Source organism: Haemaphysalis longicornis, unplaced genomic scaffold (assembly GCF_048455015.1).
Source record: "Haemaphysalis longicornis isolate Haplotype H1 unplaced genomic scaffold, Haemaphysalis longicornis Haplotype H1 scaffold_12, whole genome shotgun sequence".
Classification (NCBI taxonomy): domain Eukaryota; kingdom Metazoa; phylum Arthropoda; class Arachnida; order Ixodida; family Ixodidae; genus Haemaphysalis; species Haemaphysalis longicornis.
Window position 1 is genome coordinate 48,681,244 of NW_027526225.1, and position 61,247 is coordinate 48,742,490.

The following is a 61,247-nucleotide window of genomic DNA, read 5'->3' on the forward strand; positions in this document are numbered from 1 at the left end:
GGTGCGGAAAGGCAAAAAGAAGAAAAAGACAAGCAAAACATAGCATGGCCCCTATCAGCCAGCCATCGGTCATTATGCTAACATTGTGGAAAAGCGGTGACAGGCGGCGTAGCCATCGCAAAGCTCTAGGCGCGTAACAGTGAAGCCGGCTTTTGCGCTGCTCAAGTGTGAGGACAAAGGGCATATTCGTATGCCCACCCGCTAGTCTTCCATCTTCAATGTGAAAGTATTTTTTTCGGCTACAACAACCCGACCAAATTTGGAGCAACTTGCCCTAGTGGTGCAACGCTGGCGAAACGGCGGAGCTAGTGGACCGCCTAGCTTCTTCCTCCCTGGGATCCACTGTCAGTGTGGGGAACCGACCAGAACGGCCTTGTAAAATCCGGCTACACTTGCCCTCACCCCTCAACACTTAGCGTAGCGTTGAAAAACATCGTAAATCCTAAGAAACCTTATCAAATCCTAGCTATATCTAGCAAAACAGGCAAACCGGGAGAAGCAAGGTCTACCCGCAGCCCCAATGTTTCTCCAGCCTCGCACCAGTATTGCAAGCTGCAAAAATTTGTGTTTTTTTTTTCTTCGTGTGAATATTGCTGGTTTTAATCACTGGGGGAAAGATCTGCGCATTTCCTAATGCCACGAAAGAGGCTTCATGTGATTAGGGGCCACCGTGTTGTTGTTTTGGGCAGATTATCATTCGCAGCGACACTGATCCGGGATATTACTCGTAATCGGTGCAGCAAATATCAGTAGGGGCTCCTCGTACGCGAACAGAGTCGCTTGCATGTGCAAATGGCCTATATATGGCGCGAGTGTGAAACCTTATAGCTCTCGGAAGGCTCGCCAGACTGCTAAGCAAAACAAACGTATATATTTCCAGCCAAGCAAGAATGAAATTTGCCTAATTCGGAGCGTTTTCGCCAAATCTGGTAACGCTGCCTTTCTGTGCAGTGCGTCCTGATTTATGCTTGCCACCCAATTTTAAGCAAGAATCGTAGTACGCTACATAATTCAAGGTCCTTCATTGCGTCGCAAGTGACTTTCAGACGCTGCCACGCAAGCGACGCGTCATTTATAACTTCGCTCGCCCGGAAAATCGGTGACACGGGAAAAGGCGAGAGGGAAAGGACGTTTAGTTTGCGTTACGGCCTTCTGTGTGTGCGCTTAGGCGTAATTTCACCACGTGAATTTGTGGGGGCTTAACATCTGCTTCACTGGCTCTTCCTCCCTCAGTCTTGCCATTGGTGACGCGTACCCTTACGCGCAAACAAAAGGCTGTATCCAGTTATCAAACCGAAAGAGCTGAGAAAAAGGCTTACGAATATCAAGCAACGGAAAACTTTCACAAAGCACTCTCTCTGTGCATTGTGTTTTCTTTCGCATGTGATAACGAGGTTTAGGAGTAATAAACCTGCGACATTATCTTGTGTGTTGTAAACGCTAGAACAGCCGTCAGTGGGCGTACCAGGTCTCCCCATCTTTGTTATGTGTACCTTGCACGTAGTCTCAGGATGCTGAAACAACATTTATTCTAGTTTCAAGTATGGAAATGCTTTTGATATGTTGAGAATACTTTGTTGTCATTTCAACCAACAGTAACGCTGATGTTGAACGGAAAGTTCAGCTAGTCAAATCTGATTCATGTTTGAAGCGCGTACAGACGAAACACAAGAAGAGTAAAACACGAGCGCTTTCTATCAACTTTTTATTCAATGCAAAAATCCCCACACATTTATACTCGATAGTTCATTCGCAACACATGCGCAAAAAGCATGAAGATAAATTTTGTTATCATGCATTACAATCCCCCCTGACCCTCGATTGCTGCATCCAAAAATTGGACTTCATTTGGCATTAGTGTTACCGATGGCTGGGCGGCACACGCGTCTCCTGCTTTTCGTATCTTGTAAGCTTCAGCGATGAGGCGACACATCTCATCTTTGTGCGCATATTCTGCTGTCGCACTCCTACAAGCTGGCTGGCACCCTTTGCAGGCTTTGCAATGTAGTGCAAGATTGGAGTTCGGCGTTCCTTTCGTCGAATTCTCATGCTCGCGCAGTCTCACATTTAAGCAGCGACCGGTTTGACCGATGTAGTGCTTTCCGCAGTCCAACGGAATGTTGTACACAACACCTTTCTTGCACTCTACATACGGGTCCCGGTGGTTGACGACGCATTCTTCAGAATCTTTGCACTCTCCATCTATTCTCCTAGCAACGCTTCCGCAGATTCTGCCAAGCTTGTTCCCAGCCGTAAAAGCAACGTCGACGCCATAGCCAACAGCGCCCTTTTTCAGGCGATGCGAAAGGTTGTGTATGTATGGCACTACCGCCATCTTACTTCTACCCTCCTGCTCCTCCCTGCAGGGAGGACTCTTGGGTAAATTGAAGTGATCGAGCCAGGGGCCACCCTGCAGGGAGGAGCAGGAGGGTAGAAGTAAGATGGCTGTGGTGCCATACATACACAACCTTTCGCATCGCCTGAAAAAGGGCGCTGTTGGCTACGTCGACGTTGCTTTTACGGCTCGGAACAAGCTTGGCAGAATCTGCTTTTTTTCCCGCTCATGGAGCACCTCGACTCGTTCTAGCAGGACACTCACCTCAGACGCCGAGAGTCCTGGTGGCCCTCGAAATGCCGCTTTCGCTTCGGTTATTACGCCGTCCAGTTGCGAGCGGAGGCCCTGGCCACGTCGTAGTGGTCGTTCCATGGTAGAGGGGCTCCGTGGGTCCATGAGGTTGGCCTTGTCTTGAGTTCCCGAGTTTCGGCATCATGTTATGAACATCGAGGTCTTCTGGGTCCCCAGCTCTCTTGAAAGAGTGGAGAGCGCACGTTATGTTTGAATTAAGGCTTTAACGAAACTGGCTGCGGGTGCAGCGGGAGCGGCTGCCACCGCTATGTTTTCAGTGATCTGTTTTCAGTGCTATGCATAAAAAAGAACTTTCAATACCAACAAAATAAAAAAAAATTGGCCCCGTGTTTGCTCTTTTCGCTGCAAATGTCGAGGAAAGACGATAGTTTTGTGTCAAGATTTGCAAAGTAAACGTCTGTCATCACTTACCCGCTCACCTGTCATGCTGTTTCTCTCCCGTCGCGCTCGTCAGAAGGTAAACACGTTAGAAGTTTGCTGACGCCAATTTCAATTTCCCACCTAATAATTTCAATTTCCCATCGCTGCAGGTCGGGTCCCTCGATGCAAGCGCTGCCGTACGGCGGATACGCACGTGAATAGACCCGCCCTTTTTTGACGTGTATAGAACCACGTTGCCGTATTGCACATGTGTCCCAACCAGAACGTGGATTTTATCCAGTGGAAGCTTTCGTAACTGTTTCCGTTTGATTCCTTAAAATTCCGCTCGAAGCTATAGTGACAGAAGGTGACGGAGTGAATTTTTTATGGGGTGGATGCCATTATTCATTTGCAAAATCAAGTATCCGTGAATATGGTGTAAAGGAACGCTCCAAATATCACTTATTTTGTGATTTTATGCCGCATATTTGCGTAATGTTGGTTATCGTTCAACAATGATGGCAATTATGAACATGCTTACCGGACCTAGACGTGTAGATCTAGCCGTGGCTTTTTATAAACCGATTGTGCAGCTACTGTATCACTTGGGCTGGGTGGCTTAATCGAGTTACAGACAGGCAGACATACAAACAGAGCAATATTTTCGCATTCAAGTAGCTCAAGAAAGACTAGCGTCTTTAAAAAGAAGTTGCCATGATGTCAGGCGGGAAGTTAGGTTCGTGGGTTCACATCATACCACATTCACGCCGTGCGACGGAAACATTTTTAGAGCAATCATTGTATTCCCCACACAAGAATAAAATGAGTTAGCAGTGCGCTGAACGCGCGATGATGTATACATTTATTCGTCGTCATTTCTGAGAAACGTTTCTAGTGCAACCATTTTACACAACGTCTTATCAACTATCCCGACACCAAGCTTTCCTTTCATGCAATTCGATGGACACGGTGCCATATACGCAGCGAATGAACAGTTTTAACTTCGTACACGGTCACAAGGCGGAAATAGTGACTATTTCACAGAAGGTTCGTCACTCTTCGTGGGCGGATGTTGTCTGCAATACCGGTTTACGGGAGGGGCAGAGTTAGAGCAGCCCAGAGATAGTGTGCAAATGAGCCGGTGTTTCTAGGACGTATGCTATTATTGAACGTCTTTTGTACAAGTGCACAGTTAAACCACGATGGGTGATCGATCGATGATGATGTTGATGTAGAAGGTGGCTCGCTGATCGAAGGCACATAGCTGACGACGGTCTACTAAACGATATTTACATTTTAATACACTATTTACATCTAGGTTACAACAGACATTGCAGTACCATTGCTCGAGGAGACCTCGAGAGGAGCCTGCATCAAGCAGAGCTGTCTCCTCTCTCTCTACCAGAAACACCTTGGTTTTTTTTTTAAAAAACCATGCCTACCAGAAAGGCGGAACCAAAGAGACCGAGAAGGACACTTAATGAAAATATCTGGCCATTCATAGGCTACACAGCCGCCACAGGTGGTGCTCATAATTAAGAAATTGGCCCACCCCTTGTCCCAAACTCCTTTCTCATTCCCACGCCAACTAGACGTCAAGACTCGGAGACGATTCGCACCAGAAGGGGCGAGACGAAAAACAAACAAACTAACCAAGTCTGCCGCGTTGTTACACCGATTTCGGAAGTGGCCCCAAAGGGCCCGACGAGGCCTACACTCCCCGAAACCCACATGCCAACAAGCGTCTGCGGCGTGTCGCCGCTAGTTTACCAAACGTGCCGCCGCCGCACCAAGCCCGTTTCCGCGGCCACGGTTCTGAGAATTTATGTCCATTTGTCGCTCCGTTACCGGTCATCCCCGAAATGCCCATTGCAAAACAAAACAGAGCGTCTTACAGTTTCAAAGAAAGCCGTCGCCGCCGCTGCCGCCGCTTTGGGATTTCGCATTTCCGGGACGAGTCCACCCAGTGATTTATGACCCGGTCGCTGCGCTACCACTACCGTTCCCGCGTCGTAGCCTGGACACTCAACGCACCCGGTGCGAAACCACATAGCCTCCGCCCCTCGCATGCTTCCAAGAATTAGCGCGGCTAGTTGACACTCAGTTCGAGCCTCCACGCAAATGAAAGAAAAAAGAAAAAAAGAACAGGACAAGCCAGTCTTAGCAATTAGGCGATGTAACCCCCGAATTAAACAAGCACCATAAATAGTGGCACGAAATCCGATAAAACGCACTTGTACACGGCGAAGAATACAGAAAAAATTCTTAATTATTCTAGTAAAAAAATTATGCAGCCACTCCTGCTATAAAAATGTTCACCAATTCTAAACACAACGAAACAAAAAAAATTGCTCATTATTGTAACGATTCCCACTATCGTCACTTTTTTTGCTATCACATATCGCACTCATAGTATTTGAAATATTTTTCAAGCCAACCACGACAGATTTTAACGCTGCGGCCAAGAAATTGTTGATTATGACGTCATGGGTTAGTTAAAATGTACGATGTGAAGACTGACTTCATCACTGTTAAACAAAATTGATAAATACCTAAGTATGGGATATAGATCAATGCACGTTAGGGATAAAGGTAGTATAAAAATTACGGGTACCCTGCACGACAGAATACCTGCCCCCACCTGTACATTCAGCGTTATGGTTTTATTTGAATGCAAATTTGCCTAAAAACCACTACATATTCCTATTCTACCGCATTTAGGCATCATACCTGGTCTTCGGATTTTGGTTTAGTCTACATTGTACTGAATTCTTTTCTGACCCGCCGCGGAGGCTCAGTGGCTAAGGCGTTGCGCTGCTGAGCACGAGGTCGCGGGTTCGATTCCCAGCCGCGGCGGTCGCTTTTCTGATGGAGGCGAAAAGCAAAAGCGAACGTGTGTACGAGATTTCGGCGCACGTTAAAGATCCCCAGGTGGTCAAAATTAATCCGGAGCCCTCCACTACAGCGCACCACATCGCCTGTGTTGCGTCGGCGCGTTAAACCCTACAATCAATCAATCAATCAATCAATCAATCAATCAATCAATCAATCAATCAATCAATCAATCAATCAATCAATCAATCAATCAATCAATCAATCAATCAATCAATCAATCAATCAATCAATCAATCAATCAATCAACTGAATTCTTTTCGGGTAGAGCGCCTATTACGGGCTTTTCACATCGATGAATTAAGCCGTGATACGGGGTTTCCTGAGGCACCCTTCAAGGAAGCTTTACGGTATGTTGTCTCCCTTTCTGTTTTAGAACAAAGTCAAGAGACTGATATCTTGAAAGAATCAGACTCCCAAGGAGTCTGCGGTATATTTCACACAGTAGATTACAGCATACGCACGTCTAAAGGTAAGTTTTATTTGCTTTAGTGACACTTTGAACACAGTAAACAAAACAAATGCTAAATCCATTTTTACAAGCGATGCAATACCTTCTAATGCTTACCATCGTACCAATACATGTGGTCGCTACGTATCTCCGCGTTCGAAGGGGTTTAATATTTACTAATTGTTGCCCACAATTTCTGGTATAATTTTTTGCAAATCTTACAAAACCAGAGTTTAGTTGTCGTTTAAAGGGGCCTAGAAATATCATTGTAATCCTAATACCGCGCATACGGGTACACACCACACCCATAGAGCCCCTCCAACTACGCTACTGGAATGCTGCTCTTCCCTCCCAATCCAGCTGGAATGCTACTGGAGGCGGGCCTGTGGTTGTTGGTAACTGATGCATCAGTATGCTGCGGTCCTTGATCGTTGATAAACAAAGCGACACTTAGTATCATCGGTGCCCGCTTTTAGGCTTGGGCGTCAGTAAAAAAGCATCTACAAATTCCGCGGTAACGTTGAACACGCCGCAGGCGAGTCGCACACAGCAAGCATGCAACGGTTCCAAAAGAATGTCCGCGAAACCCAGAAGGTTTAAACAGATGGCTGGTGTGCGTTTCCGCGGCGAGCACATGATAAATAGACAGGGAAAGGACAAAAGGCAGCATACTGCAGGGGCGGTGCCGCACAGAGTCGTCGTGTACGCCCGATCGGCGACAGCGTCTGTGCAACCAAAACGGCTTCGTTATAAACGTCGGCGTCGTTGGCAGATCGCAGACAACAGGAGAGATATTTCCTCCCCGTTTTGGTGTTTGGAGAGACCGCACAAACGGCGACCTTGTGGGCTAACTGTTTACGGCATGCCAAGGAATGAGGCACACCGTGGTGGCGTGAAAGAAATCTTTACTTACATCATCGACCTCGTTGTTGCCCGTCCGCGCATACACACACACCGGAACTCCCTGTCGTCCAGAACACGAGTCCCCCGCGCGTGGTTCCGCATGGCACCACACCCCACCGCCCTCCGTGTCCGCCAGCGCCATCCCTCGGGCGCCGACGTCTCCAAGTCTTGCGGCCCGGTAGCCGCACGGCAGGCGAGGGGGTCGAGGGAAGGGAGCTCGTGGTGAGTGGATCCAAGCAACACCCTCTAGTCCAGAAGGTATCGTGCCAAGGCGCTTCCCACATCTCCGGCACGGGTCCATCAATGAAGATTATCCTCGTGGTCCTATTGCCCGTGGAACCGCTACTCGGGATCTGGGACAGCCCTGTGCGGCCGTGGGTAGGCCGTGACGCGCCAAAGTGTGGTAGCATGCCACTCTGTCGCCATCGCCACCACGTAGGCATGCCCAGGAGCACCCTCTCGGCGGGCCGGCGTAGGATTCCTCGGAATGGCCCGGATTCTCTCGACATCGCCCCGGTCCAAGATCTCAGCTTGTAGGCGCCAGAACTGGAGATACCACGATGAGCCCGTGGCAAACCCGGTTGACGTGCGCTCCTAGAGGCTCGAGGCCCCAGAGCGAGCAGTAGCCTCTGCGCCAACCAACGCCTCCACGACAGGTTTGCTGGTCCGCGAGGAGCTCAGCAGGCCTCCAACCCATGAACGCGACTCCGCCGTCGACCAGGATGCGAAGCACAGCCGCGTCGCATCTCCGAAGGGCTTAGAAGAAAACAGCTGAACATTTTCAGCTGGTTTCTTCTAAACTTATTATGCACAAACTAGCATAGCAACAAACTCCCCGAAGGGCAGCAGTACCCCTGGACCGTGGCAACAGCTCCCGCATCGAACCAGAAAGGCCTGCTGCTCGGCAGGCCCTGGCTGAACTCGCAACGCCCAGGCATGAAACCACGCCTAACACCGCCAGGCCGGTGCCTAGTTGAAACGCGGAGCGATGACTGCGCAGCGCTGCAGGTTGCTCCGTGGCGGAACCACGTTAAACCCGGACCCGTGGGGAGTAAATACTACAGCACGACCCGTGGGGAGTAAATACTACAGCACCCTCAGGTCGTAGCGATGGGTGCGAACCCTATCGCCGGCCGTTCTGTCATTAGAAGCGGGACTCCCACATTCTGGTTACGCTATCACATGTTCGTCATAGGCTGTCCGAATGTGATAGGCCTTGAGATCGCTAACGTGCACAGGACGCACCAGCTCGTCGCTTTCAAGGGACTGCATCTCATACGTGAGCAGAGTCGTCTGCCGTTACATTCTGGTTACGCTATCACCTGTTCGTCATCGGCTGTGCGAATGTGATAGGCCTTGAGATCGCTAACGTGCACAGGACGCACCAGCTCGTCGCTTTCAGGGGACTGCATCTCATACGTGAGCAGAGTCATCTGCGCCGTTATTCGGTATGGCCCTTGCCATTTGTGTGCAAACGCTGCAGTGAAACCATGTGCAGCGTTGCTGAGTGGGTGCGTTCTCCTTAGCACTATAAAAAGTCACCGATGTTTTACACAAGCTGACGACGGCGTTTGTTATACTGCTTCGTCTTGCCACATGCGCGCCCCGTCGAGGTTCTCCCGAGCCGTGCGTTGGGCTGCTCAAAGGAGTTCCCGGAGCTTAGCCGCGTACTGCGACAGAGGAGCGTTACTCGCCGCCGCGTACACCAGTGCATTTTCAACTGGGAAAGCGATCTCTGTACCGAAGTTTATGTAGCCTGCTGTCAAACCCGTTGACCTATTTACGGCAGTCCTAGTCGCGAAAGGCAGCTTAGGCAAACGCGCATCGCAGTCCTTATGCTCCTTGCTGTCGCAACAAGCATGCACTGGAGGTTCCGGTTCACCCTTTCAGTGATGTTGCTCTGAGCATGATAGGGACTCGTTTTCCTGTACCGAATGTGCAACGCTCGACAACAGTTCGAAAAGACTTTGCTGTGAAATACGAAGCTTTGCCAGTGATCAGGTCAGATGGGAAGCCGAAACGAGGGAATGTCTGCAGCAGCTTCTCTACGATCCTCTCCTACCCTAGCTTTCTAAGGGAAAACAACTCCACCCACTTAGACAAGTGGTCCGTTATAACCAGAATCAACTGGTTTCCTAGCGCGGATCTTGGGAGGGGTCTCATTACGTAACACGCTACAATCTGCCACGGGCAGCTGCTTTCGACCGGCTTCATGAAACCCACAGGTTTTACAGCGCGCGGCTTCGCTACCTGACAGAGTGAAAGCGCGGGAATAGCTCAGTACGTCTCTCCTCATGCCTGGCCAGGGCGCGACACGGCATAACTTGTCGTAAGTCTTACTGCGGCTGCCATGTCCTGCCAGCGCTGAGTCATTAAGGCACCGCATGAACCGTTTCCGCAACTTCCTTGGGACCACGACTCGGAAGGGGGATGAAACCGACTCTTCGTCGTCCAGTTGGGGAATGTAGCGAAGTAATAATCCATCGCCGCCCAACAGATACGCGTCAAACCCATCAGCGTTACCGGTGCAAGCTACGCCGCTCGCTAGCCTTGTCAGCACCCGCTGGCACAGACCGTCTGCTTTCTCGGCCTCAATGAGCTCTTCCTTACTTACTACCTCCCGCCACGACAGATTCCTTTCTTCCTCCATCCTAGGCGGGCGAGAAATCACCGCTGCGAGATGCCACTTTTCTTTCTCTTTTCGGCCGGCCTCGACTCCTCTGTCCAGCCCTTTCCTCCCCTACTCGGGGCGGTACGCGCCGCCCATAAAACCACTTAACTCCGCGCGGGCGCTTCCGCTACCCCTTTCCGATAAGGGAAGCACACTTTCCGCCAATATTCGGCGCTGATCATCCGATCTTGAAAGCGACGACCGCTTCTACATCAGTGCTCATCTTTCCTCACACCTCTCCCTGGCCTTACACCGCGCAGTAGAGTTTAGTTTCCCCAGGTGGTTGTAACAGCATCCCTTGCTTCATCGTGAAGGGTTGTTGCGCTGTTTTTGCCCCTTTGCTCTGTCACATCATACGTATGTCACTGGTTGAGCAACATTTTCCAACTGACTGGAAAATTGGTTCCATCTTCCCTTTGCACAAATCCGGAAGGGCCACAATGCCAGCAAACTATAGGCCAACCTCTCGTCTGTCTTTATTTTCCAAAGCCTTCGAAAAGGTCTTGCATCGATACCTTTTATCAGCTATGCATCCACTAATTCATTCCAAGCAACACGGCGTCATGCCCGGAAGGTCGGTAGATTCAAATCTTGCCTGTTTTCTAAACGACATCGGCCCTCCAGTACTGTCTCGCCAACAGGTAGATACAGTATATTTTGACTGTAGCAAGGCCTTCGACATTGTTAATCACGATCTACTTCGCAAATTGTCCGCATACGGTCTTTACCTTGAGTTCTGCCAGTGGTTCGGCAGCTACCTAACAGGCAGGTCCAATTGTGTTAGTTACGAAGGCGCTACTTCCCGGCCCTTCCCGATGACCTAAGGGGTACCTCAAGGCTCGACACTGGGCCCTCTCCTTTTTAACATTTTTGTTAATGACATACACCCCGCTATTAAGCACTGTTCGCACTCCCAGTATGCCGATGATATGAAGCTCTATCGCACTATTTCTTCACCTTACGATCGTGTACTGCTGCAAAATGACATCAACGCAGTTTCTGCATGGTGTGACTGCAACTAATTAAAACTTAACCTCTCGAAAACCATCGTAATATCATACACTCGCAAGTCTTCCCCGCTCACTTTTACGTACTTGCTGCTCTGTGAACCTGTAAAACGCGCTACCGTAGTGCGCGATTTGGGCGTAATGATAGATGCGAAACTGCTTTTTAACGCGCATGTGAACTATTTGACCAACTCCTGTCTCCGTATACTTGGCGTAATTTGCCGCGCGACCAGGGATTTCACCGACCGATCATGCTTTGTTTCACTGTATCGCGCTCTCATTTTGTCCAAGCTCGACTTTGCTAGTTCAATTTGGAATTGTTTAAGCCCTCCGTCCTCCCTTCGACTAGAAAGGATTCAGAAGCGCTTTACTAGAACCGCATTTTCTCGCCACTCACCTATGAGCCGATATGAGCACGGTGGGCTTCTGAAGATCTTGAATTTAGATGAGCTATCAGCGAGGCGCTCCAGGCGCGACCTGGCTTTTCTGTTTAATTGTATTCACTCGAAGTTAGACTGCCCTTGCCTCGTAAGCTCTGTCCATCTGCGAGTGCCAAGAAGACCACTACGGCCACATGGATGCTTTGATGTAGACAGATCAATGAGTTTGGCACCAGCCAGCCGGTGCCAGCTCACCTATAACAGTCTGTTTCTATCTCCTATAGACGTTTTTTGCAGCGATTTGGTACTGTTTAAGCGCTCTCTGAAATGTATGATATTTTGAATACGCATGCTGTGGAGAGGTCGCTCCTGCACGTCTCTCCCTGCTCTCGTGTTTCCTCACATACAGCGCTACCTTGCCCATGTTCGTACGTGTTCTCCTGTGCATACTCCAGACACGTCCTCCGAGCCTTTACCGTTCAAAAATGTTTGTGTCTCCTTCGATAACACTACACTTTTGTATATATCTATCTGCACTTCCACATTTACCAATTTTTGATGTATACGCTGCCCATATTTGTACTGTTTGTATTCCTTGTACCCATGCATCTATGTATGTTGCCTGTTCGTATTCTTTGCACCTATGTGTGCGGTGCATCACCCGAGAAGGCCCTGTGCTGTTGGTGAGCACTTCAAATAAATAAATAAACCGTGCATTGGCGCATTCGCGAGAGGAAAGAAATGGGGTTGCGGCCCGTACTGGTAGCCGTCCCCCCCCCCCCCCCCATTGTCTAGCACAACACCCTCCCTCGAGAGGAAATCTCTCCCCAGTATGACTGGAACAGACAAACCAGGCAAGCAGACAAAACGCTGTCTGCGCTTTCTGCCATTAAAAGCGAGCGTGAGTCTCACGGCTCCCTCTGCTTCTGCCGAACCCGCTGATAAGTTCAAGGGTGTCTCGGTGGACCCAACCCGGATTCTCCTTTTCCGGCAAGCCTTAAAAATTTCGTCTCTTATTAGAGACACCGTTGAGCCTGTGTCGACCAGTGCAAAACGTTCGCGACCGACAATTGAACTCGCATGAACGGGGCCAATGAGAATGGGTCCCCATGCGCCCTACATGCGGAGGGGGTCAGCTGCCCGCCGGCACAAGCGTCGTGGGTTGTCAGGCGGCTCCCCCGCACCCCCTCCGACTGGGCCCCCATTCTCGCTTTCCGCCGGCAACGACGAGCTACCGCTTTTCATCGCCGCCGACGATCCGTGTTTCCCTGCGTACTACGCGTTTTCTCGGGGAATTGATGGGAAAAGTGGCCAGGCTTGCGGCAAAACCAGCGTGAACGGGTTGTTTCGTCCTGCCTCCCTCTTCCGTCGCCTGCGTTGCTTCCGACCGAGGAGTTTGTGGGGCCGTTATCCACTCCCCCTCTCGATCAGGCGCAACCCGGTTCAAGCGATTCCTCAGGTTTCGGCGAGCAAATCCGCCTGAACTATGCCGCTTCCTGTGCGAGAACCTCGAAGTTAAGAAAACTCCGGCCCCGCAAGTGCGGTCTGAAACGCGGGTGGCATTGTCTGCACACGCGCGCTACCTTGACCGCGTCGGCCCGTTCGTACAGCTCCCGCATCGCCCGCACGTACTGGAAGAGGCTCTCCTAAGGGTGCTGCGTGCGAAGGGCAAAGGAAAGATGGTTGTGGTTCGTTTCTTCGAAGTCCGGTGTCGATCAGGAACCCAATCGCCCGGGCTCCGGTTGATTTGGCAGGAGGCTGGCAGGGCGATGGTGTTGAAGTTCTTGGAGATGGCGGTCGAATTGACGAACGTGAGGCGTTGAGGTTGATTAAGTGATACGAAAGTTTATATACAGCTATTTGCAGTAGGATGACTGGGTACATGAGTAGTAAAAGGAAAAACTTCAAACTTTAGCTAGACGCTAGCTCCGAGTGCGCACAAATCACTCGAGTTCCTCAACTTCGTCTAACTCTCCTATTCTCGGAGCGTACACAAACCGCTCGAGAAACGACGGCCGAGACCCTGTCTCGCCGCAGGATCCGTCTAGTTGCCCGATATGGCGCTGTTCCCTAAACTTCCGACGCGATCCTAACCTCTAGCCTAGGGGGCTCACAAATCCCAACCTAGCTTCAAAGGTCGAGACTCCTTGTCCCGCCGGGAACTGCCCAGCTCGGCGCTCAGACAAGAACGATTTGTAAGGGTCAAGTTCGGCCTTATAACACCTCGAGCTCACGCTCTCTAGGGAACGCCCCTGTAGCATTCGTACACGCGGAAGGGAGTGCCCAAATTCACGTAGACAGCTGTCACTCAGTGCGCTACGGAATATTCAATGAGGCGCCACTATCTTTAGGTCAACGGCCCGCTCGCGGACGAGCAAGCGCGCGCGACCCCGCGGGGTGAGGGCGAAAGGCGGCGACAGTGCACTATGCCGAAGGAGCGCGTTAACAATGGAGGCTCTCACGGCGCACGCTCCGACGTCGGCAATTACACCTCCCCGGCGCTTCTCGGAACCCGCCGGCGCCGTCTGCGTTTTCAATGGGGGATTATCCCCGTGGTATTCGGTCGGCCATACAATCCGTCTCCCGTGCGCGCCGTGACGAATTGGCGACGGCTGCCGCGTAGAGTCCACAGTGTTGAGCCACCAGACAGAGCGGCGGGTCCTCACGCGCAGCCTGCGCGCCTGACCACTGACCTCATAAGTGGACCTTACAGGAAAGCTCGTCCCTCATACGGTGTTCGTAATCAGGTGGCAGGAATTCAGCGCGGAAGTGGTCCTTAAAATCTGCCGTCGACTCGAAAGCGGGTTGGCAGCGCCTCCAACGCGCAGCGCTTCCTACTACTGCCACGGGCAGGACTTGCCTCAGCACGTCATCATCCCGGCGATGCGCCTACCGCAGTCTGGTACCAATCCAGTTGCTGCAGGTATTAGTAAACGGGAGGGAACCTCGATATTCAAACGCGGCTTCGAGACGGGCACTACGGGACCCTCGGTGGGCGACGCTGGCGCCGCACAGAGCATTCGGGTCATCTCCGCGAAGATCACGGTCATCTGCCTCAGCATTGAAGCGACATCTCCGGGCTGCAGCTGAGCAGCTGCCACCTGCGCAACGGCGTCGGCCGCTGAGTCTACCCCCGAGCCCTGCCGCTCGTCCTTCTATCCTGTCTCTCTCCGTGTGGTAGGAACCATTCCCAGCGAACTACCCAACAAAAGCTGGCTCGACCACGCCAAACTGTGCACGCGCCACTACACAGCTGGCAGCGCTAACTACATACAGAACGCGACGAAACCCCACACACAAATCTACAATGGAAGCAAAAAAAACATCTGGGCAATACATGACAAAATCTGCAGTACAGGCACAGCAAAATACACGAGCGACTGAGATCCCGTCAAACGCTCAACACACTCGCAATGTAAGCACTTAAGCCGTTTCACAAACGCAAGAAAAACTTCAGGCATCTGCGGCCATGGTAAAACCTAAGCAAACTAAAACACTGACGTCAAAACTCTTTACAAAAAATGTATCTATAGGCCTCAAAGCCCCGGGCATCCTACTTAAAAAATGGCGCTTCCTTCTCGGAACAAAGGAATGCCGTCCCAAACTGTAGTGGGCCCCTTCCCGGCAGCCCCACGTTCGGACGCCGGATGTGGGCCTGCTCTCTACGGCATGCAAAGAAACGAGGCACACTGCGGTTGTGTACAAGCACACTCTTTACTCACATCGTCCACCTCGTTGTCGCCCGTCCGGGTGCGTGCGCGCGCGCACACACGCACGCACGCGCGCACGCACGCGCACGCACGCGCACGCACACGCACACACACACACACACACACGCACACGCGCACACACGCACACGCGCGCACGCACACACACACACACGCGCGCGCGCGCGCACACCAAAACTCCCTGCAGTCCAGAACCCGAGTCGCCGCCGCTTGCCTGCGCACGGCACCACCACCTACCACTCTCCGTGTCCACCAATGCCATCCCTCACGCGCCGACGACTCCAATGATTGCGGCCCGGTCTCCGCACGGCAGGCGAGGAGGGCGAGAGAAGGGAGCTCGCGGCGACGGGATCCGAGCAAAACCCTCTAGTCCAGAAGGTATCGTGCCAAGGCGCTCCCCACAACCGTAAGGGTGAAACTGGATGGGCTGGGGGAGAAAACGCGCGGTTTGCCTCCCGCTTGTTTTACACTCTCTTTTAAAAGATGTTTATTTGTACAATACTGCGGACTTTGAGAAGTCCAAGCACGAGATGGACGTATACACGCGGAAGACACGCGAACGGATACAAGATAATTACATGAACGCGTTGATACATAATCAACAGGTAAGAATGTAATCATTATACAATGGATGACAGCAATGTTGAACACTCCAGCAAAACATTCCAATCGGAAACAGTTCAGGGTAAAACCGAGTTTTTAGATGCAGAGCATCTGATTCACTCGCCTTGTCCCTCCGGCGTCGTCGTCGTCGTTGTCGTCGGCGTTGTCCACCCCTCCGCCATTCTCCTCGCCGCGCCAGCTGCGCTCTTCGCCGCTCACCCCCTCTCCTCTCCGATAGCGAGCACTCTCTCGCGAGGGGCATTGGATTGGATTCGATTGGATTGGATTGGATTGGCTTGGATTGGATTGGATTAAAGTGGATTGTGTTGCGTCATAGCCGCGGCACGTTGCGTAATACCGCGGCAGACGCGCTGGGGCCGCCGCATGTGCAGTACTCTCTCTTCCGCGGTTTCCTCTCCTTCGGGCGGGCTGCGCATATAACCGGTGTGCCGTTCTCCGGCGAAGCAACATCCACGCTTGGCTCAAACACATAGAGTCCAAGCCGCTTTTCAAGTACGCCAACGTCGTCATCGACTGGGACCGGCTTACGCAGTCCCCTCAACGTTATGCGCGCTATAAAACGCGGTCCCTTCGCCGCTCCGCCTATGCGTCGCATCTACACAGGGGTTCCCGCGAGGGGAGGTGGGAGTTTTTTTTTTGTATTGGTCTGTACGGGCAAAGAACGGTCGATTACTTCGGCTATGTTTGTGACGAGACGCTCGACCAGGGTTTTTAGTTACGTACTCTCATGACTCGAGTTCCAATTTATCAAAATAGACATGTGTAGAAAGTTTAGACGGGCAATTTTACGTCGGTTGGCAAATTGCTCAAGTTGTGCAAGCTCTAGCACAGGTGAAGGCGAGTCGCGACGTCTAAAACGTTTATAGCTAGAAGGAGCTGCCAACCTCTGCATTTTTTCAAGCTTTTCTATTTTAGTGATAGTGTATAGGTCCCAGACGATGCTCCCGGGTTCCATTATGGGTCCTACAATGACTTTGTATGCATAAAGTCTAAGCGCCTATGGGTCATCACCTAATTTATGCTGCGAGAATCCCAACTTCTTTCTCGCGGAGGAACATGAGTTATTTATATGCGCTGGCCAGTTCAGTCGGTACGTAAAGGTTAATCCCACGTACTTATGTTCTTCCACTTGTGTAATTTGGTAACCGCCAATACTATACGGGATGTCAAATCTATTCTTTTTATTTGTTATGCATATGTGAACCGTCTTCGCGAAATTTATAAGCATATACCACCTATTTTACCATTCTTTTATTGCATGAAAAGCTTGGTTAAAAACTTGCTGGTCAGCGGCAGACATTATGTTGTGAAATATGATGTAATCGTCTGCAAAAAACCTAAGGCGTACAGGGGGCTTTACAACTTGGGCAAAATCATTAATATAAACGTTCGAAACAACCGGTACCAAGACCAAGCCATGCGGGACGCCCGAGAAAACATTAGACAACGAGAACAGACACCGTCAATTTGAACATATTACTTGCGGCCAGTTAAATATTAAAGACCCAATTAACTATTTCGTATGGGATGCCCGAGGTTTGCATTTTTATTAGCTTGGAATGTGGAACTTAATCGAACGTTTTCGAAAAGTCCCGTAGAATTGCGATAATCTGTCCCCCGTCGTCAAGTACCACTGCCACCTCATGAACGGTAAATAATAACTGAGTTTCAGTTGAAAACCCTCTTCGAAAGCCCTGCTGTACGTTAGTAAGAAGGTTATTATTGTCTTGAAAGTTATTTAGGTGTTTCGAAATTACGTGTTCAAAACATTACAAACTGTGCTGGGGAGAGAGATGGTTAGGTATTTCCAATAATCGGTGACAGAGACCTTTTTAAAAATCGGTTTCACACGGGCAACCAACCCTTCATTTGGTAGGCAAGAAGTTTCAAGAGACTTAACGTAAAATTGTACTGGGAATGTAGCCAGAAACTCTGCATATCTTTTTATAAATGCGGTTGGAATGTTATCAGGTCTTGCGGATTTTTAGGAACTAATCTCAAGAGCAGCTCCGTAACATCTTCGACCGTGTTATTGGTATATTTGCTGCTTTCGTTGACGTAAGACCTATTAGGCAGCGCGGTAAACATAGCGAAGAAAGAACCCGCGTCACATGCGTTTTCATTTGCCACATGGTAAACCCACACCCCTTTCTAAACAACATCGGGCAGTGGAAAGTGTCCGTACTTAAGTATCATTTGCACCCCTACCAAATCACTCTCCTGAAGCCTGACTGCTATCCCGTTCTTTTAATGATTGAATCTGTCAGAAACGAAAACCCTATTTCGATGCAGTTCGTATTCCTAATCACTAAATTTCTCGAAGGCATCCTCGGTAAGTAATTGGACGCTTAGAAACTCAGAACCTGACGCCTTCCAAGAAACGCGTACAGAAGCTGGAGAAATAAACTACGAGTTCGTTTGGGAAACAAATAGAAAGATCCTGGTCAAGAAGCAGTCTGGTGCCCCAAATATTAAAATTCTTTATGAGAATGATCTGGAAAAAATAAATGAATGACTCGTGTGTGTTATCTCACATAAGTTACTGTAATGGCTGTACGCTAATGAATTGCAGTTAAATACCAACAAAACAAATTATGTTATGTTCGGAGTGCGAAATATACCTGCGTTGTTGCGGCGCGTTGGGCCTTTATCTCGGAATGAACAAACTGCACACACGAACGCCAGCGTGAGCTACCGACAACTGCCAATGGTAATTGGACAGTACACGACAACAGATCACAGCGCCATTTCTGATGGTGTTACGGAAGCAATACGGATATACAACATATTCCCTCCCTTCTTTTTTAGTTGTTTAGTAACTGTTAGTACGTGTTAGTGAAGAGGCATTTCATCTTTTTACAATAAGCATGAAATATTTACACATGTGTAGCAACATAAAAAGTACGCTGGACTTCTCTAAAACCTGGGCACTACTTAAATAACTAGCGGACCCATTACAAAGCAGCCAGCAACAAAACCACAATGTAAACAAGATTATGCACAATTTCCCAAGAACAGAGGGACAACTAAAAACACCACTCGGGGACAAATATCGCCGAAACCCCACACGGACTGGGCCGCATGCCTACACGTACAGCGGCGACGCCAACCCAAGCCTAGACAGGCCAATTACAGAAGCGGATATCAGAGGGGCCGTTAATAAGATAACAAAGAGCACCACACCCGGCAAAGACGAAATAACGTACAAATACTAGAAAAACCTAGACGACAGATCTATAGGAGCTCTCGCAAACTACTACAATAGCCACTGCGAGGAAGGCCCACTGACACCGGAATGGAAGCACGCAGAAATGATTCTTCTCCCCAAGCTGGGCAAAACATTGTCAATAGGCAATATGAGGCCAATATCATTAACCTCCTGTGTAGGTAAGATAATGGAACATGTAGTCCTGGATAGACTGCAGAAATACATAGAGACTAACCACCCCTTCCCTACCACAACATACGGTTTTAGGGCAAAGTTGTCAACCCAGGATATTTTACTCCAAATAAAGAAAAAAAGTGTTAGATGCAGCTTCTTGTGTAAATCAAACGGTAATCATGGCCCTTGATTTAAAAAGCGCATTCGATATCTCCCACCAAACAGTTTTATCCAACCTTAACGACCTAAACTGCGGAGTTAGAAAATTTATTGTGTGTTCTTTCTTAGAAAACCGGATGGCCACGATAGGAATCGGGGATATACGCACAGACACACAAAGAAGCGAAAAAGGCACACCACAGGGCTCGGTTATATCTCCAATGCTCTTTAACATAGCAATGCACAAGCTTCCAGAAACCCTAAACAAAATCCCTAATATCCGTCACGCAATATACTCCGATGATATAGCCATATGGGCAACCATGAGGTCAGACGGCAAAAAGCAAGAAGCCCTACAAGCAGCAGCAACGGCCGTGCAAAAGTTTGCCTCCCAGTGCGGGCTACAATGCTCGGTGGAAAAATCAGAGCTACTCCACATTCTAAACAAGCACCGGGAAAAACATACGTACCACCCACTCCGATGATAATCAACGTAGACGGCAAACCTATCCCAACAGTAAAGACATTATAAGTGCTGTGGCTGAGACTACAGCAGGACAATGGCTGCGGAACAGCCCTAAACCATTTAATGAAACAAATAGAACAAACACTATAAATGTTTAACCGACTAACCAACAGCAGCAAAGGGATAAAAGAAGGGGACATTCTAAATATTGTCAATTCTCTCATATTTCCACGAGTCGTCTATTCAGCTCCATTGTTATGTTTAACAGCCACTAACATCAAACACTCAACGCAGCACTTAGAAAGGCAATCAAAATGGCGCTAGTATTACCCCAATGGACATCGACAGAAAAATAAATGAACTCGGAATACGCAATACAGTTGAAGAAATACTCGAGACACCTAGAATAGGCCAAATTGAAAGGTTAAAAACCAGCCACACTGGTAGGGAAACCCTAAAGTGACTGGGCTACCGTATACATGACACCATGCACGCAACCACCCACGAGATTCCTGGTTGCATATCCAGGGCCCTCAAAGTAGCACCCATACAAAAAATTACGACCACCTCCCCTCGCGGGAGCCCTGGTGTGATGCGACGCTGAGGGGGGTTCAAGCGCAGGCAGAGAGCAACCGTCCACCGAAAGCCCGCCGGAGAGTGGCACACCGGTTATGTGCGCAGCGAGCCCGAAGGAAAGGAGACCGTGGAGAGAGAGAGTACTGCACATGCGCAGCACCGCGCGCAGCGCCGCCCACCGGCGGAGTGAGAGCGCGCTGGGCCGCACACCCGCAGATGTTGAGAGAGTGTGTTCGCTCTCACCTGGGCTCGCGCCGGCGCCAGTGCGTCTGCCGCGGCTATGACGCAACACAATCCAACACAATCCACTTTAATCCAATTCAAGTCAAGCCAAGCCAATCCAATGCAATCCAATCCAATGCCCCTCGCGAGAGAGTATTCGCTATCGGAGAGGAGAGGGGGAGAGTGGAAAGGCTGCGGACAACAACGGACGCACGCAGGAAGGACAGGGCCGCCGACAAGAGATGCTCTCAGCGTCGCATCTAAAAAAACGTGAACCATATACTCCACTACGGCAGAAGGTTGGACAGATGCCGTAATATCGAAAGAAGATACCGGAATTCATTGTAAATGTGGTACACAGATGCTGCCATTACGAGTACCGGCGGCATAGCCGCCATCTGTGCGCAAAACCCAATTCAGCAGCGTACCATGACTGCTAGTGTGCGGCCGTCATCACCCATTGAAGCAGAAGAAGAGCACTCACTCCAGCAGTCATTTCCAGTCAACAGGATGCACGAATGCACATTGTTTCTGACTCCCAAAACGCCTGCAGGTAGTGGGCGAGAGGGTGCGTCGGCAAAACTCCCCACGGATTAGCAATCGAATACAAATAAAATAATTCAATCAAAATCACATGGTCCCCTGGCCATGAAACTCTGGAGGGCAAACAACAGGCTCACGCCTGGTCTCGCGCCTCCCTTCCCCGAGTTCACAGCCCCCAAGCAGATTTTCCTGTTCCTGTTATGGCCATATATTCCGAAATTATAACCTACTACAAAGAAATTGAATTTAAATTCCCACATCTTCATCCCAAGTTGCAAAGACAGGATCAAACACTACTCCGCTCAATCCAAACGAACACCTTTCCCTCACCTCTCCCGTCTACACAAATTGTATCCAATTGAATACCCGAACTGTGCCCCAATTGCAACCAAGTAGCCACATTCTACCATACGGCAGCAGGGTGCCACAAAATTCACAAACACCCTCTAAGAGAGGAGCAGTGGAGTGAGGCACTGTCCAGCGCCGACTACGACGAGCACTACGGAACAATCGCCAGAGCAGCCACCGGTGTCCTGGAGACTGGAGCCCTGGACTAGGGGCACCCACCATGTCCAACTACCGAACAAGCATAATAAAGTTATTTTCTCTCTCTCTCTCTCTCTCTCTCTCTCTCTCTCTCTCTCTCTCTCTCTCTCTCAGTGTGACAAGTGCTGAGTTTGTCTTGCCTAGCGGACGAGCAGTGATGATTTCTGCGGCCGAACAGCGCAAGTGTTGCTAGAGATAATTAGGCGGTATGTCTTGCATTCTATGTATTTCGCCTCTGACATGCCCGGCAGGAAGGGCCCGTTGACGGGAATGACGTTTCTTGCACCTCCAGTTGCGTGAGACGGAGTAGATAAGTAGCAAGCAGAGGTGATTCCAAGTCCACAGCGAGTAGGTTTGAGCGTTCCGAAAGGCGCACCTGAAAAGCATAGTTGATGGGAATTGTCTGGACATGGCGCTCAATAGCTGGGTGCGCGAATGAGGCCTATTTTCTTTAGGTTGACTGGCTCATTAGGGCGGAAAAAGACGGTGATGGGCAATCGGGTTGCTGAGTTGGCATACCTGAAGTCTCGTGGTTAGCCTTGCTGGTTGTAGGGGCGTCTACGTCCTTGTGTTGGTTGCAGTAGTAAGCTGAGAGGAGCTCATGGAAGCGTTGGTTGATGATGCGGCTGATAGAGCAGGCATAGCGGCGTCGGGCGCAGTGTTAAAACGAGGCTTGCCGCTTGACCTTTTCTGTCATAGGTGTTATGAAGTCTGTATTGTTCTCACCAGTTATATTGTCGATGTATTCTGTTGGATCGCCCACATCAATTTCCAGCGCTGAATAGGGTTTGACATGCCACGAGATGCCAGGGGTTCAGAAGCCATGTCAGCAGCGGCAGCGGTCGCTGCCGAGGAGGCTGGGTTCGTCGTGAGAAAGTTGCTGCGATCCACGGAATTTTCCGAATTTAAGGGCCAAAATACATCAGAGAGAAACCCCAAGGGGTGTTTTGGCAAATGGGATCAGCTAACCCCGAGAAAAACGGCGTTATCGCAGCAATGGCGTGAAGGAACGTTCGTACCTTCATTTTTCTTTTCTTCGTTCCGCCCGATATATACACAAGGAAATCTCACGCGTTAGCACAGACCACGCCGCTTCTTGGTATTTATTGCCTGTCTTTAACAATTTACAACAGATTACATATTAACATTGTAAATATGTACACATACAAGAGGTTGACTTCCAGCCACTGAAGGGCTGACTTAGTCAATTTAAAATGCTCTTATATCGATTAGTTGCTCCATTTATGGCAGCCAATCTGAAAGTTTCTTGTGGAACGTAATGATTAACCGATCGGCCAATGCTCCATTTGAAATACTTCCTTGCACATCGCGCACCAATATCATTGCACAACCTTCCTGTGCGTGAGCGCCATATACTATGGAGACCCCGTGCCATGAATAAATCGTAAGGCACTCCATCCTCATTATCTATTGCAAGGAAACGGATACCGTGAAGATCTAGTGGAAAATGTTTGTGAAAAGTCCTCTGTAGCACATCCCAAAAATGTACTCCCTCCCAACAGTGCACAAATATACGGTCTGTCTATCGTCTCTAGTGATGTACAACTAAAACTATCTCTTCCCCAAGGTACAAATAACCCTCTTGCATCCATAAGCGTCCGTACTAATAATGTCCTTGTATGTAAGCTAAACACAAGGAAATTGACCCCTGGTTGAATCTGCATTCTTTTAACCCACTTAGGCACATCGCTACCGGGCCTTCCACAGTACATGACCCTATACATAGAAACAGGGAACACAACATCGACAATATCATGGTAAAATTTCTTATGCGTAACTGTACCTAAATACGCCTTTGAAAATCTTACGTTCAAAAACTTCACGCGGGCCTCAACCTCCTTAAAATATCCAAAAATACTCGTCTTCATATATTCAGTCGTAGTAATAATATCGGGGATAAACCTACCTAGCATTATTTGACACATTGTACGAAGGAAAGGGTCACCTATCTCGAAAAAAGAAATCTATTTACTAGTTGTCGCTCAAATAAATGCTCTAACCGCACTCCTCCACTTTTCACACGCCTAAAAAGGTTGTTATGACTGCATCTCTCCCAGTTGTAGAAATAGACAAAAACAGCGAGCACTCCATGCAACATTTGCACGTTCGTGTGCGAACAGTGCAACACCTGCATCACATACCACCGTTTGCATACTAAGAACAAATTACATATGGTCGCCCTAGCAAACATGGATAAATAAGCCCCTTCCACTTAAACGCTTTCGCGCGAGTTTCTTGTGTCTGTTCTCGCCAATATGATTCGCTATCTCTATCAAATTAAAGGGGGGCTTCCAGATACCTAACTGGGGTTGTTGCCCAGCCTAAGTTGGCAAAGTACTGGGGCTGGATTGCCATTCGCCATGTCAGAGCCCCCAAACATTTTTCCACAATTTCCTAGGCTTCCGGTGGTGGTACTGAACCGTTTTGTGACCTGGACTACAGTATAAATACTCTCCTTGTTTTCACAGAACAGAGCAATGTCATCCGCCTAAGCCAGCGGTTTTACTCGTAGTCAGGTTAGGCCGACAATAATAAAGAACATAATAACCTGTGGGAAACGAGACTTTCTGTTAGTAAAGATCGTTTTCCCGAAGTCCGGTGTCGATCAGGAACCCAATCACCCGGACTCCGGTTGATTTGGCAGGAGGCTGGCAGGCTATGGTGTTGAAGTTCTGGGAGACGGCGGTCGAAATGACGAACTCAAGGCGTTGGGGTTGATTAAATGAAACGAAGGGTTTATACACAGCTATTTACAGTAGGAAAACTGGGTACATGAATAATAAAGGAAGAACTAACTTCGGCTAGACGCTAGCTCCGAGTGCGCACAAATCACTCGAGCTCCTCAACTTCGTCTAACTCTCCTATTCTCGGAGCGTACACAAACCGCTCGAGAAACCACGGCCTAGACCCTGTCTCGCCGCAAGATCCGTCTAGTTGCCCGGTACGGCGCTGTACCCTTAACCTCCGACGCGATCTTAACCTCGACTAGGCGGCTCAAAAACCCCGACCTAGCATTAACGGTCGAGACTCCTTGTCCCGCCGGGAACTGCCAGCTCAGCGCTCAGACAAGAACGATTTCCAACGGCCAAGTTCGGCCTTACGTTCGACTTCGAAATCACACTCTCACGGGAACGCCCCTGTAGCGTTCGTACACGCGTATGGGAGTGCCCAAATTCACGTAGGCAGCTGTCACTCAGCACTCCACGGAATATTCAATCAGTCGCCGCCTTCGCTGGGTCAACAGACCGCCCGCGGGCCAGCAGGCGTGTACGACCCCGAGGGATGAGCGCGAAAGACGCTGGCGCAGTGCACTGCGCCGGCGGGGGCGCTTTAACAATGGCTTCTTGCACGGCGCGCGCTCGTCCCGACGCCGGTAATCCCTCCACCTCCGCGCGTCTAGCAGACGTTCCCGGAATCCGGCGGCGCTGTCTGTTTCTCAATGGGGGATTATCCTTGAGGTATGCGGTGGGCCCGACAATCCGTCTCCCGTGCGCGCCGTGACGAATTAGCGACGCCTGCAGTGCAGTGTTGGCAATGCTACGTCGCTAGACAGAGCGGCGGGTTCTAACGCGCAGCCCAGGCGACTGGCCGCTGTCATAAGTGGACCTTACACTGTTTATGTAACCCTAGACCCAAACAGATACACACAACAAACACAGATAAACCGACGAACAGCAGGGAACTAATAAATACTGAGTAATGGTGAAAAACTGTATAGAACACGGTAAATAGTTCAAGCAAATAGGGAATAATCAAAGTCCGGGAATGAAGGAGGAGGAGTAAATACGGTAATTTAATGTCCAAATACAAATACACAAAAAAAACAGAGTTAAACTAACGAACAGCGTGGAACTAATAAACACTGAGGAACGGTAAAAAACGGTATGGAACACGGGAAAGAGTTCAAGCAGACGGGGAATAGTCAAAGTCCGGGAATTAAGGGGCGACGACTAATTACGGTAATGAAATGTCCACAATATGTGTTCGCGGCCGCAATGGAGTTGCCCTACCTCACGTCCCAGAGGTGCAGTCGTGATGGTTCGGGGTTCAAAGTTCGTGATGGTTCGGGGTTCAAAGTTCCAGGTGGTGTGTCGAAACCGGAGGGGTACACTCTAAGAAAAAAGGTGGTCAAAAGAGAGTCCCCGGCGCCGCGACTACCTTTAACGCTTGGTGAGTCAAAACAGAGTCACCGATCAGAGTCATAATTTTGGCGACTCTCTTTCGACTCGGTACGGGGCGCAACTTGGCGGGAGAGGGGAACCTAGTCGAGGAGCATAGAAAAAAAAAAAAAAAAAGAGATGCCGCTCTGATTGGTCGCCGCAGGTGTGACGTCAGGCGTTTCCCGCGAGCAGGCGAGGAGCCGGAGTGGAAGCTTTTGAACTGCCTGTGCGCTCCGCCGGCGAGGCGTTCTTTGTGTTGTGGCCGTTAGGGCGGTTTTCGTAACTACGTGGTTTCGCTGGTCAGTGTCGCGACAATTTTACAGTGCTTTTGCCGTGCTCCACGTGAGGACAGCGTCCATGATAAGGGAAGATATACGGACGGAGCTGCGGCAACACAGCAACTGCATCTGATAGAGGTAAGTGAAGTATTCACCGCGGCGAGAGATTTTCCCTCGTGAAAAAACTTCGTGCACTTTGCGAATAACGCTCAATTGTGTAAGATATGCTGCTTGAATACTATGCGGACAGTCGTGGCAGAAACGTCCAACCTCATTTCTGCGTGAGTGGCAGGTTTTTCGAGGGCCTCAGTATGCGAACAGGGCAGCATGACCGTTGGCGCGAGCCGCCGCCGATGGCTCGCCGCCGACGAAACGGCGACCTTGAACACGATGGCCGCTCCACGGCCAAGGCGCAGTGAAAGTTTGTTTCACTTCCTCTGGCGCTTTTATTTGACCCTGAACACGGAATGCTGAGTGCGCTTTGATGAATTTGGCTCAGGCTGACAGAGGGGCGAAATGTCAACATGAAAAGAAACGAGTAGGTGCTCGACAGCGGCTTATTTCGGCGCCAAGCAGCAGTCACTTCGTACAAATGCGGGACGCGTATGTATTGGTAGAATATAATTTTGCGCGTACAGTCATGGACAATTCAAATACGAACCGCGGTGCGCACAGCCGAAGATCCCGGTGCCGTCACCTGGCAGCGCCCGAGGAAAACACACGCACATGCGTTGTTGAGATATCGGGAGCGAGGCTGCGTGTCCCACTGCGATATGTTGCTGTCTGCTCGCTCGCTTGTTTGCTTTGTCGCCATGCCGCAAGAGCGCTGACAACAATTGTTAGTGATCTGGCGCGAGATAGTATAGGGTATCTACGGCCACTGCGTGCTCGGCTCACACGAGTGCCTGCTCCCCCTGTGTGCTGGCGTCACATTGCCGACATAGCTTTGCCTGTAGGGTGCAGTAACTTGAGCAAATAACGATCGACACCTGCTTCGCACCCAAACCATGCTCAGTACTGCCCGCTCCGCAGATTTTACTAGCACTAATGGGCCTGCCCTCCTCCCCTCCCCATCCCTCACTCTCACTATAATGTTTGCGAAGGTAAACTAGTGTTAAATAGGTTCCCTTTGATAACGGTTGAAAGTGTATCAACTGTTCCATTTCAGTAGCCATCAACCAAAGCAAACGCCGGGTACCTCGAGGAAGCTTGATTTATTGAAGGGTTTAACGCACCGAAGCAACGCAGGCAATGAGGAACGCTGTAGTGGAGGGTTCCGGATTAATTTTGACCACCTGGGGATCCTTAACGTGCGCCGAAATCCCGCACACACGGACCTCGAGGAAGCTGGCGTAGCTTTGTGGTTAAATGGTACGGCGAGGCACAGTGAAATGCGGTTTTTATTTTTCAGCTTTTTCAGGTTATGATGTCTGAATACCGCGTCGGTAAGCTTACAGTGGCTGGTGCTAGAGGAATATAGGCGGTGCGCAGAACGCTTTTAATGCTACTTCTGTGACTGATTCTTGCGCAGAGACTGTGCTCGTTACTAGACCATTTCTATGTTTTGCTCGCAAGCCTGGTCTCGCCTGCTCCAGCAACGCGTAGATGTTTTGTTTTTTGTATAAACATGAAATTGCGCACCATCCTCCTGCAGCTTGCACACCGTAAGCGTTTTGTTCATAGGCCGCCGGTCTAAAGGTATATTAGCATTGTGTGGGCTTTGGAGTGAACTATTATTATGCGTTAGGGTCGCGCAGGAGCGTTTTCAAGGCCACATTCGTGAGCAAAAAGCGGGGAATATCCTCCTTAACGAGCACACGTACGTGGAAATCAGGCACAAGGAAGCAGGCAAGGAAATTTGTGTGCACGCCATGTGTGCATTCAGCGTTATCTTGCACTAGATGACAATTCCTTTGTAGTACTATAGCTCCACACCGCTTTTGACTCGATTTATAATTGCCAACTTCACGGCGAAATGCAAATTCGGCCGCTTCGCGCTAGCTGAGCCGTCAAATAAACGTTTCTAGCGCTAGCCCCCACAGCTACACTTCGGAAAAAAAGCCTAAAAAGCGCGAGCAGTACAAACTCAAAGAACGAAAAAAACCTGGAGGACAGCCCACGATCATATTTTTGCATGGGGGTGCAACAACTCGCCTTAGACGGGGAAGGTGCGTTACGATAGGAAGGGAGAGCGAGAAGGAGGGAAGGAGCCGCCAACTGATGACGAGCGGCCGAGATAAATGGGCCGGCGGTATTTCTCTTTCACCTTGAGGAAAAGCCAACTTGGGGGGGGGGGGGGGGGGGGAGGGAGGGGCGCATTCCTTGATTGCATGGTTTTACGCGCCGACGCAACGCAGGCGATGAGGCGCGCCGTAGTGGAGGGCTCCGGATTAATTTTGACCACCTGGGGATCTTTAACGTGCGCCGAAATCTCGTACACACGGGCGTTTTTGCTTTTCCCCTCCATCAGAAAAGCGGCCGCCGCGGCCGGGAATCGAACCCGCGACCTCGTGCTCAGCAGCGCAACGCCTTAGCCACTGAACCACCGCGGCGGGTGGGGGGCGCATTCCTGCGTCATTTGCCGTTCGATATAGCGGGTTTCGCTTGTATTTTTATTCGATATAGACGTAATTTTTGCTATATTTTTCACTGCAACTATACTGTTACCGGAAGGAGTTCGACATACTGGATAAATCGATGAAAATGGTTTCCATCAGTTGGGTTCGGCTGTACAACTTTAGTTTGCTCTCTTTACAGATGCAAAAGGTGTCAGCGCTACCGTTTGGTTGCCTCATTTGGTGAAGGAAAGAGAGGATGACATCTTCACGATACTGGTGAGAACAGTGAGCTTAATTTGCGAATTAGATGGCAACATTGGCAAAGGGCTCTTGGCTTGAGTTGCCCTCGGCATTAAAAATATTAGGGTGTACCCAATATTAAACTAAAAGAAATGCTGTACATGTAAGAGAGAGCAACTGGGAAAAAATTGTTGCTCTTTAGAAAGGCTGGCTGACGTGTTTAGGCTTAACGTTTATGGTTACTTTGACCACCGGTAGCGAAATATCCCTGACCATGTACTTTTTTGCTTTCCTAAAGGTGAAGTGCACTCAAAATTTTGGTGTCTTGATAACCTCAATTTTATAACTTACCACAAAGAGAAGCCTTAAGGGGAACTCCAGACCCTGGGAAGGAACCAGTGTGTTTAAGATATCAGCCAGCAAAATCAAGCTTTGGGAAGATCCACAGCGGGGTAGTTGCTAGTGCTTTTTAACATCTTGAAGTAGCACAGACTAGGTACAGACATGAGAAGTCGAAAATGAACAGACAACAGCGCTTTGTAAATGGTTCGGCGCAACATGGTATTTACTGTGTAACTTGTCCTCATGTAATTTGTGAGTGCGTGACCTAAGCACCTATTCTTGAAAAAAAAATTTACTTCCACAATATCTGCGCTCCAAAAACGTTTTGCTGTGTTAGCTGTGTGCCATGGGATAAAGCTGAACATAGCAAAAGTGCGAGAATGCCAATGCAATGGGTGAAGCAGGGCATTTGCTAAATGGAACTGCCTGCTGTTATTCGTGAACAAAGAAGCAACGAATGTAGACGGAAGGGTCGGCGGTAGCTCAGCGTTTTTTCGGTCCCTTCGGTTATTTTGATCTTATCACCAAGCGTGAGTGGCATTTGGAGCATTTGTTTGTTGTGCTCATCCAGAAAAATAAAAATTGACCTTGTGGCTCTGAGCACCCTTCACCGATTGTGAACTAACAGAAAAACAGACACGAGCGGCTGCAGTCGCGATTGCTTGAGATAATGCCTTGAGCATACTGGGGTAGTAAAGAAACGAGTAGAAAAAAAGTGGTGACACAAAGAGACAAGCCGGGAGATAGCGCAATGTTAAAGTAAAGGCTGTGGCTAGCGTTCCGTCGAGACGGAACGATGTACAAGTGCTAAAGTTCCGTTCAGACGGAACAGAGCGCTGTGAGTTATCCTTCCCAGACGGATTACAACTGAGAGCTTAGCGTTCCGTCCAGACGGAGCCGGCGTGAATTTTGTACAGTTCCGTCCAGGCGAAAGTAAAACCGGCTGATTAGACCCGACCTTGAGTATTCATATTTGGTGTAGGGGTTGCGCCTCGGAACCGCTATAAGGGTGTCAGGTTTGCGAGTCATGCGTCACATGAAGCTAGCTGCGTGTACTTGTGCGTTATACAACCGGCGTATTTAATGTGTAGGTTCTAAAGGCAGGTTGCTGCGACCCCAATGATTAATCATAAGAAGCGGGTCTTCGCATAACCGGGGGGTGTACTATAACTGAGCTTTCCCTGTAACTTATCATCGCAGGTATTTTAGTTTTCAGTCCACGTGGCATGCTAAAGACAGCCAGAGTAATAATTTATACATATTGATGGCTGTCCACATAAAGAACTTTTTTACAGCAGCTAAATTTCAGCATTATTTGTCTTTTTTTTACAGGACCCAGATACTGCATACTCGCAACCGACTCTGCTGTACACGGGGAGCAGCCCACTGTGGTCCGACTCAATTAAGGTGGTGTGCGAACATGTATCCGTTAACGTCTTTGACTTCACGTCAGGAATCGCTCTTGTATGTGCCATGTACTGGGCATACAACCTGCAGTACTTGAAGTCTGCAAAGCAGACCTTTACAGTTTTGGAGGAATTGATGGTGGTGCGAAAGGGCGTATGCTTGAGCACCTTAATGCCGGCGACAAAGGTAGTCACTACCTTGAGAGCTCGTGCAGGGGCAGCGAGGGAATAAATACATTGTCCAGTGCCAGCAGATCAAGTGGTGGGTGTTGCAACGTATAGCCTCCGAGTGAATTTCTGTGTTCTAAAATGAACAAAATATTTTCAGGAAAATTATAACAATCATCCATTAAAATTCTTTGACACCCTTTTTTTAATGTTCATTTGCATTGCGTATGAGTGGTCAAAGTGGTCTTATCATAAAGCCGAACCTAGCTGTATGCATGAAATATGAACGTGTTCAAGATGAAATTTTTATTAAGCAATAACACTCCCGAACTCTGTTTTGTGTATTTTATTGTCCTGTTTTCAATTTGCCAGTTTTATTGTTCTAGAATTTTTTCACTTCAGTTGTCTAAAATGACATTTTCAAATATTTATATTTGTTATAACGTGCTTTTAAGAAAAATTGTGTTTTCATATTCACTTAACATTTTGTGAAGTTGTTGAGCCAGCAGCTGTTGGCTGATTACTGTTGTAGGGTTGTGTTTTGTATATGTGAGCTCAAGTGTTGCTTGTCCCGTTCAATGTTACAATTTGTAATTTGAGACACGAATGTTGTCTAAGGTAATAATTTTGAATCTTGTATTTTTCACGTTTCTTCTAGTCATGTATATGTTGTCTAAGACAAACTCGTGATTTTTATTTCTTGTAGCATTTTTTTATAAATGTGGTTTTAAAAAAAATTGTGTTTTCATATTCACTTATCATTTTGTAAAGTTAGTGAGCAACCAGCTGATGGCTGATCACTGTTGTAGGGTTGTGTTTTGTATATGTGAACTCAGTGTTGCTTGTCCCGTTCAATGTAACAAGTTTTTGTTATGTGAGACACAAATGTTAAGGTGATAATTTTGAATCTTGTATTTCTCCCGTTTATTATAGTCCATTGTATGTTGTCTAAGACAAAAACTCGTGATTTTTATTTTGTGTCAATTTTTTTCTAGTCATTGAGCCAATGCATAATTTGAAACGGTTGTAGGCTTTATTTCAATAAAATGGTTGTTTTGGTACTTTGCATTGATGTTTCTTGCATGTATGCATAGCTGTCCTTATAGGGTCATAATAGTATCTGTATGGTATTTTTTTATCCTATCGACTCTGAAGCGATTCTGTTTGCTCGAGTCGGAAAATAATCGACTGGACTTTTCTTTGCAGATTTTCAGTGTCGGTGACGGTGCTGCAGAGTCCTGCATGCTCTATCTCAGGGGTCGCGGGATTCCCTTTCAGCAGGTCAGGGCGACTTGGCTGGGGTCATGTAGTAGCCAAAGTAGCCAAGCGGGCTCTCTATAGCCAAACGGAGAGTCTGTGTGACTACTTTTACTACTCGCAAAGTAGTCATGAAGACTCTCTTCGTTTGAAAATTAGGAGTCGAGGTGACTTCCCTTACAGAGTCTTGCATAGCCTTTTTTGACTCGGTCTAACAGAGTCACAAGACTCTTTTCCAAACAGAGTCAGGACGACTCTTATTGCTGGGCCATAACGTAGTCAAGCAGACTCTTTTTGTTTAGTATTTCGGAGTCACCGTGACTAATTCTCAGGAGTCCTGCAGACTCACTTTTGACTCTTCGTCACGACTCCCTCCCTAAGAGTCCCAGGACTCTGTTTGAAAGAGAGTCTGGTGACCCTCCCCATAAGAGTCCAAAGGTAGTCAATTCTGTAGCAAGCCAACGACTGTGTAAAATGAGTCAGTACTGACTATCTTTTTTCTTAGAGTGTAGTGCGAGCTCCGAGCTCCCGTCGCGTAGTAGGCGACGCAGCTCTCTTGGGGCATCACGTTCTTATACCGATGTCGGACGACCTGACTTCTTTGCGGAGGAGATGTCTTGGAGGTTGCGCCTGTGGAGGACTTCTTGGAGCACGGCACGGGTCCCGTCGGACGACCACCGCGCATCCCGGTCACGCTCCCCACGTCACAGCCTCTCTTTTCCCTCGGTGTTCTCTGGCTCGCCTCTGCCCGCCGACCGCTGTCGCTGGGTGCTTCCGATTGGCTGGCTCGTGTGTGGGGGGTGAATGACCCCACAAGACGCTGATGATATTGGTGTTCTGGGGTTTTGAAACATGCCCACACTCTAAGAAAAAAGGTAGTCAGTATTGACTCATTTTACAGAGTCATTGGCTTGCTACAGAATTGACCACCTTTGGACTCTTATGGGGAGGGTCACCAGACTCTCTTTCAAACAGAGTCCTGGGACTCTTAGGGAGGGAGTCGTGACGAAGAGACAAAAGTGAGTCTGCAGGACTCCTGAAAATTAGTCACGGTGACTCCGAAATAACAAACAAAAAGAGTCTGCTTGACTACGTTATGGCCCAGCAATGAGAGTCGTCCTGACTCTGTTTGGAAAAGAGTCTTGTGACTCTGTTAGACCGAGTCAAAAACGGGTATGCAGGACTCTGTAAGGGAAGTCACCTCGACTACTAATTTTCAAACGAAGGGAGTCTTCATGACTACTTTGCGACTAGTAAAAGTAGTCACACAGACTCTCCGTTTGGCTAGAGAGAGCCCGCTTGGCTACTTTGGCTACTACATGAACCGAGCCAAGTCGCCCTGACCTGCTGAAAGGGAATCCCGTGACCCCTGAGATAGAGCATGCAGGACTCTGCAGCACCGTCACCGACACTGAAAATCTGCAAAGAAAAAGTCCAGTCGACTATTTTCCGACTCGAGCAAACAGAATCCCTTCAGAGTCGATAGGGTAAAAAATACGATACAGATACTATTATGACCCTATAAGGACAGCCATGCATACATGCAAGAAACATCAATGCAAAGTACCAACACAACTATTTTATTGAAATAAAGCCTACAACCGTTTTAAATTATGCATTGGCTCAATGACTAGAAAAAGTTGATACAAAATAAAAATCACGAGTTTTTGTCTTAGACAACATATAGTCGACTATAAGAAACGTGAGAAATACAAGATTCAAAATTATCACCTTAGACAACATTTGTGTCTCACATAACAAAAACTTGTTACATCGAACGGGACAAGCAACACTGAGTTCACATATACAAAACACAACCCTACAACAGTGATCAGCCATCAGCTGCTCGCTCAATAACTTAACAAAATGATAAGTGAATATGAAAACACAAATTTTCTTAAAACCACATTTATAGAAAAAATGTTACAAGAAATAAAAATCACGAGTTTGTCTTAGACAACATATACATGAATAGAAGAAACGTGAAAAATACAAGATTCAAAATTATCACCTTAGACAACATTCGTGTCTCAAATAACAAATTGTAACATTGAACGGGTCAAGCAACACTTGAGCTCACATATACAAAACACAACCATACAACAGTGATCAGCCATCAGCTGCTGGCTCACAACTTAACAAAATGTCAAGTGAATATGAAAACACAAATTTTCTTAAAACCACATAAAAACAAATATTTGAAAATGTCACTTTAGACAACTGAAGTGAAAAAATTCTAGAACAATACAACTCGCAAATTGAAAACAGGACAATAAAATACACAAAACAGAGTTCGGGAGAGTGTTATTGCTTAATAAAATTGTAATCTTGAACACATTCCTATTTAATGCATACAGCTAGGTTCGGCTTTATAGTAAGGCCACTTTGCCCACTCATACGCAATGCAAATGAGCATTAAAAAAAGGGTGTTAAAGAATTATTAATTGATGATTGTTATAATTTTCCTGAGAATATTTTGTTCATTTTGGAACGCAGAAATTTACTCGGAGGCTATATGTTGCAACACCCACCAGTTGACCTGCTGGCGCTGGACAATGTATTTATTCCCTGGCTTTCCCTGCACGAGCTCTCAAGGTAGTGACTACCTTTGTCGCCGGCATTAAGGTGCTCAAGCATGCGCTCGTTTGCACCACCATCAGTTCCTCCGAAACTGTAAAGGTCTGCTTTGCAGACTTCACGTACTGCAGGTTGTATGCCCAGTACATGGCACATAAAAGAGCGATTCCTGACGTGAAGTCAAAGACGTTAACGGATACATGTTCGCACACCACCTTAATTGAGTCGGACCCGAGTGGGCTGCTCCCCGTGTACAGCAGAGTCGGGTACGAGGATGCAGTATTTGGGTCCTGTAAAAAAAAAGACAAATAATGCTGAAATTTAGTTGCTGTAAAAAAAGTTCTTTATGTGAACAGTCATCAATATGTATAAATTATTACTCTGACTGTCTTTACTATGCCACGTGGACTGAAAAAGAAAATACCTGCGATGATAAGTTACAGGGAAAGCTCAGTTATAGTACACCCCCCGGTTATGCGAAGACCCGCTTCTTATGATTAATGATTGGGGTCGCAGCAACCTGCCCTTAGAACCTACGCATTAAATACACCGGTTGTATAAGGCACAAGTACACGCAGCTAGCTTCATGTGATGCACGACTCGCAACCTGACACCCCTATTGCGGTTAAAAAACCTGCATACTTCCCACCTTTCATTCCGCTTTTTTGCCACATTTTCCTTTAAGCTGTGGCTAGCGTTCCGTCCAGACGGAACGGAGCGCTGCGGGTTATCCTTCCGTCTAGACGGAATACAACTGAGAGCGTAGCGTTCCGTCCAGACGGAGCCGGCGTGAAATTTGTACAGTTCCGTCCAGACGAAAGCAAAACCGGCTGATTAGACGCCATCTTGAGTATTTATATTGGGTGTAGTGGTTGCGCCTCGGACAATGGCGCAATCGTACCGGGTTCGATTCTCCTGGATCATGGTTTTTTTTGCGTGGTTGTGCCAGCGTTTTGTAACAGCTAACTTCGCGCCAAGTCGGTTTAAATTTCGTACTCAACAGAGCCAAGGCCGACGTAGCCATCGCTAGTTACGCTCGATCTCCTGTAATTATTACCAGTGATTAATTAACAGCTAGGGACTCAGGCTAGTCTCAGTGAGTGGTAGCGGTTTGGCCGGTTGGGTAAAAATCAATACCGACTGCTGTCGCTGAAATATTGTGAAGCGGGTGGCGGCTAGCGGCTTGGAGATCCGTTCGGATTGAGATAGAGTTAGTCCGATCATCTGTGATTACTAATAATGACTAATAATAAACATTGATTCTGGCTAGTCAGTGAGCGGAAGCGGTTTGGCCTGTTGTGTAAGAAGAAAAAAAAAGACTGCTCTCAACGTGAGCTGTGTTTCCTCTGGACGGAACTTTAGTGACAGCTGCCTTTCCGTCTGCACGGAACTCGACACTTTTCTCTTCGCGTAATAATTAACAGTGACTCTGTCTAGTCAGTGAGCGGAAGCGATCTGGCAGGTTGGGTGAAAATAAAAAAAGACTGCTCTCAACGCGGGTTGTGTTTCCTTTGGACGGAACTTTAGTGACCCTTTCCGTCTGGACGGAACTCGTCACTTTTCTCTTCGCGTTCCGTCCAGACGGAATGGCAACTGTCACTAAAGTTCTGTCCAGAGGAAACATAACTCGCGTTGAGAGCAGTCTTTTTTATCTTTAACCAACCGGCCAAACCGCTTCCGCTCACTGACTAGCCTGAATCACTGTTAATTAATCACTGGTTATAATTACAGGAGATCGGGCGTATCTAGCGATGGCTACGTCGGCCTTGGCTCTGTTGAGTACAAAGTGAAGACCGACCGCTCTCACCACATCAATTGTAAATTGGGCGCTAAGTTAGCTGTTACAAAACGCTGGCCCAACAACGCAAAAAAAAATGTCCGGGGGGAATCGAACCCGGTATGATTGGGCCATCATCCGAGGCGCACCCCCTACACCAAATATGAATACTCGAGGCCGCGTCTACTCAGCCGGTTTTACTTTCGCCTGGACGGAACTGTACAAATTTTACGCCGGCTCCGTCTGGACGGAACGCTAAGCTCTCAGTTGTACTCCGTCTGGACGGAAGGATAGCGCTCTGTTTCGTCTGGATGGAATTTTAGCACTTGTATATCGTTCCGTCCGGACGGAACGCTAGCCACAGCCTTTCCTTTAACATTTCGCTATCTCCCGGCTTGTCTCTTTGAGGCACTACTCTTTTTCTACTCGTTTCTTTACTACCCCAGTATGCTCAAGGCATTATCTCAAGCAATCGCGACTGCAGCCGCTCGTGCCTGTTTTTTTGTTCACAATCGGTGAAGGGTGCTCAGAGCCACAAGGTGAATTTTTATTTTTCTGGCTGAGCACAACAAACAAATGCCACAAATGCCACTAACGCTTGGTGATAAGATCAAAATAACCGAAGAGACCGAAAAAGCGCTGAGCTACCGCCGACCCTTCCATCTACATTCGTTGCTTCTTTGTTCACGAATAACCCATTTAGCAAATGTCCTGCTTCAGAAAATGCCCTGCTTCACCCATTGCATTTGCATTCTTCTCGCACTTTTGCTATGTTCAGCTTTATCCCATGGCTGTGTACACAGCTAACACAGCAAAACGTTTTTGGAGCGCACATATTGTGGAAGTAAATTTTTTTTCCTGGAATAGGTGCTTAGGTCACGCACTCACAAATTACATGAGGACAAGTTACACAGTAAATACCATGTTGCGCCGAACCATTTACAAAGCGCTGTTTGTCCATTTTCGACTTCACATGTCTGTATCTAGTCTGTGCTACTTCAAGATGTGAAAAAACCCTAGCAACTACCCCACTGTGGATATTTCCAAAGCTTGACTTTGCTGGCTGATATCTTAAACACACTGGTTCCTTCCCACGGTCTGGAGCTCCCCTTAAGGCTTCTCTTTATGGTAAGTTACAAAATTGAGGTTATCAAGAAACCGAAATTTTGAGTGCACTTCACCTTTAGGAAACCAAAAAAGTACAGGGTCAGGGCTATTTCGCTACCTCTGGTCAAAGTAACCATGAACGTTAAGCCTAAACACGTCAGCCAGCCTTTTAAAGGAGCCATGAAGACAAAATACAAGTTGGGGTTATTAGAAAGAGTGCTTAGTCCCGATAACAATGATACCAATATCATCGCAATCTTCGAACAAATAACGGAGATATTAAAGAAAACGTTTGAAGCAGTCGCGACCCCCTAGCCAATTTCCCGCAACTTTTCTATGACGTCACGGAACCTTGTTTGTGCGATTGGCGGCCGCCTAACTGACCTATCGCGACCACAGATGACTGGACGTCTGTAATGGGGCCTCTAGTTCCATTTGACCGCATCACTTGAATGCTAAAGTTGCAGTTAACACACTGAAAATTATGTTTTATTGTTGGCCCGTATGACGTCATTCTTGCTCATAACACGTCACCGTGGCGCAAAATTTGAAAGTTTTTAAATACTTCTTGCGTTTTTTTCGTTAAAAAAACAACTTTTGTGGCTGTAATGGAGTTGAGTAAGATACTGAATCCTCGTTCTTTCAAATTAAACGAAGTTGTATTTTCTCTTCATGGCTCCTTTAAAGAGCAACAATTTTTTCCCAGCTGCTGCCTCTTACATGTAATCATTTCTTTTAGTTTAAGATTGGGTACACCCTAATATTTTTAATGCCGAGGGCAACTCAAGCAAAGAGCCCTTTGCCAATGTTGCCATCTAATTCGCAAATTAAGCTCACTGTTCTCACCAGTATCGTGAAGATGTCATCCTCTCTTTCCTTCGCCAAATAGGGCAACCAAACAGGAGCGCTGACACCTTTTGCATCTGTAAAGAGAACAAACTAAAGTTGTATAGCCGAACCCAACTGATGGCAACCATTTGCATCGATTTATCCAGTATGTTGAACTCCTTCCGGTAACAGTATAGTTGCAGTGAAACATATAGCAAAAATTACGTCTATATCGAATGAAAATACAAGCGAAACCCGCTATATCGAACGGCAAATGACGCCGGAATTCCCCCCCCCAACCTAGTTGGCTTTTCCTCAAGGCGAAAGAGAAATACTGCCGTCACATTTATCCCGGCCGCTCATCGGCAGTTGGCGGCTCCTTCCCTCCTTCTCGCTCTCCCCCTCTATCGTAACGCACCTGCGCCGTCTAAGGCGAGTTGTCGCACCCCCATGATAAAATTATCGTGGCCTGTCCACGAGGTTTTTTTTTTCGTTCTTTGAGTTTGTACCGCTCGCGCTTCATAGACTTTTTTTCCGAAGGGTAGCTGTGCTGGCTAGCGCTAGAAACGTTTATTTGACGGCTCAGCTAGCGCGAAGCGGCCTAATTTGCAATTCGCCGTGAAGCAGACAATTATAGAGTTAAAAGCGGTGTGGAGCTATAGTACTACAAAGGAATTGTCATCTAGTGCAAGATAACGCTCATTATACTTAGGTATAGCCGGACATGGCGTGCACACAAATTTCCTTGCCTGCTTCCTTGTGCCTGATTTCCACGTACGTGTGCTCGTTAAGGAGGATATTCCCCGCCTTATGCTCCCGAATGTGGCCTTGCAAACGCTCCTGCGCCACCCTAACGCATAATAATAGTTCACTCCAAAGCCCACACAATGCTAATATACCTTTCGTTAGACCGGCGGCCTAAGAACAAAACGCTTACGGTGCGCAAGCTGCAGCAGGATGGTGCGCAATTTCATGTTTATACAAAAAACAAAACATCTACGCGTTGCTGGAGCAGGCGAGACCAGGCTTGCGAGCAAAACATAGAAATGGTCTCATAACGGGCACATCTCTGCGCTGGAGTAGCATTAAAAGCGGTCTGCGCACCTCCTATATTCCTCTAGCACCAGCCACCGTAAGATTACCGACGCGGGATTCAGACATGATAACCTGAAAAATAAAAACCGCATTTTACTATGCCTCACCGTATCATTTAACCACAAAGCTACGCCAGCTTCCTCGAGGTGATCCCCAGATGGTCAAAATTAATCCGGAACCCTCCACTACAGCGTTCCTCATTGCCTGCGTTGCGTTGGTGCATTAAACCCTTCAATCAATCAAGCTTCCTCGAGGTACCCGGCGTTTCCTTTGGTTGATGGCCACTGCAATGGAACAGTTGATACACCTTCAACCGTTATCAAAGGGAACTTATTTGACACTAGTTTACCTTCGCAAACATTATAGTGAGAGTGAGGGCTGGGGGAGGGGAGGAGGGCAGGCCCATTAGTGCTAGTAAAATCTGCGGAGCGGGCAGTACTGAGCATGGTTTGGGCGCGACCCAGGTGTCCATCGTTATTTGCTCAAGTTACTGCACCCTACATGCAAAGCTATGTCGGCAATGTGACGCCAGCACACAGGGGGAGCAGGCGCTCGTGTGAGCCGAGCACACAGTGGCCGTAGATACCATACTATCTCGCGCCGGATCACTAACAATTGTTGTCAGCGCTCTTGCGGCATGGCGACAAAGCAAACATGCGAGCGAGCAGACAGCAAAATATCGCAGTGGGACACGCAGCCTCGCTCCTGACATCTCAACTACGCATGTCCGCACGTTTTCCTCGGCCGCTGCCAGGTGACGGCACCGGGATCTTCGCATAGAGAAATAAAAAAGTATTTCTTTCTCTATGATCTTCGGCCGTGCGCTCCGCGGTTCGTATTTGAATTGTTCATTACTGTTAGCGCAAAATTATATTCTACCAATACATACGCGTCCCGCATTTGTACGAAGTGACTGCTGCTCGGCGCCGAAATAAGCCGCTGTCGAACACCTACTCGTTTCTTTTCATGTTGACATTTCGCCCCTCTGTCAGCCTGAGCCAAATTCATCAAAGCGCACTCAGCGTTCCGTGTTCAGGGTCAAATAAAAGCGCCAGAGGAAGTAGAACAAACTTTCACTGCGCCTAGACCGTGGAGCGGCCATCGTGTTCAAGGTCGCCGTTTCGTCGGCGGTGAGCCATCGGCGGCGGCTAGCGCCAACGGTCTTGCTGCCCTGTTCGCATACTCAGTCCGTCGAAAAACCTGCCGCTCACGCAGACATGCTGTTGGATGCTTCTGCCACGAACGTCCGCATAGTATTCAAGCAGCATATTACACAATTGAGCGTTATTCGCAGAGTGCACGAAGTATTTTCACGAGGGAAAATCTCTCGCCGCGGTGAATACTTCACTTACCTCTATCAGATGCAGTTGCTGTGTTGCCGCAGCTCCGTCCGTATATCTTCCCATATCATGGACGCTGTCCTCACGTGGAGCACGACAAACGCACTGTAAAATTGTCGCGACACTGACCAGCGAGACCACGTAGTTACGAAAACCACCCTAACGGCCACAACACAAAGAACGCCCCTCCGGCGGAGCACGCCGGCAGTTCAAAAATTTCCACTCCGCGGCGCCTGCTCGCCTGCTCGCGGGAAACGCCTGACGTCACACCTGCGGCGACCAATCAGAGCGGCATCTTTTTTTTTTGTTTTCTACGCTCCTCGTATCAGTTCCCCTCTCCCGCAAAGTTGCGCCCCAACCCGAGTCAAAGAAGGGTCGCCAAAATTATGACTATGTTCTGTGACTCCCTTTTGACTCGCCAAGCGTAAAAGGTAGTCGCGGCGCCGGGGACTCTCTTTTGACCACCTTTTTTCTTAGAGTGCAGAGAGCGTGTCTGGTTTGTCGTCGTCGTCTTGGGATTCACTTCATGACACTCGGCATCAAGAAGGCGGAATCTACGAATATCTACGTGTTTTAGGATACGCAAACAGAACGTTTCATTGTAAATACAAAACAATAGTGGGCTGAGTGGGTAGCCCTTACGCACCGAGCGTTGCACGTCAATTGGCGCTCCCAATGTCTTACTCACCACTAACCGCGCACTGCAATTTCGGTGTGCCAGAGCCATCCCATCTTTGATAACAGAACCTACATTGATACAAAACAACACTTTATGTGGCACACAATCAAAAGCCTTCTCGAGATCCAGCTGAAGCACCGCGACATCTACTTATGCGGCATCGCTACACTCAAGCACTCCGCGCCTTGTAGGACTTCCCCGTATACAGCAGGTTTCATGAGAGCCTACTATTGTAGGAATCACTCCCAATGGCCTACGTGCTGACATTTCCATAAAACGTTTATAATCAACATTCGTGAGTGAAATGAGTGTATGAAGTAATTTGTTTAGGTTTTTCCCATCTTCGGTTTTTGGAATTAATATCGTGTGAGCGGATCCATAAGAAAGTGGCAGGACATTCAAATAGAAGGCTTCATTGAAAACGGCAGTTACCACTTTTAAATTCTTTGTAGTGCACCTAAACCATCCGGCCCTGGCGACTTTCACGAGTTTAAATTGTCAATAACCTCTTCAACTTCTCTTACTGTTATTAGCTGTTGTAACAGCTCCTTTGTTTCATCATCCAGTCTCGGCATGCTGCCAAGAAATTCTTTGTTGAGGTATTCTATTTCAACTACCCGGAAAGCGAAAAGCGAGTTATAGTACTCGAAGAACGCACGCTTAATGTGGTTGTTATCCTCTGATGTTAGGCCACTCCAATCAATACCGCTTATGTGGACCCGTCTAGTGTGCGCCTTCTCCAATTCCAAAGCCCTTTTCGTAGACCTTTCACCCGCTATCTCCTGTTCTGGGCTTGCTCGCACTAGCGCTCCTTGATAGCGTTCATCGACTAATATTTCTAGTTTTTGTTTTGTTTGTCTGTATAATCCCCAGGCTGTTTGCTTTATTTTTCTGTCAACGTTTGCATCATATCTCGTAGCGATGTTTCCTTCTTTTTTTTGTTCGTACTTTATGCAGCTGGTTCTTCGATACCTTAATTTGGCTGGTTGTTTAGTTAGTTTCCACATTTCTGCCACCCTATTTTGGACGTCCTGCTCAATTTTGCCGAGTTTTTTTATAACTAAGCCAGCGAAGCATTCGTCTTTTAAAAGCTTTCCATTTAACTTCCACAAGTCCCATGTGAAACTATCATTTCTTTTTTGCACCCAATCATTTAATAGACCATACAATTGTCAGAAAAGGACATTGGCAGAGAACTGCAGTGGCGCAACTTCGGAACCAGTTCTAAAGATATCTATATCCGGTCGGGGCGGGCGTGGCTTGTACCCTGGAAGGGGGTGTAGTGTACGCTTCTGGCTCCTTCCATAAATTTACCATCATCCTCCATCCCGTATACTACGATCTGCTTAAGTAACACCTCAGTGCTCACATCCTGAAAAGGCCGGTTGCATGTCTTATCACGTGCTGTTAATACACAGTTACAGTCCCCTATTAATATTATTGTCCTATTATTAGATAAATGCCATCCTGTACACTTGACAATTATTTACTGCAGATTCCGTCCGGCGGCATGGTCTGTTCCGCTAGACCACGCCGCCGGACTGAAGCTGCAGTAGAAAATATTCAAATTTACAGCGTGTAGCGATCTGCACAACGCGACAGGTTCATTGCAACTGATGTCCGAATTTCTACGCGTGCAAGCGAACGTGACCGCGCTTTTTGTTTTGCCCTTCGCGCTTTGCTAACTTTAGAGACTATTGCTCAGTTCGATTCTAAGTACAGTCTCCCAACCATGGCTTTTTCTCGTAAAGAACAATCAACTCGTCGCCTGGTTTAGATAGATAGCTGGGTGATCAGACGACTCATTGGTTTCCGCGCAAATTAGCGCAAACTGCGTGTATTCTTAGTGTTCGATAGCTATCATTAGTGCTGCAGGTATCGTATGTGAAAGCGGTCGTCTGTGTGAGAGGCAGAACAGGGAAACACCATATTTTCCTGCATGGCCAAAACCAAATTTGGTGTTGTTTTGCCTGGATTCTTCAAGTTAGCGTTGCTAGAGGATGGGGACTGGGAAATGCAACCGGGTTTGACAGCAGTTGCAGCATTGTCATAGCTTTGGTGCACAAGGCAATTATGTACCGCGTGCAAAAGATAACTTCGAGATGCTTACCTGTAGCGAGCATTTATATTTTTCGTTTGTTTTCGTATCAGCAAATACTGCGTTTTTTCTCGTCAGTTAAACATATAAATATTGCCGCAAACCACGCATTAGATTTGTTTATTTATGTTTTGCTTTTACCGCCCGGCTGCGCCGGTCTGTGTTATCTGTGTGCCAAGGGGAGCGCGTGTTCCATTCTTTTTTTCTATGCCGCATGTGTTATCTCTTCTGATAGGGAGAGCATTCCGAACTAACCTGAAAAGCCTAGAATAATGTTCTTTGTTCTGAATGTGATGATGATGGTTGGGTTTTTATGGCGCAAGGCCGACTAAGGGCAAAGAGCGCCAGAGAAAAGGTTATTTAATGAAGTGAAGTGGTTACCACAAACAGGGTAGGTAAAAAAACGTGTAAACAGAACATAGTAAAATCAATTAAAGATAATGCTGATGGCTGGTGTATAGGGCCAGATTTGATTATGCGTGGTAGGAAATGAGGTTTAAAAACTTGACTTCTGACAAATACTCAAACACACGTTTCACGGAAACCATGGCATCGTCACCTAGAAATAACGATGGTTGTAGGGGAATATGTTGTCTGTAGAGTTCTCTGAAGTGTTTGTGTCGTGTTGTGTGAACTGCCTTGCATGTGATTAGTATGTGCACTACGGATAGGGCCTCTCCGCATCTGCTGCACTGGGGTCTAGAGGATCCCGTCAGCAGATACAAATGCGTCGCATGGGTGTGCCATATCCGCAGCCTACCCAAGGCGCCTTCCGTGTGTCTGTTGCGTGAGTCAGCTGTGTACCGTCCCAAGTGTGGCTTTATTACGTGTACTTTGTTGTCTGTCTGTTCGTCTCAGTGTGTTTGCCATGTTCTGCGCAGGTGTTGTCTTATGTGTGGCTTGAGGTCTATGTAAGGTATCGTAATGTCTACAGTGTTGCTGAATGCAGCAGCAGCAGCCCTCTTGTCTGCCAACTCGTTTCCAGCTAGCCCTGCGTGTCCTGGCACCCAGCAGAGGACCAGCTCATGTTTTTGTGCATACACGGACGTGATAGTGTTGAATACAAAATTAACTATGTGGTTTTTGTGGGGCTTGTGCGATGACAGTGCGCGAACAACACTCAGAGAATCTGTATAGATGATGGAATTGGGAATATGATTTTCAAGAATGTGTCGTACAATCAGAAATATTCTATATGCTTTTGCTGAAAAAATTGTTGTGTACACGCTCATGGTTCTGGCTGAATTGAAATTTGAACCATGAGACGCGGACGACACCATAGTGGAGGTTTTAGAAGCATCACTATAAAATTCTGCACATGTGTATTTAAACTGCAAAGACAGAAAGTGCTGCAGTATTGCAGCTCGTGGTACACGATTTTTGTCAAGTCTCATAAAAGAAAGGTCGCACGACACAGGGCGAACTTGCCAAGGCGGTAAACTGTTAGAAACGGATGACCTGTACACATCTAAAAACGAAGCACTGAGATCCGAGGCTCGTTCTTTCACTCTAAGTGAAAAAGGCAGAGGAACGGATGGGCGATTTACAAAGAGCAGAGATGTTGATGTATCGGTAAAGACAGAATAAAAAGGATGATTATTCAGCGATGAAATTTTAAAAGTATAAAGCAAGCCCATGTACTTTCGTCGGTTCTCAAGGCTCCACTTATTACACTCGACATAAAGACTCTCAGCAGGGCTAGTGCGAAAAGCACCCGACAAAAGACGAAGGCCCAAGTGTAGCAATGGGTCAAGAATTCGCAAAGCTGTCTTAGTCACCGACCCATACACCACACGTCCATAGTCCAAACGAGACCCAACTAAAGCAGTATACAAGCGCAGCAACAGTTCTTTGTCGGAACCATAGGATTGGTGGGAGAGAACCTTAAGTATATTCAATGTTTTGAGACATTTATTTTTAAGTTCCTCGATGTGGGGAATGAATGTGAGTTTGTGATCAAACACCACACCTAAGAACTTGTGCTCCTTGTTGACAGGAAGCGACACGCCATTAAGATGAATGTCTGGGTCCGGATGGACCCCACGCTTCCTGGAGAGCACAACGCACGAACTTTTTGCAGGATTCAATTTAAAACCATTCTTGTCTACCCAGCCGGCAAGTTTCTTGACACCAAACTGGACTTGACGTTCGCAGATTGACATATTACATGATTTATAGGATATCTGGACGTCATCTACATACATGGAATAGCAGATTGTAGGTGGCAATGCCTTCCCAAGGGAGTTCATCTTAACAATGAATAGAGTGCAGCTTAACACACTACCTTGTGGCACGCCATTTTCTTGCAGGTGAACCCTTGAGAGTGCACCACCGACTCTCACTCGAAACGTTTTTTCTGTAACTGACAAGAGTGTTTAACATGTTACCCGAGACACCGAATGACTTGAGGTCACTGAGCATCCCGTACCGCCAAGCGGTGTCGTAGGCCTTCTCGAGGTCGAAAAACACAGTTACACAATACTGTTTATGAACGAAGGCATTCTTTATATAAGATTCAAGAGATACGAGTTGATCGTTCGTGGATCGCCCCGCCCTGAAGCCTGCCTGGCAGCTCTCGAGAAGACCGTTGTATTCACGGACGTACACGAGCCTGCGATTTATCATCTTCTCGAGAAGCTTGCACAGGCAGCTCGTCAGGGCTATTGGACGGTAGCTCGAGGGGGACAACGGGTCCTTTCCCTCCTTCAAGAGAGCCACTACTATAGCCTCCCTCCAAGAGCGAGGAAAGTGCCCCGAAAGCCAAATCTTGTTATATGGGTGGAGGAGTGTTAGAAGAGTGTCTGAGTGCAGGTGCTGTATCATTGTATATGTTATGTTGCCTGGGCCTGGAGCTGAGGGTTTACAAGTGCTCAGAGCGGCCCTCAGCTCATGAAGTGAAAACTCCGAGTTATAAGAAGATGTTGACCTATTGTTATCTAGTATAGGCTTCTTTTCGGCCATTTGTTTGTGTTTCATGAAAGTGTTTGTGTAGTGTGCTGAACTAGAAACGTGTTGGAAGTGTTGTGCGTGTGTGTCAGCCTGGTCTTCGAGTGTGTCCCCTGTAGTGCTGACCAGAGGCAGGCTGTGTGTTTGTTGTCCGTTGAGTTTGCGTATTTGTATCCATACTTTCCGTGTGTCTGTGTACGAGTTTATTGATGTTATGAATGTACGCCAACTCTCTCGTTTTGCCTCACGGCGCACACGTTTTCCTAACGCCTTGGCCCGTTTGAACAAAATAAGGTTACCCGACGTGGGGTACCGACGGAGGATACCCCACGCCTTGTTCTGGGCCTCTCGCGCCCGCCTACAGTCCTCATTCCACCACGGCCTCCTCTGGTTCCGCGGGGTACCACAGGCGTGGGGAATGGACTTTTCGGCGGCGTCGACGATGTGTGCCGTGAGCAGTTGGGTAGCTTCTTCAACGTGTAGGGGTCCTATGGATGTGTGGTGTAGTTTGGATGTCTCTGTAAATGTATTCTAGTTAGCTCTTGCTTCGTTGAACCTGTTGTGGGAAGATGGACTGCATGGGCCTTTACCTATATATGTTAGTGAGGTGGGGAAGTGGTCACTGCCATATGGGTCAGTGCCCACACCCCACTCAAGACATGGAAAGAGAATTGCCGAACCAATAGCCAAGTCAAGATTTGAGTATGTATGGTGTCATATGTTGTGGTATGCAGGCTGTTTCTTGTTGAAAAGGCATGCTCCAGAGGATGTTAAAAACTTATCTATCAGGCGACCTCGGGCATCCGTGCGAGAAGAGCCCCAAAGAGAATTCTGTGCATTGAAGTCGCCTGTTAGGATGTATGGTTCAGGAAGCTGGTCGACCAGCGCCTCAAAGTCAGGGCTCAGAAATGCAAGATCAGGAGAGATGTAGATGGAGCATACCGTTATCAACCTATTAAATATAATTGTTCGGATTGCTACAGCCTCAAGGACGGTGTTCAAGGTGACAGGGTGGCATGCTAAGGATTTGCGGGCGATTATGACCACACCGCTAGAAGAGTGTGTGCAGCCATCCCTGTCTTTCCTGTATACCAGGTAACTATTCAAGAAATTTGTTTGTTTGGAGTTCAGATGTGTTTCCTGGACACACATTAAACTTGGCTGGTTCGCATGCAGAATCTCATGCATGTCGTCAAGATTATTCAGAAGGGCTCTGCAGTTCCATTGAACTATGTTTTCTGTTCCCATTATGATGTGTTAGAGCTACTGCAGTGTGACTATTTATGTTGGGTCTTTCGGGGCTTGCACTCTTGGAAGGGGTTTTCTGGCCTTCTCTACTGACCTGGACGTCGCAGCCCGTTCCATCCGCTGCGATGAAAGCCGGAAGGGCTCGACGTCCATGTCGTCATCTGAAGGCAAGGGGTGCCCAGTGGACTGGGCCCCCTTGACGTGGTACCCTTTCCGGTGTTCTTTGCCTGCGCTGCCAGTGCCGAAGGCGTGGGGAGCACCACAGATGGCACAGGCAGTGAAACGGGGGAGGGGGCCGCTGCGACTGCTTCCGTCTCCATCTCCTTGCCCTTGCGTGTGGTTTGGGCCGGTGGAGAGGAAGCAGTGGATGCAGCGGCATCCCCAACAGACGTTGTTGCCACCACAGCCGCTGCTGGGTGAGCGAGCGGTGCAGAGGCTGGTTGGGCTGCAAGAGGCAGCCCAGGGGGGGGGGGGGGGGTGGGGGCGGAGCCGGCGGCGGGACGAAGTCCGACTCTCGGTACTGGGTCCCTGCCGAAATAAGACGCCGCTCCGCCCCCCGGCGAGCTGCGTCGGCGTACCTCCCCAGGGGGAAAGAGGCGAACCTCTTTCGCGCCTCTGGGAAGGTGATGTTTTCGGTTACCTTAACGTTAATGATTGTCTTCTCAAGATGAAACTTTTCACAAGCGCGAGAGTATGCTGCGTGTGGACCGTGGCAATTCGGGCAGGTGAAGTTGGTTGCAGTGCAGTTGTCGGAGAGATGATCATACTTGGCGCATTTGGCACATGTTGTTCTGCCGCGACAGGAGTTGGTACCATGCCCGAACCTCTGGCACTTGAAACAGCGCCGCGTGTTCGGGATGTACGGCCGGACAGAACAACGGATGAAACCTATGTTGACATGCTCGGGCACTGTGCAGCGGTCGAAAGTCAGAATCAGATGTTTGGTGGCTATTTCTTTGTTGTCTCTCCTAATGACGATTCGCCTTACTGCTGTGACGCTTTGGTCTTTTAGGCCTTCGAGCAGATCAGTCTCTGTCTCGGTTAGGAGATCTGACTCAGATATCACACCCTGGGAGCTGTTGAGGCTGCGGTGGGGTGTGACTCTGATATCAAGGTCTGCCATGCGGGTTTGGTTGATGAGAGTTGTGGCTTGCTGCTGCGTGTTGACCTGAACTAAGACTTCACCGGTTCTTAGTTTTTTAGCATTATACCTCTTGCCAAGGATGGCTTCAAGAAACTTCGATACAAGGAATACGGATTGTGAAGAATGAGGTTTGGATTTGTCAACAGATTCAACTATCAAAAAACGTGGGTAGTTGTCGGGTTTCGGGGAGTTGATGGCAGGAAGAGGTGGAAAAGATTCTTCGGTGCGGACGCTTTTCAGGGTCCGATCAGGATTGGAGGGAGTTTTTCGGTTTACCATATGGCATAGGAAAAAGCAGGGGACGGGGGTACTTCCATCGCTCGGGTTACCGTGATACCGAGAGAGGTCCCGGAGCTTCCTGCCTGGTAAACAGACAGGGAGTCCATCCGCCGGAGCTTGACCTGGGCTCTGACAGCCACCGTTTGAGGCTTCTACCCTTCATCTTAAAAACACATCACCACGGTGGGTCACAGCTTATGTTGGGGGGCTCGGGGTCCGCGGTATCGCCAGTACTGTCACCATAAATACTCAAGGTGCCCCGTGCGCGGTCTTTGTTCTGAATGTAAATCGATGGTTCGAGAAACACTCGCGCCGAAAGATTCAAATGTTGCCTGCCGAAAGATTCAAATTATTGCCTGCAGAGGAGACGCCGCGGCTTTAATTCGACTCCCCGACGCTCGCCAACGCACGTCACTTTGTTGACTGCGGCTTCGCCGCCTGTGTACTTTTTGAGTTGTTAGTGGAGCACAAGTTTGCTCCAATAAACGTGCTTTTCCTTCAAGACGACTGCCTCATCTTTGCCTACGTGACAATATTCATTACGCTTGGTGATCAACGTTTGCTTTTGTCACTAATATTTGTGTTATTGTTGACGTGCTTTAAATTGTTTATTGGTCGTTATTACCTCGCGCCAATCACATACAACACAGCGTATTAACATAACCTCACCGAGAAGGGTCTTTCCATCGCGCTTTGCCGTTCTTTGCTATTACCCGCCCCTAGATTCTCCCTACGCGCTTTTTTTGTATTTACCATCAATATTTGTTTCGTGGCACCATGCAAAGGACCAGCTGACGGCAATGACTTGTCTTTCGAAATCTAAAAATGTACATAGACCAATGCGCAAAGTAGCAACGACGACGCATTACAGGGGACACACAACGGAGCAAAGAGACTAAATGCGTGCGTTTCATGCGTTACTCCTCATAGATCGGTCGGGACGAATAGTTATTCCGCATTTGTGAACACGGCCCATACTCTGCCAAAGGTGCTTTCCTTGAAGATGAACGGTTGCCCGCGAAGACTAAACGCTGTATTTTAGTCGCTATTTTAGTCCTTCCTGCACAAGAGTGCAACAACACCTCAGCCGCTGAGCCACCGCGGCGGGTCACTTTGCTTATTCGTATATGCATAAACACCTTAACAGTGTTATAGCCAGGAGGCGGACTCTTAGCCTTCAACCCAGCGTCCGGGCTAATTGCGACTCATGCGGCATATTCTCCCCTGGTGAGCCTGGGGAAACATTACTGCGTTGTTGTTGCCCTAGCAACGCCACCGCCTTGTTGGCCTTGAAGGCGTTATAATTGCCATGGCAACAATGCGAGGGCGCGCAGCTTGTGGGGGGAGAGGTAACGCTCTCCCTCTCATGCCGGTTGGATTCCTTCCCTCCTCCCCGTGTCCCCCCCATTCCAACCCGGCAGCGTATTCCCAAACCATATCCCGTAGGGGCCCAGGCCGGGCACACCTCCTTCAAACAGCGACGTCACAGCGTGACGTCACATTCTCTTCGAGCGCAACTTCATGCGACGTACATTTTTTTTTCTCGTTTTGGGCGGCGGCCGATGGCTTCGGTCCGTGCGCGAAGCTGGGGCTGCGGTGCTGGGAAACTGACGCACATTTAGTAGAAGTTAAAGGCCCAACCACATGCAGCGTACTTGCGGCGTTTTCTCGCGTGGCGACGCGAGCTGACGCGCGAGAACGCGAATGTATACGCTCGCCACGCTCGCGAGATATCGGCCTCGACGCAGTGCGAGAAAGCAGGGGGAAGCGGGCCATCTGGCGCCATCTGGGGTACACGAATGCAACCGGTGCAACTTCTCGATTAAGATTGAAGCGTGCCGTGTAGCAGCGGGACCCAAGAGTGCGTCGAGCGTGTTAGAAAACTCCATCGCGATTCACTTCAATCGCGATTGAAAGTGAGCGTGTCTGCGCGTTGCCGCCGAACGACGCTCGCGCGACGCGTGATTTCGGGTCCATTTGATTAGGACTTTAACCTATTCATGCCTATAACTTCCGGAAAGCACTCTCGTTAAAGTAAAGACAACAATTTGTTTCGGTCTTTTGTGGTCACGCTGCTTCGCGGCGGTCGATGGTTTCGCTCCGTGCGCGCGCGAGCATGACGTACGCGCTGGGAAGCTTCAAGCACGAAGTATACCTTTGCATACCTGTTCTCGCTTCTCACTCTCCGCACTCTCTTGCGAGCCTGCAGACGCTCGTCTTCCATCCTGTTCCTAGTTTAGCTAGCGCTGGGCGCGTTGCTCTAAGTGCGCGCGCAGGCGGACGCTTTTTCACGTACACGTGGTCATTGCTTACGTTCCTGAAAGCGAACACTCTCGACCATTACAGTGAAGACGAAAATGTTTTTTTGATCTTGGGTGGACTTTTGGATTCCGTACCGAAGCGCAGAGGGTTTGCTCCCAATCGGTCGAAGCACACGCGTACGTCGGTCGTTCATCTCCTGTTAACAGCAGCGATCGTGTAGATCCGTTTTATAATTGTGTCATTACCGTCAAATCTGAGCAAAGATAGGATGATGAACAAGGACGCACTTAGCACAACTTTACTTGCTACTTGATTTAACCTTGTTGTTATGTACCGACTGCAGCTTCAGGATATATTCAAAGTGTGAGCAAAGCAAATTTCGTGGCTGCCTTGATACTGAGGGTACCGTCGAACGTCACTTGTAGGTTAAACGGCAAGGCACTGTGGCCCCCTTTGTTCAGCTTGAAAAAGAAAATAAAAGCCGGTGAAACCCTCATTGCAAAAAAAAAAAAAAAAACACGAGGTTTCGCCAAGATTCGAACCATGGACTTTCAAAACAAAACGACAGCACACAAGGGCGCAACCGCTCGACCACTCAAGGAGAAGACGCGGGCTCAAAGAATTTGGCACCCTAACAGAGGCTGCCAAGGAATATTGTCGAGTGATTTGTTTTGGTCATGTTTGGGAGATTTGAGCCGTGGTAACGTTTGTTTCTTACGCACCCATATTTGATCCGAGGGCAGTTATGCTATTACTACAAGCGATGCAACCACAGCCCCCTTATTTGAGTCAAGATACGTTTTCTTAAAACCACGGTCTTCCCTACGCAAGCCGGTAGCAACGAATTGAATGGCATGCGCCACTAGCATTCTTGCGTTGATAAGGCTTGGTCGTCACGCACCAATCTTGCAGCCAAGCCCCATTATGCTAATACTACAAGCGACGTAGCCAGAGCTCCCTTATTTAACTAAAAAACTCCCACCTCCCCTCGCGGGAACCCCTCTGTAGATGCGACGCATAGGCGGAGCGGCGAAGGGACCGCGTTTTATAGCGCGCATAACGTTGAGGGGACTGCGTAAGCCGGTCCCAGTCGATGACGACGTTGGCGTACTTGTAAAGCGGCGTGGACTCTAGGTGCTTGAGCCAAGCGTGGATGTTGCTTCGCCTGAGAACGGCACACCGGTTATATGCGCAGCGCGCCCGATGGAGAGGAAACCGCGGAAGAGAGAGTACTGCACATGCGCCGGCCCCAGCGCGTCCGCCGCGGCTATGACGCAACACAATCCAACACAATCCACTTTAATCCAATCCAAATCCAAGCCACGCCAAGCCAAGCCAATCCAATCCAAGCCAATCCAATCGAATCCAATCCAATGCCCCTCGCCAGAGAGTGTTCGCTATCGGAGAGGAGAGAGATGAGCGGCGGAGAGCGCAGCTGGCGCGGCGAGGAGAATGGGGGAGGGGTGGCAACGCCGACGACGACGACGACGACGACGCCGGAGGGACAAGGCGAGTGAATCAGATGCTCTGCATCTAAAAAAAAGCTATCGCAAATACCCGATCTCCTCGATGAAAACCCAACAAGCCACAAATGAATGAGCGCTTTCGAACAGAAATAGCTTGCAATTTGTCTCAAGGCAGCCGATAACCGCAAGTTAAAAAGAAATTGATTTTCTTCTGCTGAAAGGAATGACCCCAAAGCACGAGAAGGATGTGAAATCCGACCGCCGCTGCAGATTTCCGCTGCTTTCTCGCGCTGCGTCGACGGATATCTGGCGAGCGTAGACATCAGCGTTGCTCGCGCGTCAGCTCGCGTCGCCACGCGAGAAAACGGCGATAGTACGCTGGATGTGGTTGGGCCTATAACTTCTACTAAATGTGCATCAGCTCCCCAGCGCCTCAACCCCAGCCTCGCGCACGTAGCGAAACCATCAGCCGCCGCCCAAAACGAGAAAAAAAAAATCCATGTCGCATGAAGTCACGCACGGCGAGAAAGTGACGTCACGCTGTGACGTCGCCGTTCGAAGGGGGGCCTGGGCCCCTACGGGATATGGTTTGGGAATACGCAACCCCGGCAACCGCCGCCGCCACCCCGCTGCCTCCAACGGGCAAGCCTCGCCGGCCTCGCTGCTCGCCGTGCGGAAGCAGCAACTGCGGTGACCGTTATCGCGCATGCGCGCCCCCAGCGCGCCGGAGAGAAGCGAAAAGAAAAAAGAAAAAAAAAAATGAGAGGAGGAGTGTTTCCCCAGCGCCACTGCCCCTAGGCGCGCAATAATAGAACCGAAACTAGAAAAAGTAGCACTGGCCTGTTATAGCTATGCTTAATCAAGATTAAGGAAGGAGTAACGTCCTGCTTTCAACCCGATCCCGACATCGCCGCCTACAAGGACGATAAATTTGTTTTAAACAGAAATAACTAGCTGCTTTTTGGTGCACTGTCTGATAAAATGTGTCGCATTTATTTTCAGGGCCTTTGAGGGCTTGCGAGCTGCGGATCAAAATAAATATGGAGTCTCCTACGGGAATTACAGACTTGCAGCACTGCAGAACTATGTTTATAAGACATTGTCATGGCATAGAAGGTTCTCAGTGTTTCTTAAAAGACATGGCGGAAGCGTTACTTCCTCTGTTCCGGCGTAATAAAGGATTTTGAAATAAACGACATAATAGTAGTTCCACTAAATCAGATTAGGCAGTATATTGGGCTGATTCGTTCAGAATAAAGTTCTGCCAACCTTATTATCTGCGAAGTTGGGCAATTAAGAGGTCAAACCCTAAATGGACGCTAAAGTCGGAACAAATTGCTCGAGATGAATATATTAGCTCACCGAAAACAAAAATATACCACTCTTGCGTATTAATTTTTTTGAATATAACCTTAAAAAAGTGCGAGAACGTGAAGACAGGGGCCACCGCCATGACGTATGCCGCGCAACTTGCTTCCGAAGTGCCTAAATCATCTGGGGTGCGGGACATCTTTCCTGCCTGCCGCTGTACGGTGCTACTCCTTTATCCTTGGGGTGGTGGTGCTGCTTTTGAAGGAAGTGAGCGAACCACCCACGAGCGGTTGGTTCGATGCCAAAATTCACGGGGCCTCAAAAGACACTCTGCTTTTCTGCAGTAACGCGTCAGCATTGCGAATGGGTACAATGAAGGAACATTTGGCCTAGTGGTCCAGAGCCGCAAAGGACGAGGCAGGTCGGGAAAGCACGACTGATTTGACCGAAACTGACAAAACCGCTTCGTACGTGATAGCGTTGGATTCGGTTGCTCCTATACGTCTCGAGCTTCGCGATGGCTGCGCCGCCTGCCACCGCTTCTCCGCGGCGTTGACGGGATTTGCGCTGCGTCGCTGATAGGGGTTCATGCAGTGTTTTGGCTCTGTTTCGCTTCTTTTCGCCTTTCAGCGCCCTAAAAAAACCTGTTATGGTGATGTCTATAGGCAAAGAGTACGTTTAGCTCACTTAAAAAGCAGCTGCGTCTTCGTAGAGTACGCGACCGCCGGCAAGAGCTACCCGGGGAGCGTGAAATAAATTGCCCGGACGCTCAGACGCGAAAGAGAGAAAAGGAGGAGTGCGAGTGGGAAAGGCGAAGGGCGCTTGGCTTTTCCGCCGTTGTGCACACTCCCTGCGCTCTGGGACCTGCCGGAGCCGCCGGTGCTACGCCCCTCTGCGCTAGCCTGTGCTCATGTTACGTGAAGTGTTTCAATCATGTTGTATTTCGCTTTCTGCGACGGCCGCGCTGTGGATTGAACGCCTAATCATTCATATTCTAACGAAGTTACGAGTGCTTCAACCGTGCCTGTGTTGGATTTCGCGTTCTCAACAGGTGTTTCCCGCCGCTTATGCACTTACGTGAAGCGGCAAGTGTTTGGATCAAGCCGGTCGTGGTTTGGGTCACGACAGCCGGTCGTGGTTTGGATACACAGTGTGCGCTACCGCATCCGCTCGTCATGCTCTTACGTGAAGTGCTTCAACCGTGCCTCTGTGCGTGATTACGCGTTCTCAGGCGTTGCCCGCTGCTGTAGATTTCGAAGTGCCTCAACCGTTCGCCAATCGCCGTGTATATGAACCGGTTGTTTCTCGAGCGTGTATCTAGATCTACACCATTCACCCTGTGGTGATCGACCGCCGCTGTAAAAGTTGTAAAGTCAACCTTTAATTGTCAGGTGTTGCCCGCCGCTGTGGATTTCGAAGTGCCTCCTCAGCCGTTCGCAAATCGCCGCGTGGTTGGAACGGCTGTTTGTCAAACGTGGATCTGCACTGTTTACCCTACATGGAATCAGCTTAACCTTTGGCCCGAAAATTGCATTTTGTGCCCTGATTGTTTCTGCGATAGTGCAGACCACGGGTGGAGACAACCGTGTTGCTTCAGATATATTTTTTTTCTAGCGTTCCGTGCTGACGAGACGGCAATTGGAACTCCCTAAAGTTTCGTCAGGCGGAATGATAACTGGCCAGAGTCCTTCAGTGATTTACTATTGCTCTATTTCACGCCCTCGGCCGTTCGCAAATCGCCGCGTGGTTGGAACGGCTGTTTGTCAAACGTGGATCTGCACTGTTTACCCTACATGGAATCAGCTTAACCTTTGGCCCGAAAATTGCATTTTGTGCCCTGATTGTTTCTGCGATAGTGCAGACCACGGGTGCAGACAACCGTGTTGCTTCAGATATATTTTTTTTCTAGCGTTCCGTGCTGACGAGACGGCAATTGGAACTCCCTAAAGTTTCGTCAGGCGGAATGATAACTGGCCAGAGTCCTTCAGTGATTTACTATTGCTCTATTTCACGCCCTCGGCCGTTCGCAAATCGCCGCGTGGTTGGAACGGTTGCTTGTCAAACGTGGATCTGCACCGTTTACCCTACATCCCTACATGGAATCAGCTTAAACTTTGGCCCGAAAATTGCCCTGATTGTTTCTGCGATAGTGCAGACAACCGTGTTGCTTCAGATATATTTTTTTTCTAGCGTTCCGTGCTGACGAGACGGCAATTGGAACTCCCTAAAGTTTCGTCAGGCGGAATGATAACTGGCCAGAGTCCTTCAGTGATTTACTATTGCTCACATGCGTTGCCTCCATCAGGCAGGATGACCTTTAATTGTGTTATTCAGTAAAGCTTGGGTGTGGGGCTAGTTGGTATGAAGACATGAGGAAAAGCAGAGCGCTGAAGTTTAAAAGACGACCACAGAATAAAGGAGCAAACGAATCACACCAAGCGTTTGTCCCTTTATTCTGTGGTCGTCTTGTAAACTTCAGCGCTCTACGTTTCTTCATGTCTTCATTGTGGCCTTTGGTGTGTGCTTCCGTTGCTAAATGTGTTGTCCGGTGCTTAATCAATTTCGCCCCCCGTTTTCTTTGGCTACAGCCACGGTAGCCATTGTTTTCACCTGTCGTGCAGTTCACATGGCGAGAGCAGAATTGCTTAAAAATGCTCACTTCTGGAAGCATATTTGGGACACTGGTCATTATAATGCAATAGTCATCACATCAAAGGCTATGTGACAAACTTGCCAACACCCACGCTCTGCAATCGGTCTGCTGTACGCTGAATTTGCGCACGAGACACTCTTTTAAGAGTGAAGTGTACATGCATGTGTTGCTGCAGGCCAGCTAACAGTGCTGAACTGGCTGTAAAAGTTGGTCTGACAGAAAAACCACAATTTTTCAAAGCCTTTTCTTTTATTCATCGAACTGGCTTTTTCTCTTTCGCTTTTTGGAAACATATCAGGGCACGTCACAAAGCGCCCAGAGCAAGCCAAGCCCGACTATTCAGTTGTTACCGCCTTCTTAAAAACTTTTCTGATTGCCCTTCACTTTTCAAAGTTACGTTCTGTCATTCTTTTACATTCTACCTAATGCTACCTTGGTGTGGCGGCGTACAGCAAAATAGGCCACCCAGCCCCATCTCTTTGCTGGCAGGGCATTATGACATCGGCAAAGCTTCCCTAGGAACGCCCGCAGTGGCACCACCTAGGAAAAGCTGCTACACGAACATGCCTGCGCCATTGATCAAAGCATTTCACAGCCGTCTTGTTTCCTGCTGATTGTGCTCATAATCCCCTGCTGTCACTAGCTGCCTTATCTGTATGCGCTAAGTCACTAGCTAGGTACAGTACTACAGTCTCTAGTGCACCCACATGCATGCATGTTTGTGGCTGTGCTTGTAGGCAAGGCAAAACATTCTGATGAAATCGACACTGCAACAAAGTGTGGGATGAGGCATTATATTTTATGTTTGCTAGATGAGGTTTTTGTCTTTTAAGAAGCACAAGACCAGGAAAAGTTCTTGCACACATTCATATCCCTGCATCAGTGTTTGCTTCAGAAGAACGCTTCGACTAGTTCCACCAGTCATGTCTTGACATCCGCAATTAGTAATGTCACAAGTTGTCGTGCAGAACAATATATGGGGCAGCCGTGCCTGTTTTCACGCCACTTTGGGAATTTTCATGCACTAATAAAGTACTGCTGCTGCAAGTGGCATATTATTTGTATTCACAACACTGTAATTACTGATGCTGGCCAACTTGCTTTTGCACTTTAGTGTCTCTTTAGGCGTCTGTATTGTACCGTAAATCCATTAGGTTCCTCCTGGGCAGATGTGCTGAACTATGCTCCTGTGCTGTGTCGCTTTTGCATCCCAATATGTTTACTTCCTCTTTCTCTCTTTTTAAGCATAGCAGCAACCTTTGAGGTGCAAAAAGTGTCGAAACATGAAAAAGTTCAGTGTAGTTCTTCGTGCTTGAAATGAGTGAGCTACATTCTGCGCATATTACACCTTGTGGCATTTCTGCTGCCCACAGGCCTGAAAGAAGGACACGACAAGTGCTTGACTTGCAACAAAGTTTATTTCTTTGCAGCACAAAGATATGCAAGTACAAAACATCAAAAGCAAGAATCACAAGCAGGAGCCTGCGTCCTAGCCTTAAAAAGGTGGCATTATGCGAACCATAAAAACACAACTTCAGTCATATGCATACTCCTATCACTCAGTACATTCACATTAACAACTTCAGCAATTGTAGCAGCACCCACACAAACAAAGCACAGCAACATCTCTCACTAAGTGCATTGGCAAAAAAATTCACCTACACAGTCTGTACAGATGATTAACAAGCAAAGCTGTGACATACAGTTGCTGTTTTATGTGTGATGCGTGGCCTACCCATTGAGCTGTGCTTCACAGAGTAGCTTGCTGCATGAGCGCTCTGCTGCGAGAGACGCCTTAATGTTCCCTTTGATGTGGCATTCCCAAGTAGCACTGTCGGTAGGTGTGAGAGTGTAGCTGCGTCATCTATAAACCTATAAGCCAATCTCTGTCTTTGTCGAGAGTTCGACGGAATGCCATCTGGTCAGGTAAAGGCATTTGTATAAATGTTGCAACAAAATTGACGTTTCGGGATCCGTATGGATCCCTTGTTCATAATGGATTGATGGCTTAGCAGCAGGCTCCTAAGTAGCGTTGAGCGCATGACGTAATGTACGGGAGTACACATGGTTTAGAGTGCCAGATGATCTGTTGATTGTGTTGCTTGTTGTCTGAATTATTAGCGATTCAAGATTGAGCCTCGTTGCAAAATTCTTTCCCGGCGACCACTACATAATTCAGTCACAAATCTCCCATCAAAGAGCGAGCAGCCAAAAAATTGGCACTGCGTGCATAACAAATTGGAAGAACTTCCGAGAAACCACCCCCGCTGATCGGATAAAAGTCTCGAGGAATGGACTACCAAGCTCATTCAAGACGCAAGAAAACACGCCAAGGAACTTTCCCTTACGCAGGATAACCCAGCCATCGATGCCCATCTCCTCCACCTCTGGGACGCCCGTAGAGGGCTAATCAGGCGGTGGAAAAAGAACAAGACGAACCGCAAGCTGAAGATCCGCATTGCGGAAATTACGGCAGAAGCTGAAGTGTACGCCCGTGAGCTGAGGCAGCACAACTGGACGCAGCTCTGCAACAAGCTGCAAGGTACGCTGAGAACTTGCCGCACATGGTACCTGCTCCGTTCCCTTATGGGCCCCGGTGAATATAAGGCGGTCGCAGCAGACCAGCTTCGCCGATTAATCCACAATTACCCGGGCACAGAAGAAGACTTGTTGGACGAACTTATTAAGCAAGCCTTGGCGCCCCCACCTCACGTCCAACCCACCCAGGCACCTGACTACACAGGCGATCCGAATCCCAAAATGGACGAGCCGTTCTCCATTGCTGAAATCGAGGCGGCAGCGTACAACCTCACCCGAAACACCACTCCGGGTCGAGACAAAATCCTTAACAAATTATTGCGAAACCTCGACCATGCCGTCCTAGAAAATCTTCTAGTCTACATCAATGAGTGCTGGCTGGCGGGTTCCTTGCCCCCACAGTGGAAACACGCAGACGTCACTTTCATCCCCAAGCCCGGCAAACCCTTGAACTCCAAAAATCTGAGGCCTATTCCTCTGACCTCATGTGTCGGCAAATTGTTTGAACACCTGGTTTACAACCGGCTCTCGCCCCACGTTGAAGACAACGGCTACTTCCCTGACACGATGTACGGCTTCCGCCCACATCTGTCAACCCAAGACATACTACTTCAGCTTAAGGAGGAAGTGCTGGACGACTTTAATAGCCACAGCAAGCGGTCCATCTTGGCCCTTGACATTAAGGGGGCATTCGACAACGTTTCTCACCAAGCCATCCTTCAAGGCCTCGCATCTACAAACTGTGGCGAGCGCACATTCCAATACTTTGTCTCCTTTCTAACCCAGCACACAGCAACAGTGGGCATCGGGCACCGTCGATCCGACGCATTTAAAACCCTGCCAAAGGGCACTCCGCAGGGGTTGGTAGTATCCCAAATACTATTCAACCTCATAATGAAAGACTTGCCACCCCTACTAAAAGCCATCCCGAATCTTCGCCACGCAATATACGCGGACGACCTAACGCTCTGGGTCCCCACTGGATCTCCGGGCGACCAGCAAGATGCACTTCAAGCAGCCATTCAGGTCACCCAACAATACCTGAAAGCCCGAGGACTCGATTGTGCCCCCGAAAAATCTGCCCTTCTACCCCTGTGCAAAAGGACATATAAGAAGCGTCCAGATCCCATACCAGATCCAGAACTTACCATTAATGAGCAACGCGTCCCCAATGTCCCACTCCTACGCATATTAGGCCTCACCATACCAAAAGATGGCTCAGGCGCTCAGACTATCCTTCCCTTGCAACGGACTCTTGACCAGCTCGTTCACCTCATCCGCAGGATCTCCCATCAGCGACTTGGGCTACAAGAAGCTGACACCCTGCGCATCATTCACGCCCTCCTTATTAGCCAGGTTACGCCACCGTATTTGGCCCTGAAACCCGCAGAGAAAGAAAAGCTAAACATCGCCATACGCCAGGCCTACGAGGCCGCCCTTGGACTGCCTCCAAAAATAGCAACAAGAAAACTTCTACAGCTCGGCATCCATAATACATGGGAGGAACTGGAAGAAGCTCATCGCATCTCCCAATTCACGCGACTTAAGCTCAGGCCAACCAGCAGGGCTACACTTACCCGGCTCAGCTACAGGCCTCCCCCAAAATGCGAACAGAGGCAACGCATCCCTCTAACCATCCGACAGTACATCACAATCGCACCCATTCCCAGAAATATGCACCCCATCTATAACAAGGCACGCCGAGAAGCCCGGATACGAGCCCTTAGAAAACGCTTCCCCAACTCTCCCTGTACTCGTTACATGGATGCCTCTCCATACCACCAACAACTGGAACATGCCGTGAGTGTCACCGGAGCCAACAGTGCAGAACTGACGGCCGCTACAGTACACACGACATCTATTGAGGCAGCAGAAGGACTTGCAATCGCTCTAGCCGCCACCACTGTGAATG

The 61,247-nt window shown here is 48.6% G+C and overlaps 2 long non-coding RNA genes across 2 annotated transcripts; one reads left to right on the forward strand and one right to left on the reverse strand.

Annotated features, from left to right (window-relative positions):
• The first annotated feature begins 25,973 nt into the window (after nt 1–25,973).
• LOC144161952 (uncharacterized) lies at nt 25,974–30,846 on the forward strand. Its single transcript, XR_013320540.1, has 3 exons — nt 25,974–26,154; nt 28,774–28,850; nt 30,489–30,846. It is a non-coding gene; the product is annotated as an uncharacterized LOC144161952 (long non-coding RNA).
• Nucleotides 30,847–33,586: 2,740 nt separating this feature from the next.
• LOC144161953 (uncharacterized) lies at nt 33,587–40,892 on the reverse strand. Its single transcript, XR_013320541.1, has 3 exons — nt 40,724–40,892; nt 38,295–38,371; nt 33,587–34,854 (listed from the first exon to the last, which is right to left on the reverse strand). It is a non-coding gene; the product is annotated as an uncharacterized LOC144161953 (long non-coding RNA).
• Between the last annotated feature and the right edge of the window lie 20,355 nt (nt 40,893–61,247).